Source organism: Sebastes umbrosus, chromosome 18 (genome assembly GCF_015220745.1).
Source record: "Sebastes umbrosus isolate fSebUmb1 chromosome 18, fSebUmb1.pri, whole genome shotgun sequence".
NCBI classification, from domain to species: domain Eukaryota; kingdom Metazoa; phylum Chordata; class Actinopteri; order Perciformes; family Sebastidae; genus Sebastes; species Sebastes umbrosus.
In genome coordinates this window covers 14,772,534-14,833,481 of record NC_051286.1, presented here as the reverse complement: position 1 = coordinate 14,833,481, position 60,948 = coordinate 14,772,534, and the positions used below count along the sequence as shown (strand labels likewise).

The following is a 60,948-nucleotide window of genomic DNA, read 5'->3' as shown; positions in this document are numbered from 1 at the left end:
GGCTGCCCGGCTCCAACTGTACTCCTTCATCTCTCCTCAAAAACTAAATTCACTCCTCAAACATTTCACTTCCGGTTTGCTCCCCAGGTCACGCCCCTTTACACCTGTGGGGCTCAGACCACGTGACTAGTGATGGGAATTCCGGCTCTTTTTAGTGAGCTAGATCATTTGGCTCAGCTCACCAAGAAGAACCGGCTCTTTCGGCTCTTCGTTTTACCACTTCTGCCTTTTATAATTCAGCCAAATTTAGCGCTGTTTTGACCTATGATTAGTATATGTGCACATATATCACTTAAATTATTCAATTTAATTATACTAAACCTTATCATTTCCAGAATACCATCATTTTACATGCTGCTTCGTCATTAACACAATATTCAGTCACAGTCAGTGCCCGTGGCGTGGAGAAGATCATCCTATCATTCTGCCTTGAATTAATTAAAGAAAGGAAAAAAAAACGTCTCTCGGACGGGAGCCGACTCTTATTGTTCACTTAAAAGAGTAGACTCTTTGAACCGGCTCGTTCGCGACCGACACATCACTACACCTGACAACACTTGATACAGAGGGACACTTGGACACAATGGCTTTTTACCATTAAACCCTCTATTGTTAATGCACACATATTCGTCACACAGTTTCTTCTCAGTTCTTCATGAGATAAAAATTCTCTTGTACAGAAACTTTAAATTATTTTTTTTAATTGTTGTGATGTGTTTTGATTGCTCTCTATACGGCGTAAGATTCCTGACATGTTACACGTCTGAGAACACGCTGCTGATAAATGCTTAGTAAAGATGAAAACAAGACTGAAGTGGACCATAAACAGACAACAGAGAACAACAAGATCACCTAATTTCAGAGTTTATTTTAGCTTCATGACAGTTTGTCACTGACCTTTACCACTAAAATCAAAATGAAAAGTAGTGGAATGAATCAAGTCAATGCAATCATGACATTTGTACATTTTCTGTAAAAGTGATGCTGATGATGAATGCACTTTAATTTGGCACCTACACATTTATTAACATCCCGGACCTTCCGTGTATTGACAGGAATGAAGAAAATAAAAATGAATAGTGGTGTCCACATACTGTAAATGCAACTGAAGACAGAGAAGCAGCACAGCAGTGAAAGAACATTTATATTGAGATTTCTTTTTACAGTTGTGGCTACCAGTGAGTAAAGCTGTTGATCGGTTGGCATCAATTTACATGTAGAGGCTTCGCTTTAACAGCAATAAAAAAAGGAATGACGTCTTATAAAACAGCGGGATATGTTCATTTTGTTGCCTACTCCTTATGAACTTTATTCACTCCAGCAATTGTGATCACATTAGCCACTTCACCAAAGCACCTTTTTCGACTAAATCCTCTGAGATGATTGGCACAATGTACATACAAATTACAATGAACTCAAGCCCCAACGAATGCTCCCAACAACACCATCACTCGCCAAAAAAGACAAAATCAGATGCACAATTTGTAAACACTTTAACTAATAAAGTCCCCTAAACATTATGTAAACAATGATAAATGTTAGTCCATTTCAACTTTTTGTTCTATACAGCTTAGATTACATTTGATCTATTTGATTACAATAAGCTATCGATGATAAAGATATTAGTAAATGTTCAGAATACTTAATTGCATGTACATAATATAAAAAGTGACATTGTCATAATTTTATGTTTATTTTGTGCAAAATGCTTTAGTAAACTATAATTTGGCATTTATGAGAAACCTTTAAAAAATTGTTTTTCTTAATAAAAAAAAAAAAAAAAAAAAAAAAAAAAAAAAAATCATAGATGGATTTACAGAGCCCCTTGGGAAAAAAAAAATAATCTCCACACAATGTTTTAAAGTCATGCTCAAGCTTCCAAATCCAACATTCATCTCCACCTGTAATACTGTGCAAAAATGATGGGTTCAGCGAGTGCAAGCAGCTCGGCCAACTCGACCATCGATCAAGTTCTGCAAGATTCTAGGCAACACCGGCTGACACTGCCGTTTATCTGAAGCTTCAACCAACGTTAAATGACGAGTTGACCCGCGAGGCGAAAAAAGTAAAAGTTAAGGCATCAGACTAATTCTGAAGGCAGTATATGAGTGACTGTGCCTCAAGCTGAAAACACCGCTGGTATCCTGCTGAGATATTTACCCACTTGGCACATGAGCAGCATGACACACACAGAGGATCACTAACAGTATAAAAACATGACATTTTGGTATATAGCCAAGCCAAACATTGATCATCCATATAAGCTCTGAATCATCTACAGTTTTGAGATCAACACATTCACTGGACTCTGGGTCATTTTTGAGAACTATCCACGTCCAGCTCTGCTGTATTATCACTAGTGCCAGGTCTAACTAAACATTTGGCTCTCGGGTTGGAAAGGAACATGCAGCCACCAGGGGGAGGAATCTAGCAGGTTTTTCTTCATGTAAGTTTATAATATATTAATTTACTTTGTACCTCATGAATTTAACTGCATTAAAAAGCTTCACATGTACTGTCGATGAAACAGAAATCCATGTGAACGAAACAGAAGTAGGAATCAGTAACATAAAAAAAAAAAAAAAAGCATCCCTATTGGTGTACCTGTAGCTTTACATGCGATTTATCGTGTGTTGCCACAAGTTTAATAACAAAAGGGACAATTGAATATGATGATTGTAACTAAAATACAAATCAAAGATGAGCTTTTAAAAGAAAAAGGACAAGATTAAAATGAGAGCTTTAAGGCAGCGATTTCTCCAGGAAGAAGCTACAATCTTGCAGAATCGGAGGCGTGTGTGTGGCCCGCTCGGCTCGGCTCAGCTCAGCTTGTAATCTTTGTCGTCCCAGTCGCTGACAGTGGAATGAAGAGGCGAATCAGGGGTTACAGGTCGTCATCCCCGATTCCCTCGAAAGCGTAGTTGCCATGGAAATCGTTGCCGCTGATATCGTTTGCTGAGTTGGAGGCGCTGATTCCTCGGAGGGACACCGAGCTCAGCTTGGTCTAAATGGAATAATCAATAGTGTACTGAGTGCTAGACTGAAGTTGATTCATTAGAATATATTTAAGCTTCTGGGAATACATTATATCCCCATCATTCAGCTGCGTATTTTGAACACAATTATTTTAGAAGCACAATAATTTAGAACAGAAATAAAAGTCATAAATGTACTCACCGAGAGTTTGACGATTTGTTCACGGTTCGGGTCAGGAGAGTCCTGCAGACAGAACAACACGCAGAGTCAAATTATCCTGAAATCTGCACAAATCAAATTCAAACTGAGGTGCATATTATCCCATTTCTCACCAGTAGAGGGGGAGATTTCACAGCTTGCTGACTGTCTGACCGGTGGATGGAGCCGTTGTGTCGTTTCCTCAGCATCTAAAATGTGACAGAGGACAGCAGCAGAAGTGAAGATACAACAACTGTGGAGGGATCATTTAAATTGTAAGCTTTGCTTTGCCTTTACTTGTGTTCAGTCCAATGAGTTCATGTAGCTTATAATATATTAATTTACTTTGTACCTCATGAATTTTAAATGCCAAACTGTCTTAAAAAGATGTTATACTCTGTATTTATAATGTAAAATGTCATATCAAATTTTGGAAAGGTGAGTTAGCGTTCTCTGATAATCTGTGTATTAAATATTAGAGGTGTAACAATCCATCGATCTGGATCAATATATCGATTTATTGATCAACAATCCAATATATTGATGCAAATTGAACATTGATACATATCATCTTTAAGATATGCCCTATTTTGAAATTCTTAACTGATAAAAGACATAGACCACTGCCTTAAACATGAGAAATGTGGCACTTTATATCGAACAACAGGTCTATTTTGTATAATTTTTTATTAAAAAAAAAAGAAGATTAGATTGTTTTTCATTTCATGTCTGGAAGAGCCCAGTAATAAAATTGTCAAATTATATTTAAGTACCTTTTTCTGAGTTGATATAAATGTAACTGATTGTGTTAAATGGGCATATGATATAGTCTCTTATTACACCCCTTTCTTGAATACTCAATTCTGATTGGTCAATCACGGCGTCCTACAGTCTGTTATTTATTTATAGCAGATCGTTGCTATGGGCGCAGTTCTGATGTCGGACTAATTATTGATTTCTTAAGTAAGTAGCCGTGTAATAAGCGGGATAATGTACAGCTATGGGGTCATTTTTCTTAACACAAACCTTCTTAATGCTGCCGCCTGACTTCTTCACCATTAGTTCGTCCACCATAGACTGAAGGCAGATACTCATCATGATAGCCTGAAATCACAAACTGAAAGTCAATACAATCTGGAATATTAAACAGTATTAAGTGCACATTTACTTAGAAGAACTGCAGGAACTAAATACTCTGACCATACTAATCACATCAATGTAATGCTTCTACTTAACCTCATGCTTGTTGACCCTGTCAGCTCTTCTTACCTGTTGACTGGTGATGGTGACCCACTGGAGGCGGTCCTTGCTCATCAGATACTCGAAGGCCAGCTCCAATTTGACCTCGCATTTGGACGAGCTGCAGGGAGTGGTGGTGCCGTTGGCTATCGGGACTTGCTGCAGAGTCGAGGGAGAAAGATGGAGAGCTATGATTTGGTGTTTGGGTTGTATCATCATCATTATCATGCTATAAATACATCACAACTGTATGAACTTTTATCACCAACCACTTAAGATTTATGTTTATTCTATGGAGTGCTGCAGGAATGAGTCCTAAAACCCAGAAATGAGCAATTTAGCACTTCCGGTTCCCTCGTCTGGAAGTCACCGGGTTTTTTGAATGAGTTCTTAGTTTAATGCCTGAAATAAGGTCTGTGGTTAACATACGCTTAAGAGACTTTAACGTTTTGTTCTATGACATAAAATACATCAATAAATACCCTACTCGTGAATTTTGACGCTTTTATGTATCTTAAAAAAGGCTTTTTTTTTGCAATAATCCAAAACCGAATGGGAAAATCCTATTGGCTTTTTGTCGAGGGAACCAGTGCGATGCTAACTTCCTGGTTGGCCTACAAAAATACGTCCTATCTGCACCACTCTATTGGGGACTTTTTCCTCCTTTAACATTCAAGTTAAATATGTCTTCTTGTGTTTAAAGTGCATGGAAAATAAATAGACTTCCATATTTCTTAACCAACATCCAACTTGCATTCTTAAGTAGAGGATAAGCTTGCTATTCTACTCCATGACTAGAGAGGGTCATGTAAGCAGCTAAATCACATTTCCTATCCTCCATCTCTTCTTGTTAAGCTGCCATTCTTAAGCTGCTGTCATCAGCAATGACAGGCAGCCAAAATCTTAAGAAGACGAATGCTAAAAGATTAACACGGGGTGCAAAGAAAGAAGGAAAATATGTACAAATACAGAATTTCAAAAGCCTTCAAGAATGTGTGAAGCTCAGAGACACACACACACACAGCTTTCCCTGGAGACGAGCCCTCATTCCTCATTTATGGAGCCTTTGCTCTTCACTGAGACTACTCCCTCTGGGCCAGAAACTAGCTTTAACACACACTAAAGATAACTTAAAGAAGAAATACAGACAAAAACACACCTACACACACATGCCAACTGTTTATACATGTTCTTCCGGATGCGATTTTGAGATTCGAACTACGAGGGGGGTTGCAGCGCTGCACCAAATGAGATGTTTTGAATAGTTGGTTCTGAAAGGAAAGGGCTCATTAAAATGACTCTGACCTCTGAGAATGAGTTGAGGAATTAACCACCCCGCTGGACAGCGCGGGGGCTCAGCCTGTAATCAGACGAGCCAAGATGCATTTTAATTTTAGAAGTGTTGCCATGTGTCCAGATCTCCGTGCAAATTAACTTTTGGAGAATCATAAAAAAAATGTTTCTGTGATACACATAATGACTGTGCTGCTTGAACACTAATGCAATACAAACGTGAACGGTTTTCCCCCATCTCCATTTAAATTAAGTCTGAAAATGTTTCGAATGCTAGCTGAAATGATGTGTGGGTAGAGCTGCATGTAATGCTTTCCTCAGCTATTCACAGAAGTGAAAATAGATTGTTCAAGCTTTCAGAGGAACTGTCTCTTTTCGAGACGACTGACTGGGAGGATGCTGGAAAAAAAAAAAAATGCAGATGCAAGGCAGATCAACTGAGTGGTGCATTGATGGGTTGAATTTATGCTGATTCTGGGTGACAATTATGATGAGATCTTTTATTTTGGAGATGAGGATTTTGCTCTGGATTTCTTGCCAGCTACAGTTTCAAGTTGAACAAAAATAAAGCTGCAATCGGAAAGTTAAATGTAGTCTGTCAATTTGAAAAATTACTTTTTTAAAAGGGGTCCTCCAGTGATTTAGTATTGCACTTCCATAAAGTTGGGGTACTTATTAGGCTACATCCACACTAACGCCGTTGTACGATCTCCGTCCACACAAGCGGCATTTAGGGCAAAACGCATATCTCAACCATTCATGTACACTGAGCATTCACGTGCCGGTGTAAGCAGGAAGCAGCGTTTGGACACGGGAATTGATGCGAAGCGCTCAAATAATAACTTGCCTCCTGCGCATGTAGGCAGTAGTAGCATTATAAAATGACAATTTTAACTGCACAACAGCTGCTGGCATAGACAACAAGGTCAGCAACGCTTGTAACTCATTATCCATGTTGAATTAACCGCTGGTGGTCAAGGGTGATTAGTTTGTTTATTTCTGGAAAAAGGTTCACGTGATGGGGCGTGACGAATCAGGGAAGGACACGTCATGACTGATAAGACCCAATCGAGAAGCGAACGTCGGTGTCTGCGTCATCGTTACCAAAGGTCTGCGTTTTTGTCTGTCCAGACTAAAATGCAACCCCGGAGTTTTAAAACTAAAACGGGGTCAGCAGCGTTTTCAAACGTCTCCGTTTTAGGGGCTCAAAAATGCGGGAGTAGTGCGGACGCAAGGCATAAATGTAGCAAAAGTTATGCTGTTTAAATCAAAAAAGTATTAGCGTGGATGTAGCCTTAGAGACCTGACTTTTAGTCTCTAGTAGGTCAAGCTTACAAACCACTGGATACTACATTTCCCATAACGCAACTGGATCTGAATCTTCATTAGACACCTCCTTGAAATCCCACACCACCAGTTTCTAACACTGACTTTGTGTTAAAAATATTTTAACCACAGAAGGCATTATAAAAACACTTTTAACAGAGTAGTACTCCCCTGATCTGACCCGCCAGATGGTTTGTTACACACAACCATCTGAGAAGCCGTAATTGGAGACTGTTTGGAAAAGTGCAGGCACTTTCAAAAAACACTTGGCAGGTGATTGGATGAACCATCTGTCAATCAAACTCTTGCCAGTTGGGGGAAGAGCAAAAACATCTTCAGTGCCTTTCTTTGCTCTTCTTAAGTAATACTCTCCAGTCCTGATATAACTGATGCTATTGCAGCATCTATGCTAACCACTTCAGGAGCTGCCATTGCGGTTTAGATCAAATAGTCGCCTCTCTGTGGCGCGTCACACACACCTAAGCTACGCTCGTAGCTGCCAGTGGCTCCTCACAGGATGCCGATTGGTCCGTAGCACAGTGGTTCAGACTCAAACGCATTACTTGAAGCCTGACAAGAAGGATTTTCCTGTGATGACACGAGTATCCGGCTGCCGTACGAGATAAGTACTCCCCACAATGAGTCAACCGATCTAAAAATGTCTAAAATTGTTGAAATGTCCCTTTAATAGTCATTTATTTTACATTTTTTGTTATTCCACATGCTATTGTTTTAACATTCATTTTAAATCTCATCAGTTTTTGCCCTTCTGAATGGCAAATTGTTTTTCTACACAAATGCCCAGCTGACTGACTGATTGAGGCGTCTGCCTCCAACATTTCCTGGGAAATGACAAAAAAAGATTTTTTTTCTCCCCATTAATTACTGAGAATCTAACCTCCGATGTAGTAGGCCCGTTCAATCAATCACTGTCATCTGCTGAGCCGAGTCTGACAGATCCCGACAGCGTCTCATGTTTACTAATCAACAGAGTTACTAGGTGACAGTCTAAACAGTAGCCTAATGCCTCAAACATGTGGCCTTTGTTGTGTGAAACAGCACCTTTGCTCTTTTCTCCTTTCTCCAAAAGTCTCCAAGGTGTTATTTTATAAAAGTCTATTCATTTCTTGTTAGCGGCACTGTGCGGATGTATACTGTGTATGTGCTTCCTCATGCTGCATGCCATCAGATTCCCTTCTCGCCAATAGACTATTATCAGTTCGAATAAAGGATGCTGCTCTATATGTGATGCTGGAGGATCAATATAGCACTATCCTTGTGCGGGCTGCGTGTTTGGGTAATTGGACTGATGAAGATGAATGGTGTGGAGGTCAGCACTTTTAGAGAGCAGTAGGAGTAAAAACGAATGCTTGGCAACACTAAAGACATTTGTTTCTGGTGCAGCGGTGGGATGAGCTTTGTAAACAGGCGACGTTTGGAAGCGCAGGAGCCCTCGTTGGTTTGAGATGGACTCCAGCCAAAGCTGCTGCGTCTCTACTCTGCCAGCTCATCGTCTCCCAGTAACGTGGAGCGATTCCAATTTGATTATTTCATAGCTTCGGAGGTACAAGCATGCTTGAAGGTGAATTCACTCATCCTCACTCTGTCACACACAGTTCCACTTACAGAAGACGTGACTCGCCAACACCTCATGCGCGTGACCTTGAAGCTTCCCTCCTTCATCTGCTCGTTGGGCAGCTTGACGTGGAAGTTGAGCTCGTTGTTGCCGGCGCTGACGATGACTTGGCAGCCCTTCTCGGGGAAGTCGGTGATACAAGGGTCAAACTTGATGTAGCCGTAATATTTGAGAGTCTGACCTAGATGGATGAACTGGGGGGAAAACATAAAAAAATACTTTTATAGGAAATTCTGTCTTTATCTAATCCCTGGAGAAAATAAGCTTGAATTCTCAACTGGATTGGTGTAATTAAAAATTCATATCAGGGGAAAAACTGGGCTAATTGCATCACAGAATGCACTAGAGGCCGTATTCTCTACGGTCTACAGATTTATCCTTGGACGAAGACATTTCAGAGTAACAGCTGGACTCAAGGGAGGCAGATTCATATAGAAGAGATGCCCTTTGCTTACTTCTTTCTTGGAGCCTTTCTCCTGCAGTGATTTGAGCTGCCGGTGCTGGTCTTTGTTGACGAGTATCCAGCCTCGCTCAATGTCAGACACTGTCTGGTGAAGCAAAAACAAGAACTGAAGTTCATCTTTCTGCACAGATGCACAAAACAGAGCAGGTTTTTGAGTGTTTCCTTTGGGGAATGTGAGAGAAATCCCACCCTAAGCTTTTAAGGGAAACATTGCAGGTCAGCAAACAATTACACAGAAACATGCTTGCAAACACCATTTATTTTTCTTTGATTTCCTCTGCTACACAGAGGCAACACCACTCAGCAGTTCCAGATTTTAATCAAACTTGCAGCCCCGAAAAATGCTTAAGACAACAGATCACAGCTGTCGCAGCAAAGGGAATCCGCTATTAATAGGATCAGACAGGAACACAAAATGGTACAGGATTCAAGGTGTTGCAAAGTCAAAACAAGCTGACATCGCAATCAGATAATGGAGGAGCCCAGGGGACGGACAAAAGCATTTGGCAGCCCAGGGATGATCAAGCAGTGCTTGATTCAGTTTTTCTTGGTGCGATGCTGGCACCAGGAGAAGCTCAATAAAACAATAGAAACAAAACCAAATCACGTCTAATTTGGATTTTCTGTTTGGTTCCACATTTAAAAAGGGATATTTAATTTTAAAAAGTTTTTTGTTTTGTCTTAAGACCCCTGTTGCAGATGAAAATAAACGTCAGCGTCTGGTTTACCTACGTAATGAAACCTCTTACCTGGGCGTATAGCAAGTTCAGGCCAACTCTGTTCTCCATGACATCACCGTCGTACGCCATGTCCCAGTAGCTGCAGGAAGAAAAGGCACAGTCACTCTTTACACATCTATATCCAAACATGAGTTACAATTCACAAAGTGGCACTGTTACCGATTTGTTTGAATGACTTGAAGAGACTTAGAAAGCCTGACATATTTGGCCATTTTCTACAAAGAATAGTATCGACCAATGACTCGGTCTGAATACCAAGCAACTAGAGCTGGTTATTGTTTAAAAAATTACAATACCAGCACCAATACAAGTACCCTTAAAGTGATACCGATACCAATAGAGTACTTTATTTGATACCTTTTTTTTTCTACTTCATGTGATACCCATCATGTGAACAGAAGCATTCAGTTGTGTAAAATGCCACCACCACCACATTTATTTTCATCAGATGCCACAGGTGTTTAGTATAGCCATACTTTCGTACGTAATGATATCAAATTTAGCACCTTCAATAAAAATTCAAAATCACAATTTTTGTTATATAATATATAATCAACTTTGATAAAAAATGATATCAAATATACACATGAATTAATACTTTGCCAAATCGGTGAAATGAGAGAGACTTGTAGACTAAATTCCTCGACTTAATGTCATTGTTATTTCCTGAAGAGGTTGAAGGACAGTTGGTCTTCTGAAGGGGATGTGAGTGAGTCAGTACAGAGTTTGTAAGGCAGCACTGTAGTTGTATTAGAGGCTATTGCTGGTACTTCAGTTCATAAAGATGTGTGGGTGCCGGAGGGCAGCCTGAGGAATAGAGCGTAACATAAAAAAAAAAAAATGCAAGAATTCAATTAATGGAGAGGGATCAGATCTGGGACCACATAGAAAAATGGCCCAAATCTGATTACAAAAAAAACAATCAGATTTGGGGCCAAAAGATCACGGCCAGCCAACCAATGAAAAAAGATTTAGGTTATATTTTCTCAGTGTGCAATTTAAGATATTTCACTTCCAAGTGTGTTTGTATCTTAGCCCACTGAATTTTTAACCACGTATGTTCTTCGGCAAGAATCGCATTGCATTCATGCAACTCTACTCTACTGCAGGCGTGAAATTTAACATGTTGTAATTGCCTGAGACAAGGGGTGCTGGATGACGAAGTTGTTCAAGCAGATGTGAAGCATGCTGCCTGCCCACATCAGCAATTCAAAGCAGGTAACAAGGGAGAAAGAAGATGGAGGGATAGTGAAAGGATCTGGGAAGGAATGGAGTAGAGGAAGATGTGTGTGGGAGATGAGCGCTTTTATTTTGCTGCTTTACTTTCAACTAAAATTGCACTGAAAGCCCCTGCTGAGACAGACATATGGTCTTTGTTTTTTAACTATAAATATATACGTGCATGTTGCTGCTGACCTACAAAAATCTCCACTACTATTCACATTCCTGTTTCGATTTAATGAATACTTTGGAGAAATCTAACACAAAAAAGGTTGAAATTATGTAAATTCAATGTTTTCACTGGACAGAGACAAACATTTTCCTCCATTTTTAGCCTGCACATTTAGCCAAAAAAGAGCTTTCCAATTCATTTTGACCTGATCCTCCCCTGGATCTCATACACTGGGGGTCTGTTTTTCCTCCACCTCCACTTGTTAGTTCTACATTCATTCTTTCCCCGCTGCTCTACACTCCACAGAGAAAGTAGGTCAGGAGTACTAAGACTTTCCTTGAGGCAGAAAGAAAGTAAACATCCTGTGTACCTCAGTCAGCGGGAGGCAGGGTGACGAAAGAACAGACACATAGAGGAAGTAGAAAAATGTTGTGTTGGAGAAAAAGGGGAGCAGTCGCTAACTTCAGGCTTGGTGGGGAAGCAACATCTTTGTTTTCCGTGCATACCCAAACCAACCAAACATACATATTTGCTGCCACACAGGAAGATTTTTCATACTTCTGTTCTTTGTGTGACATGGAGTTCTTAATGACAGATTTCCCTGAACACGCAGCCCTGACCTCTTCCCTCTCATAAGAGGCAATGTTGTGCATTTTTATCTGCAACTTTAAACTGTTTTCAAAAAGTATAAATGAACCAGAAATAGACCAGAACCAGAGGACTTTTTTTTCCTGTAAAGCCAAAGGAAAGATTGTTCAAAAGCACCATGCATGCTCTGCTGCTGGAGGGGCAGTTACTTGGTTAGTTTTATACTTAAGTTTAAGGGAAATGTTTTTCTTCATTCAGCTGGGGATGCTTTGTGTGTCAAAACAAGGGTTTTTAGTTTTAAACAGTTCTCATGCCACCCACCTTCCTCCCTCCAATGCCAACCATCTTCAAATAAATTCCCAACACTGAGCATCCAAACAATCCAATACAACAGTCAACATTTCTTTGTGAATTTTCCTATGTTCAAATTATGTTAAGATAAGACTATATCAGAGACGTGGTGGTCCAATTGCATGGGGATTTTTGAGGCTGTTCATTCATATAACGTCTTATCTGAAAAAATAAATAAGCTGTTATCTATCAATGATCATTGAAGACAAGTTTAAATATAATGAGAGTAAATGACCTGTCTGATTCAAGAGTGTCCAATTCTCAGTGGCCAAAGCTGAAGATGCTTTAACTAAAAAAAGAGCAGTAGGGCTGAACGATATGACCTCAAATCTATAGCAAGATAAATTCCACCGTTTCATTGCTCTACACACAACAAACAGTGATATCCGAATGTTGACTATGAATATTGTTTTTGGATTATTCCTTATTTCATTAGCTATTTTGGGATTAAAACATTACTATAATATACATACTGTAAACAAAAGCAAAAACAAAAAAAAAAAGGTCGAATACCATGGCAACGGTCGAAGCTTTGAAGCTTCAAAGCATTCAGATCAGCCCTAGATCTGCTTCACACTTGATGGGTGTATTTTTTGTAACTCCTCCTACACATTGTCACCAAATGTGGTACAGAACATCACTGGACCGAGCTGGAAATAGTTACTTTTTTGGATTTTTAATGTTCCATACAGTTTTGCTATAATTGCCCCTCAAATGCTGTGGGAAGGGCTTATATTACAATAAATGTCATACTGCATCTCCTGAATGCTGCTATTGCAACAACATGGAGATATGATGTCTGAGTGACCATGACAAATTTGGCGCCATTGGGCCAATAGGTGGCGCTGTAGCAGCATCATCTAACTATAAAGTAAGCAATCTCTGTCTTTCTGTCTGTGTATGTATGACTGCCCTTCGCATATCTTGAGAACTGTTCATCCAATCAACTTCCCACTTGGTGGGTGCAAGTAGCCATACCGCCGTTCTTGACAACGCTGCAATGCCAATCAAATGGACCACCCGTCTAGTCGTGATAACCGCCCAAATAAATTGTAAAACAAATGACTCAGGTCTCTTTTCCAAATTAACTGCCACTTTGTAGAAGATGGTGAAGTCAGATAAGCAGCCCAGAGTTGGGCCAAATTCTGCTCTGAGACATTAAGAACAAGTGCCTCGCTGCCGATAAGGAATGAAATGAGCAACACCCAGAATGAAAAAAGAAAAAAAAGTCTTACTGGTTGACTGATTTAAAATTACACAAAAGTACAGCACGTGTTGTTAATGTACTGCTTACCGAAACAGAAATATCTGACCTGCTTCTTTACAGGATTAGATAAATAGCACATGAACACTCTGGCCGATGAATCACAGCTATAATTACATGTGGAGAAGAGCACTTTGGGAAAAAACATGATCAAATTGAAAGAAGTGAGCAGGTGGTGGGTACCTTTTCCGTAGGAGTATGTGAAATTCAGAGCTCCGCAAGCTGGTAATGGATACATACGGCAGCTCAAACTCCTGCAGCTTCCGCACAACTGAAAGAGACACACACAAAAAAACACAGAGAGAGAGTAAGGAAAGTAACTCCCAAGGACATTTGGATAATGATGGTAACAACAAACAATGAGGGATGGGAGAACTCCATCTGGAGAGGTCCCAGCAGGCAGGGTAAAACTTTTTCTGTATGAGTATTCAAATAAAAAAAAAAGATAATGAGCTCTATGTGTGTGTGTGTTTGTCCCTAATCTGCAGCTGTTTCACTGCGACCCGTTCCCTAAGGAGAGTGAAGGAGATCTCAGGTGCTTACTGAGGCTGCTGCTGTTTCCAGGCATCACTAAATGAGCACAACACTACAAGGCTGATGACTAAACAGTGCTTTAGTTTGCCATTAGGTTTGTAAAAGTATGTTTATGGGCAGAGATGCTGTGTACATTAGGCGAACTAAATTGTCAGCTGGAAACTGCAAAATATCCCTAGAATACAGATAAGAAGACTGGTACTGCTATTTCAAACCACCTTCTTGACACGTCTTTGCATATTTAACAGCACGCATTGATTTACACACAGACGTCTGGAAACTTGCTGCCTGTCAGAGAGGAATTGAATTCTTCTAGCTATCCTGTTATGTCAATACACCCACCAGCAGTTTTGTTTGATCCGCGGCCTGCTGTGCCGGATTTATTCTGGTAGTCGAGTCGTATTCAACACATGGCCCTTCTCTTTCATACCAACTCAGAGTTTCAGACTTAAAACTGCGCCAAGAATACACAACACGCCTGCAATATTTACAGATTCCTCCAAGATCACCTGGCACTTATTTTCAGCCTGGAATGGATTTGGCGTGAGGATTGGGGGAGCATTTGGCAGGTGGGAGACGAAAGGAGAGAACCTTTGGGACTGAGGGGGGGATTTGACCCGACAGGGAAAAATGGGATTGGGAAACTGAAATATCTTGATGTGGAAAGCTTTATGCCTGTGACACTGGGGTAATTCTTGTGACAACAAATGCAGACGCAAATATTATACTATAATTTGCTTTCACACAGTTACTTTTAAGTAAAAAGGTTCTGAGTCAGGGGTTTTCAAACTTATTATTCAAAGGTCCAATTCTGATTTTTATTTAAGGTCAGATGTCCGGAGCGATTGCCGATAACAAAATAACATTTAATCAACTCACTTAAGACCGGGCCCTACTCGCTCGGTAGGCTCCCGTTGTCGCATTGAATTAATGTCACATCTCTTGTGATTGGTCCAGCACAAAACCGAGGTAGACACGGCTCAGACAGTTATTATTTCAGACTCTGACACTAATTGTGTACTAGAGAAAACTACACACTACTACACTGTATCTGGGATTTAGGAGCTAATAGCAAATTCTCCGGTGTAATGTTAATGCGTGAACTCGGCAGCAACTACACACAACACTCTCCAGCAGTAAACGTCGTCATGACGATGATGTCAACGATAGGGAAATGAGCCACATTAAAACTACATTCATCTGGTGACAGGATCGTTGTGAATGACCTCCAGCTACACTGTTTATTCAACGTCACTAACAATTTATAGATTAATGGAAAGCATATTTCAAAATAGAAAATGTTACACCTCATAACGTATTTAGTTTAGCTGTAAAATGAGAAAGTTTGTGACCCGGCATCCATGTTAAGATCAGTTGAGGAAATACCAAGCACCGCCCACCAGCCAGAGCAAACTTTCACATTTCATAGCTAAACAGTACACTACAAGATGTTTCTGAAAACATTTGAGGTGAGAAATAGGCATTACAGTAACAGAATGTTGATTCATATTTGATTAGCGCTGCCTAGTTTGACTGTTTGGTCGGAGTTCGCGAGTGATTCACAGCTGCAATCGTTGAATGAACAGCCAGTAGGAACGCTCTCCCTCTGAAATGACCTGTGATTGGCCAAAGTCTTCCATCACAGGCTAGATGTTTTAAAGCCTAAAAACAGAGCCATGAGGAGGTGCAGAAGTTTAGTTTTCTCTCGGAAGACTTGAATTACAATATGCTGAAAGGTTATTATGAAATTTTTGCTCAATGATGCCAAAAAAATACTGCCTATTGCCACTTTAAATGTGGAGATTTCGTGCTTTTTTTAATTTTGTTTCATATTAAACGGAATAATTTTGGGTTTGGGACAGACAAAACAAGACATTTAAAGACATCACCTTTGACCGGGATGGACATTTTTCACTATTTTCTGACATTTTATAGACCAAAATATAAATCTATTAATCAAGAAAATAATCGGCAAATTATAGATAATAAATATAATAGTTAGTTGCAGCCCTACCGCACACTGCCTGGTGTGTGTATGCAAGCTCATGCCACTTGAAACACTGCACAACTGTTTTGCATGAAGCAGCCAAAAAACACACAGAGCCTGGCTCCCATTGAGCTTCTGAGCCGCTAATAAATAAATGATGCATTCAAGCCAGAGATACAGTAGAAACTCTGATACAAGGGACAACTCCCATGGGGCGATGCAGTTCCTCTTTTTTAATTAAACTACAGTACATCTCTAAACAGTCGACACGGATAAACTGAGCTGCTGGACTGTTGCCAGAGCTACCTCTTAATGTGGACAATTTAGAGTGAAAGAAAATCAAAAGTGTCCCATTACAGCACATAATTCCCTTTGGTTACCCAGAAAGTTATTCTTCAGTGCAACGTAACAAATGTTATAGCTATTAATTCCAACTCCTAGTTCCTTGTGTTTCTCCATTTGTAAGAATAATTTGTGCTCTAAGTTCCGTGTGAGTTGTATGTCTTCTGAGAATGGTCCTTGGCTCGCCTGATATAAGTAGTTCAAATTTACATTACTTTATCAAAGCGCTTCGCGAATAGCACATTGCGTTTTTCGATAAACAACACTATCTGATGGTTTCCAGCTGTATAAAGTGAAGCCCTTGAGATGCCTATTTTCAGTAATCTCTGAAAACACATTCCAGGGTGACTCTAAATAATCAGCAGTAGTGAATTATGGACTTCTGATATCTAACTTTGCTCTCTCTCTCTGACATTTCTATCAACCAATAATTAATCATATAAATGGAACATTATATAGGACACTTTCTGTTAGTAATGACAAGGAAAGATAAGACGTTTTCATTCCTTGAATTACTCTGATTCTTTAGAAAACTGTTGTTGAGACTTACATGTTAACCCTCCGTCCACACCTTCGCGGACGAGGAAGAGACTGAAGTAACCAACAAGGTCGTCTGGAAGGTCAAGCTTTGTTGCAACAGCCTGCAGAAAGAAAGAGAGAGATTCAATAAATGTATTCCTTTATCTGATTTTTATTTTTCAGTAAGTTATAACAAATGAAGATAAAAGTGTTTGAAGACACAGATTGGATAAAAACAGCTCAGTATGAAATGAAAAAAGGGGGATTTTTTTTACTAACCACAATCCTACTTTACCATCTTTAAAAATTAATTGAATCTTAAGACATCTCCCTTGCGCTCTTCTACACCCTCCGTATATTTTGTGATGTTCTGAAGGTTCAGTCACGTTAGGTTATCAAGTTTACAGTCATGATAATATGTTGAATTAAAATTTTCTCCAGTCCCCACAATACTGGTCCAATCAAACCATATGTCAAATGGCAGTATAACGTGTTTTAGTTTGAATGTATTATTATTGATACGTTACAAATGATTATTGATATTTTATTCAATATTATTGATGTTTTTGTAAAACAGTGCATGTAAGATATGGCTATTGATTGATGATGTTTTTTAATTAATTATTTATTTTATTGTTTTGTGATTATTTTAATTATTATATGTATGATATTTAACCAGGGCAACATTTAAAATGAGACATCGCTGGCTAAATAAAGGTTAAATAAAAAATAAATACATGCACCTTATGTTCTTCTATTATACAAGAACCAACTCTGCAGTGCCATATTTGAGTGGAGGAGGATTTAGTGAACAATGTGTTGTAGTGTAAAACAGGACTTTAGCCTGTATTATTATGATTCTATTTATCAAGAGCGTTTGGGTTGCAAAATATCACAATTAATATGAAAGTAATCCAAGCAGCTACTTCAATAAGAAACTTGAATGTTTTCTGATCAGAAAACAAAAAAACAGAGGATACTTTATGGACACCAGAAAGGTCAAGCCACAACCAAATGAAGCCTAAATAAAATTAGAGAAATATTATCTCTTTCCAGTCCTGCACAAAGCATTATTGTTTCATTCTCACACAGAGCGATGGCACTCTCTGACACTAAAATATATTTTTGCTGACTCGTGCTTATATTCCGTGACCTGTTTTACAACTCTTGCAGTTCAACCACAAATCCGCAAATGTTGCAAACATCAAGTGTAACAGCAAAAGTCAGAAATTTCTGGTCACTGAAACACAAGCACATTGAGAAACACTTTGATATAGTACTGTGCTCTGAGGCCTACTGTGGTGAACAGAGGTTAACTGTGGTTAAACTTTCACAAGAGCACTTTAACACGCTAGATTTACAGCCAAGAGCAACGGAAGGACATCATGAATGGGATGTGAAGTGGAAGTACTAAAATGTTTGGTCACAGTCACTATCTGACCTATAAAAAAAAACCCAGGTTGAACTAAATTGGTCAAGATGTCCGATTTTGTTTTGTGATTTTTGATGAGTTTGATCGAAGTCGCCCCTGACTTCATAAAGTCCTCTGATGGTTGCTTTGGTGAAGAAGGTCTATATGGACTTGATTTCATTTACGATACTGCATGTAGTGTCTGTAAAACATGAGAGCTTACAGAGGGTATACAGAAATATTGCTTGCCTGAGGGGAATTCACAAACACGGCCAGTCAAATTATTGGGAAAGAGCAGAAACAACTAGGTTGTATATATAAAACACAGGCAAAACAAAAAGCCTGACAAATTGTGTCTGATCCCGTTCATCCTCTTTTTAAAGAATTCATAAAACTGCCCTCGGGAAGATGCTATAGATCTGCCGCAACAACTGAGAACATTTACAAAAAGTCTTTCATACTAAATGCAATAACTTTACTAAAATCCATAAACACCATTCACACTGAGACCATGTCCGTTATTGTTATCTGTACTGAGCATGTTGTGCTATTTATTGTATTTACTGAATGTTCTGTTATTTATTGTATGTATTGTGATTTACTAGGATGTGTTATAACCAACCTGTGAAACCAAAGGCAAATTTCCACATTTGTGGACAAGATAGATTATTATTATTATTATTATTATTATTATTATTATTATTATTATTATTATTATTATTCCCAAGTGTCGGTCAGCACTGTTATGAACAGCAGATATCAAATGGCTTTAGTTAAAACAGAAAAAAAACACTGCAAAGGATGAAAGCATACAGAATATAAAACCTCAGATGACGCTAACCTTATCAAGACTTCTGGCCACTTGCAGAGTTAATCAGCACTAAATCATATAATTTGCAGCTTTCATATTAAGTGGTGCATCTGTTTCTAGAACAGAAGATCACTGATTGAAACATTCAGCCATGTTGCATTTTTGGCAGCAAATAAACCCACTTGTTTTTTATCATCAAAATGAAATCACCAATCTCTACAAATTATATACCAGATGGAGTACAGGCTGACACTCTTTAACGGAGCACACTCCGGCGGCACTTACATCAAGGACGTCCTCCGTCTGATCTGAAGTCAGTATGTTGACAGTAACCTTCTGACCGTTGGAGAGGCAGATGTCTAGAGCGACTTCTTCTGTGGGAATCTGCTGCGTCTCCTGTGGGAACGACACAAAACATAACAGGCTTTCCTTCAGCTTCATGGGTCAGCTACGTGTTTTCATTCCCATCGGTCCACAACAAAATCACATCAAGTCACACGGGCAGAAAACATACGGGCTGGTCAAAGAGGAGGCAAATTTCCAGCAGAGATAAAAACAAAACAGACGAGCTACCCATTCCACAGCTACACTTTTCATAAAGAGTGCGTTGATTCAAGGGTCAAGATTGGAATCAATGGTACCAAGTTCATTCAAGTGCAAAATACACACCTATCTATCTATACACATACTATAAGGTGTATCTTATTTTACCTACAATATAAAAGTATGTTTGATTGTAGTCACATGGAGAAGGCACAAAAACAAATGGGCTACTTGATGAGGATTATTTTATGCAACACACAAAACGAAGTCTGGCTGTTTATTAGTGCAGACAGATTAGGCATTAAAGCTTCAGTAGGCAACAACTTTTTGGCATCATCGGGAAAAAATTCCATAATAACCTTTCAGCATATTGTAATTCAAGTGTTCTGAGAGAAAACTAGACTTCTGCGCCTCCTCATGGCTCTGTTTTCAGGCTTTAAAAAATCTAGCCTGGGATGGGAGACTTTGGCCAATCACAGGTCATTTCAGAAAGAGAGCGTTCCTATCGCAAACTTTCTCATTTTACAGCTAAACAGTACACTACAAGATGATTCTGAAAACATTTGAGGCGAGAAATAGTCATTACAAATTCATATTTGATCAGCGCTGTCAGGATATAGAGACCATTTGATAAAAATAGCTTTTTTTTAAATCACATTTGCTCCAATTCTACCCACTGCAGCTTTAAGGATTGATTTAAGGCAAAACAGAAAAAAAAGCACATATAAAACAAAAGGGAAGGGGAATAAACTGCAAATTCCTCAACAAAAGTAGCAGCTATGTTAATGTTAAGCCTTGTTTAATTGTCTATCGAGTCATAAAAAGGGAAAATATCTATCCCAGTTTCCCAGAGACCAAAGTGATGTCTTGTTTTATCCAACCAACCGTCCAAAACCCAATGATATATAATTTACAAAAATAGAATAAGGAAACCAGCAAATTTGAGAAGCTGGGAACAGATATTTTGGCCATTTGTTCTTTAAAAAAAATAGTCGAAATTATTAATTTTCTGTCGATCAGCTAATTCAATAATTGACAAACTGCTGCAGCTCCATTTATTTCACTACTCTCTCCGCTCACACAGAAATGAAGGGAACTGTATTTATCAGTTACTGCTGTGTTTGTGCAACGATGGAACAAAATCACAAACAATCCAAAAATCTATGGATAACAAGTAGGGAAAATAAACTGGCAAAACCTATACATATTTCAAGACTCTAAATAATAGCTTCGGAGCTGATATTAAGAATATCTGAAATCTTAAGCTGCCCCAGCTTCTGCTGTCCCCAGGCAGCATCTCACCACCTCTGCTAAATCATCTCTTATCATCCCTGTTCCCTCAGCGGGGGGTCTTCGAAGTACATCCCGACCACTAAAGGTGCAGATGAAACGACATCACCGGGTGGTAACTCATCTACTATTCTGCACCTGCTGTCCTCGCAGTACATAAGGCGCTGGGGGGGGAGGGGAGAGAGACAAACACAGACTCTAATGAGAGAGAGGAAGACGGAGGAGGAGAAGCAGAATGGGTGTGACGTGGCTGCAGACGGATGAATCTGTCCGTGAAGGTTATTGGATTCACAGCCCTCCTGGCAACGCAGGTCACAGCTTGAATGATGACGAACAACCTCGCTACCTGGTCTGAATAAGTCATTGACACGCCAGTCGTTTAAAGTAGCCTTTTCTCTCGGGCAGCAACAATGTGTCATGAGTTCTTACAGCATTGTCCACTTCAGCTAATATCTGCTTGCGTTTTTAGTCCTGCAGAAAGAGCTTTTTGGCAAATCTGGTGGGATGACTCATTAGGTGGCTCTCTTTTCTTTTTTCTTACATAATGGTTCAAAAGGATCCAGTTCTGACACACGATGCAACTATGTTGCTATTTGGCAAAAAGGTTGCTTTCCCCTCAGTTTTGTGTCTGACGTAATCATTTGACATGTTTCTGCATGCAAGCCAAACTTAATCTGACACATCTAACCATAGACCAGCACCATCAAAAAAGGTTATAATTAACTTTCATGAACTGAAAAGAAATTGTGAAAGGGTTAAAATCACTAAGACAAAAACACGGACAACACCCAGACCGGACAACGCTGTAGCGATCTGTCAATCACAACCAACCACGCCTTAAAGCATACCCTGCTTTATGGTCTATTTGACTCTAAATGGGACCATCATTTACTAAATGAACATCATGCTGTATTGAAGAAGACTTGAAACTAGTGATTGAGACCATAAACTCATGTTTACTGAGGTAATAAATCAAGTGAGAAGTAGGCTCATTTTCTCATAGACTTCTATACAATCAGACTTCTTTTTGCAACCAGAGGAGTCGCCCCCTGCTGGCTGTTAGAAAGAATGCAAGTTTAAGGCACTTCTGCCTTGGCTTCACTTTTCAGACCACGGAGTTACCCACTGCATCTAACCAGCTACTTTACAAGTAGAGATGACGCAACCCAAGATAAGAGTACATGCTGGCACAAACTGCGACCAACAGTAAGACAGTAATACAGCTACCTCACTCTACCACATCACCAAAAGCAATTACTAGTCAGGCAGAACTTACTGCATCAGCCTTTTTGGTTCAAGGAGCATGCCCTGCCTCCACATAAGCCAGTTGTTCATGTTGACGCAACAGAGAACAAACACCCCAATGCAGGTACAGTAGATTAAAACAAAAGAACATTACCAACCTGCTGTGCTTTCCTTAAGAAGCTATTGAACATTTCACTGGCTCCAAGCAAGGGATCCTGACGCACTGTAATAAAAAAAATTAACAGGAGAGAAATGAGTACAAAATGAGTCATATCTCACAGTTGAGTGAAATGGAAGGAGCGGCGGGAAGTCAAGAAGAGATGTCAGCAATTAGTGAAGGGTCTTTTAGTGGACGTTATGTAAACATAAACCTCCTCAGGGGAAGCCATTTCCCTATTGTTCTTAATGTTCCTCTTATCACACAATATAATTGTGTTCCTGTGGAATGGGTTTGACCTTTCGAGACATTTTATCATCAAGGCAATTTAGATTAACATGGAAAAAAAGAGTTATCTGGCATAGGTTCAATTAACTGTAAATTATTACAAGCCACTTTCATCATAACGTAGTCCCCCTGATTTGGTAATGAACAACTCTCTCATGCTCGTGTCTTTGGTTTTCTATTGAGGCAGTTTTCAGTTGCAGTGTAGTGCATTAAATGATCTGCATGATAACCCTGTGTGACTAATATGATTAAGTGTGTGTGTGCTATTGTCCTTTTTACAAATTAGTCTACCCCTTTGACAAAAATGTCAAAGTCCTGAGCCATCTGCGTCAGAGCAGATTGTGTTTGTGGCCGTTTATTTTTCCATAACTATGTAGAAAGCCATGATGTAACCAAGTGAACTTGAAGCCAAGAACACCCTGTGTGCGTATGCTCCCAGACTACGAGCAAATACACACTTGAACAACGCTTCCTTGTTCTGCTGTAACTGCCAGTGCTTGAGAGGATTAAAACAAACCCTCTGCATTGCTGCCAGTTCCACTTATTTGTGTGTGTTCAGAAAGTTCACCCTCGACCTGTTTACAAAATGTAGGCAATATGCTGAAAACCTCCCAAATTGGGATGAGAAAAACTCAGAGTGGGTTCTTTGAACATTTGAGACTTGCAAAGGAAGCTTTCAAAACTGTCAAAAGGCATGTTTACTGACAAAATAACTAGTCTCCCTCCTGGTGTAAACACTAAAAAAAATATGGCTTATCCTTTATAGTGTTCTGTTTTTAATTCAGAGAAAACCTAAGTATATGTCCTTAGAGGTCATCATCTACTAGAGAATACAAACCTGTAACATTTTTAAAGAGGACCTATTATGCTCATTTTCAGGTGCATACTTGTATTTGGGGTTTTTACTGGAGTGTGTTTAGATGCTTTAAATGTTCAAGAAATGCTTTATTTTTCTCAAACCGGCTGCGCTGAAGCACCTCTTTTCACCCTCTGTCTGAAACACTCCCAACACTCCCGCTCCCGAAAAGCCTAGTCTGCTCTGATTGGTCAGCTGGCCCACTCTGTTGTGATTGGTCAACCAAACCCAATTCTTCGGGCTCTGCTGCAGCTCCGCTATAACTAGCTTTGTTTGAGGGCATGCCAAGCTAGCCGCTAGGCAGGTATTATGCAAATGTGCTACTTGGTGACATCACCATGTCACGGTGCAAAAGGCAGGACTTCAAGCAAGGCGTTTCAGGCAGTTCAGGAGCAGTGTTTCTGTGGGGGAGATTAACTCCCTTTGGCGTGGACTTTGTAACTTTGCTGACCTTTTACATGCACAAAAAAACTATATAATACACTTAAGGAAAGGGAAAAAGCACAAAAGCATAATAGGTCCTCTTTAAAGACCCTACCAGGTCTGAAGTCCTGAGTAGGGATTTTCTTTTTTCATCAGGTGTTTCAGCATAACTTTGTCAAGTGAGGCTTTGGCTAAGTCTGTGCTCAGATCATCAGCTCTTTTTATGCTTTTAAGTGGCATGAAGAGACCAGTGTATGGCTGGACTCCCCGCAGACACTGAGCCAACTCATTCTTGTGATTGTTGTGGAGAAGCATATAGTTCAAGGAAATTGTGTTTGTGCTGCAAAGCTACACAAAACAACGTCTTAGTTTGTTCTGATGTTTTTCTTTCTGTACTGCAATTCAGAGAAGAATAGTAGCTAAATTAAAAACTGACAAGGACAACCACATTGTAGCTGGAATTTAAATCCAGCCCAGAAAAAAAGTCCATTCAGCATGAATAACTTACCAGCCTGCATGTATTTCTCCAGCTGCTCTCGTCTCTGTTCGACCTCAGCAGGAGTCAGAGTGAAGATCTTCTTTGGAGGAAACGCAGGCACCACGTTGCTGCCATATTCTTTCTTTATCTGTTGGTACAAAACATATGTTGTGAGAAGGTGAAGGTTACAGGATGGCACGCTATACAACCTGTGTTTTGAGACTAGTCAGATGGCTAAATTTTATTTGAATTTAGAACATCTGTGAAAACAGATATATAAGTTCATACGACTATACCAATTAACTTCAGTACAGAGTAGCAGCCTCTTAAATTAAAGAGTTGTGGATTCATTTTTCTAAGAGGTATAGTCATGCTGTTTGAGATGAATCACAGGTTTATTTTAAGCCTGTTTCAACGACTAGCTGGTGGAGTTTCCGTGCATAACACACACACACAGAGACACATCTGGATCCCTGACTGTCTAGTCATTCCAAGTTTACTTTGTCTTCCAGCTTCTTGACTCATTTCTTCCCTTTTTTTTCCATCATTCACTGGCTGGTAGCTTTGAACCGTGGAAGTCTTAAACTAAGCCCTCACAGATCTAAAAATCACACATTAAATGTGGTTTAATTTTAATCTGTGTGTCGCTGCAGGCAAAAACTGTACGTCCCACTCATCATGAGGAATTCACTAACACATTTTTTTCTCGCTATAAAACCTTCAGGTCCTGCACATATGGCATGATGAAGGTTGGCCCCAGTGGGTGCACGAGGAAGTGAGGTGACTTTCACCTTAACATATACTGTCCTTTGGTGTTTTCAGTAGATCAGAGTCACCGCTGGTTACTAGGGCAGGGACGGTACACCTATCTCGCAATTCGATGTCATCACGATACTTGGGTGCGATTTATTGCGATTTTTGTTAACTTTTTTTTACACTAGACCCGTCAGCTCCGTTCTCTTTATACATCCATGGTCAGCTCCATTGGGGCCATTTGAATGCATTTAACATAAATGTCAGTATATGGGTGCTCTAAAGTTGTAGTGATTCGATTACACGCGGTCGATTTGACCACAGAGATGGGAGTGACAGCTGGCTTGACCGCACGTTACCGCAATACGCAGCTTTAGCTGTGATGTCTAGCTCTGCTTTTCCTGGCAATGTGTGAAACCCAAAGTGTTTCCATACTTTACTTTATGTGTAGTGTTTACTACTTTGGATTTAAAATGTGATGGTGCAGGTCGTATCCACGTGGAACCTCCGCCGTTTTCTACTTTTTCGTTTCGGCTCGCTGCGGCCGGCTGCGGTTTGTTTTGGTTGACGGATACGGAGCAGATATGACATCACTCACAGTACAACAATAAAAGCAGTAACTTCCTTCTACCTCAGCTGCTCCGCTTAGACTCAAATTAAGCAAATATATCAACCCAACCCTACTGGTTACACATACAAATAAGCTCTCTAGTAGCCACAGACACTAAGCATCAGAGTCCCCAAAATCTGAAATAAATCTGCACTCATACAGCTTCTTTTTTAGCAAAACACTCCCCGTTTTCCCTGTTGGATTTAAACTGGCTAAAGCAGAAGCGTGACCTTGTTACTTTGTAGAAGAGAAAAACAAGAGAAACAATTAACATTCAAATTTTCTCAGCAATAAGCTGGGTAGAGTGTTTGCCCCGCAATCACCAGAGTGTTTTGGGGTCATGCGTACGCCACAGGAAGCCCTCCGGGGTTGGTTCTTAAAGATTCGAATGTGTCTTCCACACACCCTGTTGCCAGGCAACGGCAACTGTCAGACTAGATAGCACAGGCTTGAGGACGGAAGATAGCAAAGTTTGGCCCTTGCTTGCTTATTTATTAATGTGTGAAAACAGGAGACTTCTATACGGCTGTGTTACAGTATATGCCATGGCGTATATATTTCATAGCACAAAGAGCTCACAGGTAGTCAGCTGGAAATCCAGCGAAAAAATCCACCTCTTACAAACAATGCATCTACCCCTGCAACATCATTTGTTTCCAAAAAAATGTATTTTAAGCACTTTCACAAGTAAGTCAACTCAACCACAGCAGCCCTACAGGAAAAACAAGCAGATGCTGAATACACTAATTGCCTCAGCTCTAACAAATAGCTGCGTCTCTATGTAACGCTTCACTCAGGCAGAGACTAAAAAATGCTTCAGGCCAGGCAACTCAACACTTTCCAACAACATTTCTTTTTCAGATTAAGATGCTTTTCCAAGCAGGTGAAATGAAAGAAAGGCCAAGAACATTCCTTCCACGTCACCCACCCCCTCCGACCTCCTCCACCACCACAATACCGCCCATTTACACGCAATAGTTTGGACTCTGGGAGGAATAACAGCACAGGGCTTCAAGCCACCGCGGTCGTGATTCAAAGTGATGGGAGGCTGGCATATCGACCGTACGACACAAAGACGAGTGAAAGGTCACCCTGGGTGGATGTGGTGGCATTTAAACAGCGTTCGGCGCTCCACACGAGCAGATCAGTCCCTTCTGGTCCAAAGCACACTAAGAGAAATGGGTGTATTGCGATGGCTGAAGCCTTACCTGTTCATGGAGGCCAAGAAGTTGACTGTAGCGTACCCGACAGTGCAGCACGCCATTGACGTGGATGTTGTAGGCCTGTTTGGAGAGAGTGGGGACAAATTAAAATTTGAGGAGAGACTGGTCTGACAGAGAAATGTATCATCAAAAGCTTGTATTGATCTGTCTGAAAAGCTTGTGGGTGGACATGAGATGTTGAAATAAAATAATTAAATAGATATATATAGATTACGGCTGTCAGTTGATTAAAATATTGAATCACAATTAATCGCATGATTGTCCATAGTTAATTGTGATTAATAGCAAATTAAACACACATTTTTTTTATCTGTTCAAAATGTACCTTAAAAAGGGAGATTTGTCAATTATTTAATACCTTTATCGACATGGGAGTGGGCAAATATGCTGCTTTATACAATATATGCATATATTATTTATTATTGGACATCAATTAAGACCACAAAGCAATGACAAATATTGTCAAGAAACCCTCACGGGTACTGCATTTAGCATAAAAAATATGCTCAAATCATAACATGGCAAAACCCAACCGGCAACAACAGCTGTCAGTCTGCTGACTTGACTATGACATTCCCAAAACTGCATGTGATTATCATAAAATGGGCATGTCTGTAAAGGGGAGACTTGTGGGTACCAATAAAACCCATTTTCATTCACATATCTTAAGGTCAGAGGTCAAGGAACCCCTTTGAAAATGGCCATGCCAGTTTTTCCTCGCCAAAATTGAGTGTACGTTTGGAGCGTCATTTAACCTCCTTTGTGACAAGCTAGTATGACATGGTTGGTACCAATGGATTCCTTAGGTTTTCTTGTTTCATATGATATTCGTATCAGTATCACTAGCTTTAAAAGTGAGCCCGCTATAACTTCCGAAAGATTGATTGCGTTAAAGAAATTAGTGCCGTTAAAACGAATTTGCGTTAACGCGTTATCGAGTTAACGCAAATTCGTCCGATACACGGACATCAAGTATCAATCTTTTATCATATAAACTATTAACCTCTTAAAAATCCGACGGCCTCTATTCTGTCTTTCAGAGGTTGACTGTAATTTCTTCAGATGCATTTCTTGAGGTGCCATGTAATAAACTCAGAAGTGCAGAAACAAAACCACAACTGGTAAAATACAGTGAAGCAACATCATCCTTTATCTTGAACATACATTAAGTTTCACTACTGATTCCAACACCTCAGAACAACCTCAATCTCCATCTCATTTCATCTCACCACTGAGTGTTTCCTCCTCACTCTTCGTTTCATAAGGAGGATTAAATTAATGAAGTGTGAATTGGATTCAATCAAACCCTACTGGCTTGCACATTTAAATTTCCAATCAAAACAGCTTGCATAATGCAGACGCTGAACAACACAGAAAGCAAAGATCACATAGGGAATCCATCACTTTCCCCGAGACGCCCCTTGTTTGTTTTGACAGACAGACAAGGAGATATCACGCAGATATGCTGCTCCGCAAAACCACCATTTGGAATCAGCAGTCCAAATATCTGCTTGCCATCGTGTTTAGAGCCAATCTCAAAAAGTAAATCTATTTTTCATGTCAGATGCCTCATTAAGCATCAGGAATGATACTAAACCACAAGAATAACAAAATGATACTTTAGTTATGCCCTCAGGAAAAGAAAAATATATTTGAAGTTTGCCCAAATGCAGGCTCGCTTACAGAACGGCACACATGAACTGTAAAAGAATTTGGTAATTTTCACAAGGCACCACAAGTCTGTATTCTTCTCTTTTTTTATTGAGAAATGGCTCAAAAACGTGACACAGAAACTTTTCCGCCACAGACAATAACTCATGGTCAAAGACTGCTAACGGTTTGGCAAATATTGTCATTGAAAACAATCAGCAGCTGCTATCACTTCCTGAAACAACAACATGAAGATGATCGATCATCTTTCCTTCCTTCCTTTTGCTTGTAACACTTAGCTAAACTGCAGATGTTTATTTTATGAAAGAAAAAACTAAAATGGCCTGGACCAGTGGTATCAACTCTGAAGACTGCTATTTTGTTATTGACAATAATCATTGCTCCTTCATGTGCTAAGAAATGCTTAGCAAAGAAATATTCCACCAGCCTGTGTGCAGCTCTGGCCGGGAATGACAGGAAGTACTGCCTGTATGCTTGGGTGTCAAGGAACAAACTGTCAGTGCTTTAATCTTTCCCTTATGTTTCAATGAATATTTATAGTCAACATGGTGGGTCATCTGTCAAAACAAAACACTCTTGACCACACTGTGGCATGCCGTTGCACATGCCGTTGCACAAGCCGTTGCTGACCTACACAACCAAACAATAAGAAAACAAAGTAAGTACAAACCAAAACTTCTAGAGGGAAAGAGGAAGGCTAAAGAGTTTGGAGGAAGGCCAACGAATTAACAGAAAGATGTGTATGTCGGCAGTATCCAGGCAGGAAGGAAGAATGAGTATGCAGAATGTCTTGGCTCTGTTTGATGATAACACACAAAAAATAACTCTGCATTTTTTGTGAATTGCAAGCAGTTCAACTCAGGGAAAACATACAGTCTGAGCTATTGCTCTTTTCTGCACACTATCTCCAAACCAAAAATGTTTTTTAAATACTGTACATTTTAATCCCAGTCGGATCTTCATCAGGGCAAAAACATTTAGACTTGATGAAGATCCGACTGGGATCAAAACGTTGTCTAAATGTTTTTGACCTGATGAAGATAGGACTGGGAACAAAACATTGTCTATTTAAATACTAGGGCTGTCAAAGTTAACGCGATAATAATACATTAACGCAAATTTGTTTTAATGCCACTAATTCGCGTCAACACTCCCATGTTGATAAGAGTATTAAATACTTCACAAATCTCACTTTAAGGCACATTTTGAATAGATCAAAAATTTGTGATTAATCATAATTAACAATGGAAAATCAAGCAATTAATTGGGATTAAATATTTGAATTGATTAACAGCCCTATAAAATACATTTGTAGTTTGGAGCCAGTGCGCAGGAGGGGACGCCTTTCACATAATATGAAGCATTTGTAGGATGAAATCAATTTCAGTCTGAGGAAGATATAGGTGCTTATTTGAACACATTTTAAGAATAATCTCTGCGTCTCTAAGTTTATTAATATTACTCACTGGCTGATGCAGGCATGCTGTTTCGCATGACATTTTGCAAAACTTTAAACAGAGACAGATGAACTTGTTCATATAAGTCCCGATCTGTTCCTCATCCAAAGTAAATGAGTCAGAGTCACTTACAGTAGCAACAAAGTCTATCTCTCTTTTACACACTAAAAAACACACTGTAAACAAATACCATGTGAGCCAAAGAGGAAGATACAAGCCTACTAGACAAGAAGAGGAAGTGTGAGCACTCCAAAATACAAAGATATGTCTGTGCTTGCACCATATTTAAAAAAAACTGCAGCCCTTGTTATTCTAAAAGGCCGTTTGCAAACTCTGCAGATTCTGTGGCTTACTGGTTCCAAGGTACACATCCCATCTCTCAGCATTATAATCAAGCAAAGTCCCTTCCTGTGGGATGGTTACAGGAAGGTCACAGTGACAGTCACAGGACTGCAGGCTGCTGAGGTGAAAACCCGGCGTTTTAAAGTTCCCACTGCAGCACGGGGTAAAAATGTGCTCAGCCAGGTAGAAACAAGCCAGAGGTGGCACCTGAAATGCTCAATTTAGAAACCTATTGACTTTCAACAACCAGAGTAGGTGTTTGCAGAACAATGTGGATGGGAAATAAACTGATTTAATCATATTACTACGCACATATAATACCGTGTTCACTACTTCTACAGAAAAAGTATATTTAAGTTTACATCCAAAGCTAATTTTGTCCTTCTTGAGGCAGCAGGAATACTGAACACGCGGACATGTTCAATATTAATGAGCTTATTCCAAGATTTCCTTCTTTGGAGCACATGGAGTCAAGATGGAAAATAGTCATTCGCAGGTGTGTGACACTGAGAACAGCCAGTGTGATGTCAGATGGACATCAGATGTTGCAGATGTTATTTCAAAGCATCTGGTGAATATCAGAGTAGCTGCATTCTTCTATAAAACAACTAACACAAAAACCTTTTGTTTAATGAAAACTGTAGACCTAATATTCTAAAAGGGATCCAAGATTTTTTGTCATTGCAGTGTTTGTTTATATCATGTCCATAATTGCCAGGAAATACTCTTGAACCCAAGCTGTTCCCTAGCAACGTAATGACTTGTGTTCAAAGATAGGTCTGGTTTATATGTTAATAGGCACACATTCACACCAATGATGCTGTCTAAAGCATCATACAACACAAGAAAAGGAGGAAATATTTTGAGTTGTCAGTAATTCTTTTTAAACAGTACGGCCACACATTAGCACAATGTATCCTGACTGTGTGTGTGACTGGTGTTAATGGTTTATGAGAAAAAAACAGTGTGAAACATCCACAAAAGATGTTTTATGTCTATGATGCTTTGCTACAGCAGTCCTTGACCAACCTCCAGGAATTATTCTCTCTGAGAGCATGTCTGCCAATGTGTCAAAGCAACACAAGGCACAGCAAACACAATGGCAATTCAAGGTGCTTCAAATAAGGTATAAAACTGCGTTCAAGACGGCTGTACAACAACCCAAGCAAGATGATGAAGCCAACAATTATTTCTGCTCTTGATGTGTGGTCAAGACTGCTATTATATTGTGGTTAGTAGGAGGGCTAGACAATAAAATTAAAGCAATGTTAGCTGTTAATGACAAGGAGGATTGTGAGATATAATTGTGGCAAATCTTAGAGAGAATTTCGGTGCTGACTCAAACCTGTGAAACAAAAGGGACTCTGTTGTGCCTGAGGTGATGAATCAGAGATTACAGATGATGATTATTCATCAGTCCAACACGTTTAGACTCGATGAAGATTTGACTGGGATCAAAACATTGTCTAATTGTTTTTGACCTGACGAAGATAGGACTGGGAACGAAACATTGTCTATTTAAATACTAGGGTTGTCAAAGTTAACGCCATAATAATGCGTTAACACAAATTTGTTTTAATGACACTAATTTCTTTAACGCAATTGATGTTTCAGAGGTTGTAGAAGGCTCACTTTTAAAGCTAAGGTGAAGATACTGGCATCTTGAAACTAGAAGACCTAAGGAATCCATTGGTACCAACCATGTCATACTAGCTTGTCTGGAAGGTTAAAGGTTAAACAACGCTACAAACTTACGCTAAATTTTGGCAAGGAAAAACTGGCATAGCCCTTTTCAAAGGGGTCCATTGACCTCTGACCTCAATATATGCGAATGAAAATGGGTTCTATGGTTACCCATGAGTCTCCCCTTTACAGACATGCCCACTTTATGATAATCACATGGAGTTTTGGGCACGTTATAGTTATATAGCATTGAAACAAAAGAGACTCTGTTGTGTCTGAGTTGAAGAATCAGAAATTAGGTGCCTCACTCATGTCTCTTCAGGTGGCTTTGACAGTAAATAACAAGTGGTGCCAACTTGATACACACCATCACAATACAACATTTTGGAGTCACATTAAAACATCTACTAGGTAAATGCCAAATATAATGTTGAATCATGATGAAAACCATGGGTCATACCTTCCTAATGATGCATTCAAGGCCTCACAGAATCACATTCACACTAGGCAGGATGTATTGGAGGTGAAAAAAACTTTCACTCAACTTCCTAAATCAAGTCTATTCGCCTATCTAGGTTGTATTCTTGTGAAACAGTAGTCTAACTAAGGGTGTAGTTGTTTTTGTATTGCCTTAGGCAGTTGTTTGAGCTGTGACTCACTCATGTCTCTTCAGGTGGCTTTGACAGTAAAATACAACAATTGGTGCCAATTTAGTATACACACCATCACAATGCAATATTTTGGAGCCACATTAAAACATCTACTAGGTAAATGCCAAATATAATGTTGAATCATGATGAAGACCATGGGTCATACCTTCCTAATGATGCATTCAAGGCCTCACAGAATCACATTCACACTAGGCAGGATGTATTGGAGGTCAAAACGACTTTCAGGTGGCTTGACAGTAAAGGACAACAGTTGGTGCCAACTTAGTACACACCATCACAATGCAACATTTTGGAGCCACATTAAAACATCTACTAGGTAAATGCCAAATATAATGTTGAATCATGATGAAGACCATGGGTCATACCTTCCTAATGATGCATTCAAGGCCTCACAGAATCACATTCAGACAAGGCAGGATGTATTGGAGGTGAAAAAGACTTTCACTCAACTTCCTAAATCAAGTCTATTCGCCTATCTAGGTTGTATTCTTGTGAAACAGTAGTCTAACTAAGGGTATAGTTGTTTTTTTTATTGCCTTAGGCAGTTGTTTGAGCTGTGACTCACTCATGTCTCTTCAGGTGGCTTTGACAGTAAAATACAACAATTGGTGCCAATTTAGTATACACACCATCACAATGGAATATTTTGGAGCCACATTAAAACATCTACTAGGTAAATGCCAAATATAATGTTGAATCATGATGGAGACCATGGGTCATACCTTCCTAATGATGCATTCAAGGCCTCACAGAATCACATTCACACTAGGCAGAATGTATTGGAGGTCAAAACGACTTTCAGGTGGCTTGACAGTAAAGGACAACAGTTGGTGCCAACTTAGTACACACCATCACAATGCATCATTTTGGAGCCACATTAAAAAATCTACTAGGTAAAGCTAAATATAATGTTGAATCATGATGAAGACCATGGGTCATACCTTCCTAATGATGCATTCAAGGCCTGACAGAGGTGGAGGTGAAAAAGACTTTCACTCAACTTCCTCACGTTTTTAAAATCAAGTCTATTCGCCTATCTAGGTTGTATTCTTGTGAAACAGTAGTCCAACTGAGGTTATAGCTGATTTTTTGTTATTGCATTAGGCAGTTGTTTGCCACCACTGCTCATGCTATCAGATCATTTTATAACAGTAAACACAGGAACTCGTAGTGGCTGCATTGACCTGCATTTTAGCCCGAACCTGTGGCCATTTAACACCTAGGCTAAAGTGAAAGCATGGTTAAAAAACAAAAACACAAATCCATCATGCTCACCACATAGGTTGATCCATTTTCTCCCGAACGAACCTCCGTTTCGGGTATGGAAAAATGCATTTTAATAGCTCGACGACACAAGTCCTTGAACGCCACCAAAGGTTTTACGATGGAGAAGAAGACAGTTTCCTCACACAAAGTCCACTGCAGTGACTGTCTACAGAGGAGGAGGAGGCTCTCACACGGTTTATCCACTGGTTTGTAGTCCGGGGAAAAGCGGTGGAGACTGCTGACGACTTTAATATCTCGTGTACCAACTAGCTATTCACATAAAACTTCTCCCCACGTCAGTGTCAAACTTTTCTAACTGCCTGTTCCTGCAGCAGCCATGTTGCACAAGTGTTAAGTACACCTTCACTGTTGTTGGCGTTTAAAACACCCTCTACACCCACTTTAAAATAACGCGTGATAACTTAAAAACCACCTCCTACATTTGCTGAAGAGAAATCGACACGGCGACGGAGGAAACTCATAGATAATGTGGTAGAAAATCGCAGAGAAAAGCAGATGTAACCAGGGCCGTCGTCAAGCCATCTGTGTTCAGTGTATCTAGTGGCCCATCAAGAGGCATTGCAACAACCTTTATGGGCTAAACCATCTCATTTGTTTTAGCCAGGGGGGTGGTCTACTCTTCGCGGGTAAGAAATAAAACAAAATTGTCATATTTAACGACACAAATTTACACTTGAATACGTAAATGTGTAATATAATTATATAAATATGCCAAAAAACATTTTTCCTGCTATATTTTGAATGTTATTAAATCATTAAAACTTGAAGTCACCCCCTGTATTTGGTGCAGCCCAAAGTGACAGAAAAGCGCAGTCAAAATTCATTACAGTCAAAAAAAATGCGTCTACACATTTTGTCAACAATTTTTTTTGTTGAATGTTCCTTGCTGATCTTGTTTATGTTTGTTTATCTTTGTCAATATGATACAAATTTTAAAAAAAAACGTGAAGACAAGATTTTTTTCTTGATTTTTAGTAATGTTTATTTCAGTATTTATGTTTTTTTGTCATTTTATCATATGTTCCTTGCTGATCTTGTTTATGTTAATTTATCTTTGTCAATATGATCAAATAAAAAACAAAAAACGTAAAGACAGAAGATTTTTTTTTCTTGATTTTTAGTTTTGTTTATTTCAGTATTTATAGATTTTCTGTCATTTTATCTTATGTTCCTTGCTGATCTTGTTTACGTCTGTTTATCTTTGTCAATATGATAATTAGGATGCGTTGGCATCAAGATCAGAGTACAAACACAAAAGTCTAACCTTATTTGGATTTCAAAGGAGGGTGATTAGAACTAGGGCTGCAACTAATGATTATGTTCATTGTTGATTATTTTCTCAATTAATCGATTAGTTGTCTGGTCTATAAAATGTCAGAAAAAATGGTGAAAAATGTCGATCAGTGCTTCCCAAAGTCCATGATGACGTCCTCAAATGTCTTGTTTTGTCCACACAACTCAAAGATATTCAGTTTACTGTCATAGAGGAGTAAAGAAACCAGAAAATATTCACATTTAAGAAGCTGGAATCAGAGAATTTAGACTTTTTTTCCTTAAGAAATTACTCAAACCAATTATCAAAAGAGTTGGCAATTCATTTAGTTGACAACTAACAGATTGATCAGTGCAACCAAAGCGTAGTCAAAATTCATAACAGTAAAAACAAAATGCGTCTAAAATTTTGTCAACAATTTTAGAAATTTAATGAAATAGGACTATAAATGTTAAGCTACTTTGATTGGTGCACTTTGTTGCACAAAAATATATATTTTAAATGAGAGAAAAAAGGTTTTACATAAAGAATATTACTCGCATTGAAACATTAAATTATATTATATTATATATTATATATTTTATACATTATATATTATATGATGCTGTGCAACACTTTGTGCAATAATCTGGCAAAACTGTCATCTCATCAATATACATATTGTATTTTTATATTTTATATTATATTATCTTTTATATTTTTTATATTTATATTGCACTATCTCTTTTTTTATTGTATTATCTTTTCATTAGCACCTATGGGATTGTCACAATCTAATTTCGTTGTACTACACAATGACAATAAAGGGCTTGAATTGAATTGAATTGAATTAAAGGCGTTTTGATTAGCTATTTGCATTAATTAATTATTTGCATATATTATTATCAAATTCTGCACAAATAAAACAAGCTAGATGTTTACTGCGTGTATTCACATGGGTGCTGCTATTTATTATATTTAAAGATTCAAGATTCAAGATTCAAGCCCTTTATTGTCATTGTGTAGTACAACGAAATTAGATTGTGACAATCCCATTGGTGCTGATGAAAAGATAATACAATAAAAAAGAGATAGTGCAATATAAATATAAAAAATATAAAAGATAATACAATAAAAAAAAGAGATAGTGCAATATAAATATAAAAAATATAAAAGATAATACAATAAAAAAAGAGATAATGCAATATAAATATAAAGATAAAAGATTATACAATAAAAAAGAGACTGTGCAATATAAATATAAATATAAAAGATAATACAATAAAAAAGAGATAGTGCAATATAAATATAAAAAACATAAAAGATAATACAATAAAAAAAAGAGATAGTGCAATATAAATATAAAAAATATAAAAGATAATACAATAAAAAAAGAGATAATGCAATATAAATATAAAGATAAAAGATTATACAATAAAAAAGAGACTGTGCAATATAAATATAAATATAAAAGATAATACAATAAAAAAAGAGATAATTCAATATAAATATAAATATAAAAGATAATACAATAAAAAAAGAGATAGTGCAATATAAATATAAAATATAAAAGACAATACAATATAAAATATAAAAATACAATATGTATATTGATGAGATGACAGTTTTGCCAGATTATTGCACAAAGTGTCTGTCAGATAATTAAATAATTATTGCACAGCATCATATAATTATTGCACAGAGTGATCAGCATATGTTATTGCACATATCCGTAACAGTACTACATAAGAAGATAATATTACATTAAATGCACCAGCGTATGCGTAATTGTTGCGCAAAATTAAATTCAGACTTTGTTGATAAAGTGCTGGATCAGCTTCCGGTCACGTGTTCGCTACAGTAGAGGATCATATGACTTAAAGTCGATGAAGATGAGAGCTGGGAGCAGCCAGCTGACACTTGAAGTGCTTGTTTTGATCTTTAATTTGTGTTTTTACTCAAGTTATCAACTGACCGAACTGCAGGTAAGACTTGGATCTGACTGTGGTCTTTATAAGAATAAGTAAATTACACATATCATTGAACAAACAGCGTGTTTTGGTGGATGTACAGGACAGATTGTTGTTTACATTTCTTTTTCCCCTTCGTAATGATGTGTAATCGCAGGTATGTGAGCTCTGCAGCGGTACAGTCCGAAATGGCACCGAAGTGGGCCAGTTCTGCTTCTCATCCGCTGGTCGGATAGACGGACGCTGCTGCTTGAGAAATGACAACATTAGCGACCCTGAACACATCATCGGGTAGGACTTCAATGTCGCCTTCAGGGTCTACCGGAAATAAATATTCCATTTTAGAACAACAAGTTTTTTTTTTAGTTTTTTTTTTTTTTACAGTAGTTACATATTCCAATTTTTCATTACAAAAAAAATCAGCAAATATATGTCACAGTATAAAAATAATATAAAGATAAAATTAAATATACAACAAAAAATGTAAGGAAAGGAAAAGATGAATAAAAACAATGTAAACAATTGGAATAAATTTGAAATTTCAAAATAATCGAATATTTTTTGTCAATTTAAAATTTTTTTAGTTTAAAGTTTTTTAAATCGTAGTCAAAATGTTTTTATAATATAATATACAATATTTTTATGGATGTTATTTTGCTCAATCTTTGTTAGTATGATCTTTTTCAAAATGGTTTACAAGTTAGATGTGGTTAACGTGAACAACAACTGTAAAGGACACCAGTATAAATAAACAAGTAAATAAATGACTATGCAAAAAAGTTAATATGTGTAAATATAAGTTAACATTTTTTTTAATTAAATTAAAAAAAAAATTTAAAGACAGCAGATTTTTTTCTTGATTTGTAGTAATGTTTATTTCAGTATTTATGGATTTTCTGTCATTTTATCAAATGTTCCTTGCTGATCTTGTTTACGTTTGTTTATCTTTGTCGATATGATAATTAGGATGCGTTGGCATCAATATCAGAGTACAAACACAAAAGTCTAACCTTATTTGGCATCCAAAGGAAGGTGATTAGAACTACCGTAGGGCTGCAACTAATGATTATTTTCATTGTTGATTATTTTCTCAATTAATCAATTAGTTGTCTGGTCTATGAAATGTCAGAAAATGGGGAATAATGTCGATCAGTGTTTCCCAAAGCCCATGATGACCTCCTCAAATGTCTTGTTTTGTCAACAACTCAAAGATATTCAGTTTACTGTCATAGAGGAGTAAAGAAACCAGAAAATATTCACATTTAAGAAGCTGGATGGATTAATCATTTCAGCTTTAATTAGAACTTTTTCAGTATTATTATTTTGCACAATTACTATGGTATACCTGTGGTCTGGTTGGTCTTAATTATGAACTTCGTTCCTTTTCATAGACTAGTCCAGTTTAATACCAACGACAACATGTACACGCTGCAACTTTTAAAAGGAATGATAAGTTTGTTAATGACGAGTTCAACAAGTTTTTTTTTTTTGTTTGTGTCAGGTTGGATCTGTCCAATTGTTCACTAACTCACGTGGAGGATCTTCAGGGAGCATCAACAGCATTAATGATGTATGTACAGTAACTACAGTTTTATACCTTTTTACACAACATACAGTTTAATGTACAAACAAGATAACGGAAGGCCCAGCCTGCCTGAACACTTCCTCAGTGACTGTATGAGGGAAGAAGAAAGAAGAAGACCTGTGCTTATCACTACTGTACATATTGATTCTGCACAATCATATGGACACGTTCCACATTATACATAGTCGTGGACTTCGTGGAAACTTACGTGAGCGATTCCTCCGAATTTTAGTGTTAAGATTAGGAGTTAGGAAAGTTTCTATTCTTAGCAGCAAATAAAAGCTTCATCTCTCTTACTGGCAAGGAACAAAAACTCTTCAACTACTCTTTAGAGAAAGAAATAGAGCTCAATCAGATTAAGTACTTACTTGTTTAGAGCACTTCCAGTATAAGGATTAGTATTTATATGGAGCCATTTGTCTTTGCCCTTTCTTACTTTATAATCTTTTGCTTTGCAGAGACCTCTCACTCAATCCCATTGTCAACATCAGTGACACAGCGTTTCAAGGATTTACTGACTTAAATTGCTTGTAAGTATTCCGTTACAAAAACTAAGCTACGACAGCTACTCATGAGAATAAAGTGTTATGTCTTTGTAACTCTATTTCTGTGTGTCTACAGGATTTTGCCACAAGACATGGTTTGTCCAGGGGGCAACAGTTCTTGGGAAACGGTGGAGGTCAAAGAGGGAAATCGTTTTTGTGAAGGCCAGAAAGATATGTGCAACCAGACTGGACAGCTGTGTAAGTTCCCATCTGATACTCATAAGATCTGAAAAGCCTCTCTGGTAATACATGACAACTGTTCATCTCCTAATTATTATTAATAATCCTCAGCCATGAACTGCCCGGAGAACTCCCTCTGCGCCCCCTACGGCCCCAGCTTCTTTGAGTGCAGCTGTGCCGTCAACTATCACGGATACAAGTGTCTTCGAGAGGTCAGTTCTTCTTCATCACTGAGTTTGACATGTGAATCTTTTGATTATTTTTTACATTTTTGTGTTTGTTTTCATTGTCAATAGGGGGAGTTCCCGCTTCTCCAGGTGTTTGGGCCTCTTGGAGCGTTTACGGTTGTGATGGCTGTCCTGCTGTGGGTCACCCAGAGATGTAAGGCCAAGTCACTCTGAGGCTGCTGAACTGCGGTCGACTTCTTTATCTGCAATGATCTACTGAGCTGAAACTGAAAGGGAAAAAGCTGACACAAAGTCTGAGTTGACCCCCAGGCTTCTTTTAAACATGGTGTTTTATTTTACTTTATTTTATCTGGGTACATATTTATCTGGGTTTTAAAAACTGGCATTTTTTTTACTGCATCATCAGTGCAATTTTAGAGAGAAATTTAATTCCAACATGTTGTTCCAAGTTTTAAATGTCTGCCAATAATATAATAATAATTAAATGTAGTTAATTGACATAAGATATTAATGACAGATTTGCTCGCTGTTATCTGTGCCAAACATGCACTCAATGTGTGTGAGTTTACATGATGTCCTTAAGCACATTTTGGGGAAATTTGTAGAATTTAGCAGTTTGTTTACTGCATGTTGAACATGTACTTCACTCAGAGCAAAAACCAAGTCAGGTTCAGTCTATGAATCATGATGTGAACCATCAGAATTTTAAGTTTTTCTGAATTAAGTTGTATTAAAAAGGTGAGATATTGGGTTTAAGTACTACAGTTTGTTATTAAGTTGCTGCTTTTATGCCAAATCTTGTATGTTTTCGACTCAAAATGTTGTGTGCCTACTGGTGAGTTGAAATGTGTTCATCAGTCACTTGTGGAAAATGTCTTGATATTGATGTGCGAGTAGTTTTGATGAGATTCAGGGTTCTAATAAAATATTAAAAACAAATATATTGCTTTACTTGAATTACCACCATGAAATTAAGCACTGAACTGAATATCAACTTTTGCATTAACTGATAAATGTCTACTGTAAAGGGGAAAAACGTTTTAGCTGTGGATAAAATGTTTCCCCCCCCGAATTCAAGATTAAGACATGTGGCAATATGAGATTAGAAGCACGTGAGCATCATGTGTTGACTTTGTGGACATAAACAAGCTGATATCCTCTCCCCAAAAATATTTTACGACCTGGTTTATATCTCGCTCTTCTTTATCCGGTTCCATTGATCAGGTCATTAAAAACTAGTCAGAGGAATTTTATGGCTCGCATGAGTTCTTCAGAGATACTGCAGCTCCGACTGTAATTAGGGAACCATTTCTGGCTGGTTTAAAATTGCATGCTGTGGTCGACAACGAGTGTGTGTTGTGAACCACAGCGGAATTGTTCTGCTCTAAATACTGGTAATTAAATGTCCTGTTGTAAAGCAACAGTCACAACATGGATCTAATAAAACTTCTTGCCTATACCCAATATTAAAAAAAGACCTACTTACCCCCAAGGAAACAAATCTCTGTAATTATCCAATCCTAGCATAAAAACACACATGGACTCTGTTTAAAAAGCTTATGCCATTTCAGATATATATTTATTGCATGCTCTAAGCACGATATTTTGTGTTGTGTGCGAGCATCCGAGCTCACAAACTTCCCCCCAATCGAAAACACAGAGAAACCGCCTCTGAGCCGGAAGGTCGTTCACTGGTCCACGTTTTTGACTCGCAGCACCACCGGGACCGAGGTGCACGGGATCATTCCCAGATCTGTGATGACTAAGTCCACGAAATCAGGCGGCGTCACGTCATACACCAGGTTAAGCAGGCCAAGTGACTTCACTTCCTGCCAGTGCTCGAGCTGGGTCTTCCCTTTACGGGTCACGATGAGGTCATCGGGGTCATCTGGAACGCACAGGTGAAGATAAATAATCTAGTTTAATGTAATGTTTGGAAGGAATTTATATTAATGCAGAGGTCAAATTGAGCAAAAGCAGCATCTGAAGTGTACACATTTATGTAACAATTAGGGTTGTCAAAGTGAATGCGTTAACATAAATTCATTTTGCCCACTCCCATGTTGACAAGAGGGTCAATACTTGACAAATCTCCCTTTAAGGTAAATTTTGAACGATAAAAAATGTGATTAATTTGCGATTAATCATGGACAATCATGTGATTAAATATTTCAATTGATTGACAGCCCTAGTAACTAATTCAACAAGCCACTGACTATTCTTTCCGTACCTAGTTCATTGGACACGAAGGAATCCGTCTGCACCCTCTCACAAAACTTGTAGGTCTCACAACACACCAGCACAGGCACGTTAAAGGCTCTGGCCACCAAAGCTATCTGCGACGTCCCCACGCGAGACATGACGTAACCGTTGGCCAGCAGGGCGTGAGCACCGAGGAACACCTTAGATACCTACGGAGGTCCAAGTTCAAGGCATCATAAAGACATAAACATGATTTTTAAATCAACAAAATTTCACATGGCTACTCTTTGGGTAAACATTTATGCCTTGTTCTATCTACTAAGGCTAGAATGTACCTCTGGAAGGATGTAGGAGACAGCCGAGATAAGGACGTAGGTGCAGCTGATGCCTTTCTGGACGAGGCGCCTCAGAGCCTCCCGGCCTTCCAGTCGAGGCCTGCTGTCCACCACGATCACACGGAACTTCCTGTTTTTCTCAAAGGCCTCGCACAGGATGTGGTTGACCAGCGACGAGCTGAGCAGAGAGGGTGGAAATGTTAGAGGAGAATGTGGAAGGAAAGTGTCAGTTTAATGGGCGAGACAAGAAAAAAGGAAGAGAAAGTGTTAGGAGAGGTTTAAAAGTAGGATTTTAGGGGCTTAGTGTTGCATTTCTTTTGCATGACAAATAATTAAGCAATGCTTGGTAACAGGGAACTGCAGATTCTACGGCTGAAACTAAAAAACACACACAGTTATGACATTTAAACATAATTTTTCCCCCTTTGCTCGTCAGCTTTAAGAGGCTTACCATCCATAAACTAGGATGACATCCCCATCACTGATCTTTTCTATGGAGTACTTGGCAATAGCTTTAGCAGCAAGGACGATCTTCTCATTAATGTAGCACTCGATACAGCTCAGCAGATGTCTCTTTGCCTAAACAGAGAAACAGAGGATGCATGAGGGGGAAGAGATGGAAACTGTAAATCAGTAACATCAAGTCTTATTGTATCTATGGAATATACAACACGTTAAGTTTATGATCTGTGGCTAAATTGTGAGAAAAGCAAGTGTGACAATAACCTCTTCTTCTTTGCATTGACTAGGAATATTGGAGATCTCTTTCTTGATGTATTTGATTGCATTACCCATGCTGGCTGACAGAGGGCGACATTGATTCAAAAAACTGCAAGAAAAATAAGACAAAAAGGAACAATTTCATGTGTTAGTTTAACTGTAAAATTGACAAATTAGGAGAACAGTTAGTAGTAAAACTTTTGCTGATTTAGTAAAACCAAAGGAGTGATGATACATGACTAAAATTTAAACAATTTGTTGTACCTGATATAAGGTTTCAGCTTGTTGACCAAGTCTCTAGATAGCTCCTCATTTGGGGGCGTAGTATAGTCCCTTATTACCTGAAGCAGGAAAAAAAAAAACATTACTTTTTAGTTTGTTTACTTTACAGCAGGGAGCTAAACTGCACTGCTTGAAAAGCTGGAAACTGGACTGTATTTCTGTCTTAACTTTGTATGAACTGAAGGAGCAGCTGAAGGAGTATGAACCAGTAACAGCAACATTGCTACAACATTTAAAGCTATGAGTGCGTCTCCATCTTGCACTTTCATTGTACTAGATTACAAACACAACCAAACAAAGCTTTTGTGTTGCTGTGTTGCTCTAAATACTGGAGAGGAATGAGATGGTAAAGCAGCCGGTGTGCTCTCTGTACCTGTTTGAAGGCATGCAGCAGGGCGACAGATCGAGCGTTGGATCCGGCCAAAATGCCCTGTGAATACTGGAGACCCAGGCGAACAATAGCAGGATGAATCACTGTAGAGGGAATGCTGCAAAAGACAATAACAGTCAATAACAATAAGGCAGATTTAAGGTCATCTTAAAAGATATATCATTAGCACGACATAAATATAAAGCCGGGTTTCCACCAAAAGTTCCCAGGACTTTTAGTCCCTGGGAACTCTCTCTAACTTTACTGTTAATGTTATCAAACAAAGAAAAATGTTCTCCCCTCATCCTAAAATGGTCCTAAATTCCCTGCGGTGGAAATGCAATGAGTTCCTCAAAAGGTTCTTAGTTCTGGGGGAAAGTTCCTGCGGTGGAAATGGGGCTTAACTCTTCTCAGACAACACCAAAACGACCTTCTGTACTACAGTATATGGTATATTGTCAGTTTACCTGAGTTGCTGTGTTAGAGGGGCGTTGCGACTGTACTGGTGGAGATGAGAAAACAGGCTGACTTTGTAGCCGTAGTCCGACCGGAGTGGGATCTGAAATGAAGCAGATCAGACAAAAAATTCATAAGTAAAATTCAATGGACCACAGGGAGAAACAACGGTTACTATAGAGCCAGATTCATATTACTTATGAAAGGCTACTCTCAGATAAAATTTACAGAGATGTGTTCATGTTTAACTTTGGCAACACAGAAAACCTAATTTGTTATTACGTATGATTTTGCTGTAAATACTTTACAAACTCTCCAAATAGAGCAGAAGGGAGTGTAACAATAAATCTGCACAGCAAACAGCTCAGTGTTGTAGGTAAACACACAAAGAACAAAAAGATACAATTAACACGTTACCAACATCTCAAACGAACACACTTCTGTCTCAATGGAATGAATAGTAAGTTTGCATCCTTAACTTTTCATTTACTGATTGGTGCTGGAGTACGATAACAATTACAGGTTAGCAAACAAAACTAGACAAATGTCAATGGCACACGTTTACATGCAAGGAAGTCAAACCTTTACATTTGCAGCAGCATTGCACCCTGGTGTCTGAAAGAAATATTAGGTATGATCACATGCGGTTATGACTCATGGTTATGTGAGGTTGCAATGAGTGACAAAACATGATTAACACACACTGCCATTTTTTAACACTCTGTATTTTAGGATTGTTTATCGATCAGAGTGATAAAGTCCAGTTGAAATTTGATCTGAGACCGTTGATCTGGTCAACAAAGGACAGGAATACCAGGATGTCTTACTACATCTGGTCGCATTTTGCAGTATGCAAGCCAGCATGCTTTTCTGACTATTCTGACCTACAATTCTCTGCGCAAAGAATATATGAGCAAGAGGGTCAAAGTTCAAGGCGCAATGTTATGAAGTAGTATGTCCAAATTGTATGCAACAGTACGCACCTTTTAAGGGCAGTGTATATATATATATATATATATATATACGATTTGGAACGCAGCCAAAGTGTTTCAGACAGAGGGTGAAAAGAGGTGCTGCAACAGAGCCGGTATGAGAAAAATAAAGTGTTTTTTGAACAGTAAAGTGTGTAAACATGTTCTAGTAGAAACCCAAAATACAAGTATGCACCTGAAAATAAATAAAATAAAATAGAAACCTAAGGTTATGCTTGTTATCGTTGATCAGGCCAGAGAAAAATGCTGCTCTTGCATATTATATAGTAAACAAAACACATTATATAGTATGTTATTTGCAACAGGTGTCTGTTTAAACAACCAAAATCCAGGTAATTCTTAATTAGTGTTAGTTCCAAAGAGATTGGTAAGAGTCATCATCATGCCTTGATTCATTTTGTCTGTTCTTCCTTTTTTTCTCATTTCAAAATATTAACAAATACAGTAGTTATTGTGCTCCTAAAACGTGTGACTGGCAGTGTATGCTCATCATTATGCCAAGGCAAGCTGTTCTGAATCAGACAAAGCATGCTTTCATGATTCAAGGTGTTAATAGATGACACATTAAGTAGCTAACCTGCTGTCTTTCCAATTTCTTCGCCAGTTTCTTTAAAACGTCCGGGTTGTCCACTTGGACATGTTCTGGGAGCCTCTTCACCACTGGAAACACAGAAAAACGTGTGACTTTCTCCACAGTATAATGTGTACATTTCAGAATGCCACTACTTATGCTGACCTCCTGGGCTACTACCACAGGCGCAGTTTGCCTCGGTTCAGGGGGCTCACTGAACCCCCTATACATCTATATTTTTATAATAACGTAGAACTAATAATTTATGTAATGATGAATAATATCGACCTTGTTGTGTCTTTTTATTGACAGAATAAGAAACCAACAAGATAAGAAGATAGATTTATGATATTTCTATATTAAATATGCACTTCTGTTATGCCATGTAAACAAACCACATACCTATCAGCTGTACGGTCCAGATCAGACTAGAGACGTAACCACTTAAAGGATGGGTGAGTAGTACTTGCTGTCTTCAGACGTTTGTGTTTTTAAAACAGAAAAGGAACAGGGCATCTGACAAAAGATCAGCTCAAAACGACCTGCTGTGCAGCGCTTTGACGCTCGCAGCCAGTGAGGACATTCCAATAGAAAACAATGCAATCAAACTGATTTTGTCACTGCCGTCTGCTCGCGTTGCATTCTGTTTGGAGGGTGTAATATGTAGGCTACGTGACACATCCCAATGCATTAGACCTCTCTGCGTTGTAGCTACATATTACATTCCCTCTGGATTTTTTTTGTGTATCCCCAACCTTAAAGTTCAAATTACGCCTATGGATACTACAGTACCTGGCTGCAGCTCACTAGTCGGTGCTTTAGGTTTGCTTGTAGCGGCCGGCTGTCCCACGTCTCCCTTCTTGCCCTTGGAGGCCCTCTCAGCCTCTTGCCGAGCTCTCCTCTCAGCTTTCAAGTCTGCTTTACTTTTAGGTGGCTGAGGTTCTGAGGCAGGCACAGGAACCGGTGCAGGAGCGGGCACTGCTGAGGGAGTCGAGGGGAGACACAGCTAAGGGTCAGGATAAAGATTCATTACAGTCATGCATCACAGTTAGAAACAACAATGATTGGTGCCATCCACCTTTCTGTGAGGGTTGTGTTGGAGGCTGAGAACTGACAGACTTCTCTTCTTTCTTCTTCTTCTTTTCGCTTTCCTGTGGAGCCTGTTCATCTTTTTTCTCTTTGTTCTTCTTCTGATGTTTCTTCTCTTTCCTCATCCGTTGCTTCTCCTCTTTGGACAGCTCTTTGCCTTCAGTCTGTTAAGCAAACATGTCAAGAAGGAAAAGGAGTCAACAATAACAAACATGTAGCCTTATATGACACTGTGGCTAATATAAGATAAGATAAGATATTTAAAGATACATTTATTAATCCCCGGAGGGAAATTCAGGTGTCAAAGCAACAACATCAGCAAACAGAGTGAAACACAGGAGAGGTAAAGGTCTACAAGAATTATGAAAACAATAATAGAGATATAAAAGATACAGAGTGAATGGGTGAACATAGTGTGTGCAGTCCGTCAATAAATAAATGTAATATGTGCAATAAATAAATGTAATATGTACATATGTGCAGTCTATAAGGTGGTATATAGGATGTATAGTGTAAAGTGTAAAGTGTGCCAGTGGTTAGAGTCCAAGATGGTTGCATGATTGTTTAAAGTTCTTAAAGTCCTCATAGTTCTCATATGGGGGTCAGCCTTGGTTGTGGAGCCTGATGGCTACCAGCATGAAGGACTGACCCAGGTGCTTTGTGTTATGCCGAGGGGGGATGAGTCTGTGGCTGAAGGTGCTCCTCATCTTGACTAGCTCATCATGGAGGGGGTGGGAGGGTTTATCCAGGATAGTGTCCAGCTTCCTCCTCATCCTCCCCTCTGCCACCACCTCCAGATCGTCCAGTTCAGATCCAAACACAGAGCTAGCCTTCCTCACCAGCCTGTTCAGTTTCTTGGCATCCCTTGTGTTGGTGTTACCCCCCAGACATGCCACAACAAAGAAGAGGACATCAAGTCATCAAGGATATCAAGAGCATACTAACCTTTGCTCGTTGAATGTCATCTTTACTTTCAGGTCCATCTGTAAAAACAACCAATATATGATTGTATGATTACATCAGTTTATGGCACACTTATGTCCCCTTCAAGATAAAAGCCTTTACTCAGCTCCCAGTCCTTCAGCTTGTGGTGATGCTGTTATCTGCCTGTATGTCACTGAACTTACTAGGTTTGCATCATGCTCACAACACCAGCCACATAACTTGTTGGTTAACATCTTCATCAGCACAGTGACATCTCAAAACAGGCTTTTCTTTTAGTTGTTCTGTTCATTTTAATACAACTAGTGGAAAAGATGATGCAACATGACGATGAACCGTTCACTTGCATGCAGTGCTAACATTAGCAGCACTTAACATAGAGGAGGAAATAACTCTTCTGTGAGCTAAACTCAAACACCACAGAACACGGACTATAAGAGCAAGATGTATTGTGTCGCTGCGCCCACAGTAAAGTAATGAAAACATATAGAAACAGTTGTAAAGTCCAGCTGTTAGAGACTCACGAACTCACCTGTCACTCCACTGTCAGCCATGTTTACGATGCTGCTGCTTCACTTCCGGTGGTGCTGCAGGAAACTACCGCCCCGGGAAACTTACACCGCCCCCTAGTGGTGAGATATTATACTGCCTCTACTACTCCAAACTATGATTCTATAGTCCTCCTCCTAAAGCAGGGGTCAGCAACCTTTACTATCAAAAGAGACATTTTAGGCAATAAAAAAAAATCTGTCTGGAGCCACAAATCATTTGAGCATTGTGATGAAGGTAACACAGTTTATAGTCTAAGTATATAGTATATAAGTCTAATGCAGTGAGGGCCAAAGTGCAAATGTACTACAGAGTATTAGAGCCACATTGAGGGAAAAAACATCTGAGATTTCCAGAATAAAGTCATAATATTACGAGAATAAAGTCATAACTTGACAAGAAAAAAAGTTGTTATATTACGAGAATAAAGTCATAATATTATGAGAAAAAAAAGTCATAATATTACGAGAATAAAGTCATAATATTATGAGAATAAAGTCATAAATTTATGAGAAAAAAGTCGTAATATTAGTAGAACAGGGGTCTGCAACCTGCTGCTCAGGAGCCACATGTGTCTCTTTAGCTCCTCTCCAGTGGCTCCCTATGGATTTATAAAAATGGAAATTAATAAAAAAAATGTGTTTACTTTTTCATTTTTATTTATCATTGTTGTAGGTCTATGGTACGACGGTACGACGGTACGACGGAGTATTAGGGCCACATTGAGGACAAATAAATAAATTTCGAGAATAAAGTCATAGGTTTACGAGAAAAAAGTCATAATATTAATTAGTAGTAATTTTACATGTTATTTTCTTTTTTTCTCCTAAAGTTATGACTTTATTCTTGTAATATTACAACTTTTTTTCTTCTAGTTATGACTTTATTCTTGTTATATTACGACTTTTTTTCATGTAAAGTCATGACTTTATTCTCGTAATATTATGACTTTTTTTCTCGTAAAGTTATGACTTTATTCTCGTAATATTACGACTTCTTTTCTCGTAAAGTTATGACTTTATTCTCATAATATTGCGACTTTTTTTTTTAAATTGTTGCAGCATTGTTGTTGTTTTTGCATAGATGTCATTTTGTGGCAAAATTTCTGTTCACTGTACAGTATATGACTTTACGTGAAAGATCAAAAGAGAATTTTCTGTTTACAGTACATGTAACACATTGCTACACAAATACATTTACTGTATACAAATGTGCATATCCTTTGTCTGTGTAGCTACTACAGTATTTACTTTTCCCAGTAAACTTTGACCTACTGTTGAAATGGGAATCTAAACAGCTCCGTGCGATACACATCAGCATTCACCTAGACAAAACTGGCATTCTTGTATAGTACAATAAGTAGTCAGTGTCACAAAATTGACACTGATTGAAAGTCAACAGGCCTACTGTAAAAACACAGAAAAAGGATTATGCAAATTTGTATGTATACAGTACATTTATTTGTATAGCGATGTGTTACATGTACTGTTAACAGAATATTCCCCTTTGATCTTTCATGTAAAGTCACATAGCCTATAGTGAACAGAAAATTTACCACAAAATAATATCCTTGCCAAAAATAAGTAAAGCAAAAAACAGCTAATTGTACCTCCTCACAGTACGTAACACCATGTCATGGATATTTATGTAATATACAGTATATGTATGTCTGACAGATTTTGATAATTGAATGGTTCATTTTGCATGTGATGACTCGAACAATGAAAGAATGGTTAGAAGTTGTGAAGAGGACGACAATCAACTCATCAGTTTTGATCAACAAGACACGTGCGAGTGGTTATTGTACTTACTCTTTTGCACACGTGCCAAAACACGTGCAATTTGCTGGAATGAATGAGAAATTAAAATCTGTTGTGAACAACAAAATAATTGTTCAGAGATTTGAACTTAAAAAAAATTCTCATTGAACAATTGAGCCAAAGCGAATGAGAAAAAAACAGTAATTAGCTTTTATTTAGTTTCTTATCATTAGACATTTTGTTACAAACAGTTGCCAGTTGTAAGCTGAACATTACATTCTGCACACTTTTATAACAGCTTTCTGCTCACAATCATCAGACCACCTTGTCACAGTTTTACTTATATTCATTTCTAATATACCTAAAGAGGATTTCTGCTCATTTTACCCATCAAACATCTTATAATCTTTATTCATTTATCAGTAAATCTCTCTGCTCTGCATGACATTTTGTGTATTTATTAAATCATCTACAGCCAGGGACAACTTACAACTTACAAGAAGAAATTGTAATTTACCACTCTATGTTATCAGCAATCTTTTATTTGCTTTTTCAAACATCTATTGCAATACAGGAAACAAATCAACATCAAACTGAAGAAAAGAAATCATCTATCAGTAGTATGCAGCGTATACGCCACAACGCCACTGTGTCTTTGACTCCGCGCTGACTGAATTCACGACGCAGTAGCTGGTTGAAGGGGACCAAACCTCACAGAAACACCTGACTTGGTTCCGTTTGACCAGCCACAGCAAGGCGTGTTGCTTCAGCTGCAAGAGGCAGAGCGAGCGAGAGGAGGAGGAGGAAGAGGAGGAAGAAGAGGAGGAGGGAAGGTTACAGGGGGTAGAGGGCATAGAAAAAGAAGGACACGAGAGAGGAGACAGATGGGAAATAGAGGGTGGAGCTCATCTGCCGTCATGTCCTCTTCAGCCTTACCTGATGAAACACAGAGAGAGAGAAAGATCATCATCACTGAGTCACATATCCTGCATAGTTACAACACATGTAACCAAGTTCCTATTTAGAGGTTTGGGAGCCCTGACAGCCGGTGACATCGCCCTACTTCCTTCCAAATCCAGCCTATGCGGGAGCGAAACCTTCACCCTCGGTGACAGCTCCACATCTCTACCCTCCCCTCGTCCTTTTTTGAGAGTCCTGCGGTTGCTATAATGGGTGACAGCTGTGGTCTGTCAATCCTCCTTGACTGTCAGCCGTTGGGGAAGGGCAGGCATTTTTCAAGAAGTCCCTGAGACCCCGATCATCGGCGCTGAGAGTAACACTAACTGAGCATGTGCCTGAGCTGAAGGGAGAGGGCCTGTCACCTGTTGTCCTCACACACACACACACACACACACACACACACACACACACACATGCTCATGAACCCTGACATCCCCCCTCCCGTCTCATAAAACACACAAAGGCACTCCATATTTTTATAACTGTCTCTCAAAGATAAAAATCAATGTGTCTCTTCTTCCCGGTGTGGTCGGCGCTCAAGTCCCCTTGAAACCACACACTTCCTTACATTCCATAAGTGGTGAATTAATATGGCGATATAAGGAAGCATGTCCTCACAAGGGGCAACAACTGGGTTCACCGGACACAAAGCAACCCTTTCATAGCCACAGCGGCAGAGTATATAGCAGGAACAAGCGGCTTAACAATGGTTAACTGTGACCGGAGAAACATGGCGGGCTTCAATCATCTGCGCCACAGACTGGTTGGAAATTCAAAGTTTAGTTTAACAGAGAGTTGAATTGTTGTTGAAAGTGTAGCTTATATGAGGTTCATTTTTATCTTCTAATACAGGCAAAAAAAGTAGTTCCCTCTGATACTAAAAGAAGACATATTAACTACATTGCTTGTCCCTGGCAATAAGATTAATACTGGTAATACCAGCCCATGCAGCTCTTTGTAATGCCAATGTAATGATGATGAAGTTTAAATAACTCTGGAGGGCGAGGCAAATTCTGACTTCCAGCAGACAAAGGTCACAATCTGTGCTATTTCCTAAACATTACGCCAACGCCAAGTCATGTTGATCCCAACAACTGTGTCATAATGTCCTTTTTTTTAAGAACAGACATAATAAGAAATCAATGTTAAAATGAATCATATTTGAAATGCATTGAAAATGTACTCACCTTTATTAGATTCTGTTGCGTCTCCTCTTGTGGGTTTCTTGTGGTTGCCTCTCCTACACTGTCTAGTGATACATCTAACCACTGCTACTGTATGTCAACCAGCTCCTAACCAAATGGCCATTAGAAAGACTTTGATTGGACTGTGATTCCTGATTCTTTCCTGTATCACACCTCAGCTTCCCCCCTCACCTGGCAGAGGTTTCGGGCTCTGCCGCGGTGTCTATCGTAAAAAACCTACAGAAAACATCTGGTTTGACGCCTGATTTTCTTCACATGGTGCTGCAAATCAAGGAAACTAGAAAGACTCAAAAGGTCTGGAAGACTTTTGACTCTTTTGTCACTGTACTGCCCATTTGTTGATGACAAATATTAACCTTTGACATTAACCCAACACAAAAGAAAAGCTACAAAAAGTTGTCAAAAAGCAGAGATTTAAAAGGAACACTATGACCAAAAGCACACCAAACTCTCAGAACCAACCTTCCTCCTTGTCCCTGAAAGCCAACCCTCATCTCAAGCTACCCCTCTGCTCTCTTCCCCTCAGCCCTCCTGCGATCAACCATCCTCCTCCATATCTGGCCCGCTGGATTGTGCTCACGACAGGCCTTGCAGATCGGCCTTTTCTATCCCGCCCAGGAGCGCCCCCCTCCAAAGCGGCCTCCCACCTGTTGGTGTCCTTTAGAAAGCCCGGGCCTCTCCTGCGCCTCCTGTCCGGCCCAATCAGGGCCCTGACAGGGGGGAGCCAGCCTGTGAAATCACACCTCTCAGCTGTTCGCACTGGGCTCGAGACACCCTACACCCCTGCCGTCCCTCTGTTCAGCCCCCACCCCACCCCACCCTGCCTCGATTTTACACCGAATGTCAATGGCTCCTTTTTGGAGGAAAAAAAAAAAAGGGGAGAAAGAGAGGGATCCACAGAAACTAGGAAACAACTGCACGATGGGCGTGTTTTATTGGGTTTGGGGGTTCAGTCAGAACAGCAGTTACCAACGGGGCCACGAGTCACAGCTGAAGCCAAGGTTGAGTTTCATCCCAGTTCGGTTTCTGCGCTTCACTCCGGTTTCACATGTACAGCACATGAAAAAGTGACAAAGCATTTAGTAGCCTCTCACAATTTTTATGCGATGACATGATATCTTGAGATGATGACCTTTGTCAAATCAATCTGCTCCGCAGTCAACCGACCTGTAACGTAAACCTCCGTTATTAAATGAAGCAAAGCCAATGATATGTGAGGAGTGTGAATAAGTTATACGGGTGCTCTTGTGGCACCAATAAAACAAGCAATAAATTCTCCGGTGGCCACAAGGTGACCATCCTGCCGCCATGACACTTACAGAACAACACTGGAGACGGGAGAAATCAAAGAAATTGTTCAAAATTAGGGCGTTAACGCGATAATAACGCGTTAGCGCAAATTCGTTTTAACGCCACTAATTTCTTTAACGCATTAACGCAACTTGGGATTTTTAGGTTGTAGCGGGCTCAGTTTTAAAGCCAGAGAGATACTGGTTTCATATGAAACTAAAAAACCTAATAGATCCATTGGTACCAACCATGTCATACTAGCGTGTCAAGAAGGAGGCTAGATAACACTCCTAACTTTAAGCTTAACTGTGGTGAGGAAAAACTGTCATGGCCATCTTCAAAGGGGTTACTTGACCTCTGACCTCTAGATATGTGAATGAAAATGGGTTCTATGGGTACCCACGAGTCTCCCCTTTACAGACGTGCCCACTTTATGATAATCACATGCAGTTTTGGGCAAGTCATAGTCAAGTCAGCACACTGACACACTGACAGCTGTTGTTGCCTGTTGGGCTGCAGTTTTCCATGTTATGATTTGAGCATATTTTTTTAATGCTAAATGCAGTACCTGTGAGGGTTTCTGGACAATATTTGTCATTGTTTTGTGTTGTTAATTGAATTCCAATAATAAATATATACACATATTTGCATAAAGCAAGCATATTTGCCCACTCCCATACTGATAAGAGTATTAAATATTTGACAAATCTTCCTTTAAGGTACAAGAAATGTGCGATTAATCCGGATTAATCATGAACAATTAAATATTTGAATCGATTGACAGCCCTAGTAAAAATGTAATCTAAGTAAAAGATTAAGTTACCAATTGAAAGTGCAACAGCCATCATGAACCGATTTGTCACAAGTATCACCTTTTTTTCGTCATACTTGTATCCTCTAAGTGATCATATAGAATCTGTACATCCTTATATGTCTGTTTTGAAGCATCTGTGTGGCCCATACGGCGATTACCAATACTGTGGAGGCAAACAGGCCGAGCTCAGGGGTTCATTTTCCTCTGCTGCAAGCACAAGCCGCTCCACTAAGGTCAACACCTGTGTTCTAAAATCAGCGCCGGGGTTGGGTGTGATAGGAACCCGGGCCTCATTCACAGAAAGCTCCAGCTCAGAGAGGGGGGCTTATATTGAAACCTAAACCTCTCGCTATTTTCGAGGCACTCGCCGTCCACAAATAGCCATCCCCATCGCAATCTTTGTAGCTCCCGTTTTTATTCTCCGCCACAGGATGTTGTCTAAATTCGACAGTTGTTCAATATTTCCCATGGACCGCAGCCAGGGTGTATCACAAATGCAACATTTCCAATAATGTCAGCTATGCGGCCAAGGCCTTGCCAGCTATATCTGGGTGCTTTGTATATCAGATGACTTCTGTTGTTGAGTGGATTCTTGGGCGCTCGCACCGGACACAATGGTTAAGACACAAATCATAATCTGGCTGATCACTGTTACATACTGGCTCAAAATGTCTCTCATCTAATCATCTGCTTCTCTTTCATCATGTGGCACGCATCACGCAAAACATCTCGTCTTACTCTCTTTTTTTTTCATCTGTCAACCCCTTCTTCTGTTTAATTTATGTGAGTTCCAATCATGATCATTTAATGAATCCCATGAAAACTCACACAGAACATCTAATGCATGAATTTGATTCACAGATTTCACTGCTTTAAAAGTTCTTTTTAAGAACAATTAAGCCAAAATGGGATGAAAACAGCCCAGGGGCTCAGCGGTTTGTGTTGCATGTTATCTACAAATTGGGTCAGTGAGGTTATTTTTAACTCGTGTTCACATACCGGGGCCCCCGTTTGCTAATCACTTTGTTCCCCTCCGTCATACCCATCTACCCCGCTGCCAACGTCCCACTGCTCCTGGGGAGGTCACAACACACTTTACTTGGCAGGAGGAAATAATTTCCCTCGGGACAGCAGGTAGGAGTTAGACCGGCTAACCCCAGAGCAGTTTCTTCAGCGGTGGACAGCGTGGATTTCTATTGGTATAAATAAACTGGCAGCTGACACCAGATCAGGACCTGCACATGCACAGGATGGGACAACCTCACAGATTAACCCCCGTTCTTTGGAGGAAACTCCCTGAGGGAGGTGGAGAGTTAACCTTAGTATAACTTCGATTTGACTTAAATCACTTACAGAACATCTCCCGTAGGGCTGCAACTAATGATTATTTAATAATTTATCATTGTCAGTTTTTTGGTTGATAAAATGTCAGATAATTGTGAAAAATGTTGATAAGTGATTCCCAAAGCCCAAGGTGACGTCCTCAAATGTGGCAACAATAGTGACCCTGAACCCATCATTGGGTAGGACTGCAATGTCTCCTTCAAGGTCTATCGGAAATAGATAATACATTTTAGTACACCAAGTTATAAATGGTCTGTGGATAACAAAATGTGTTAAAAGTTAACAAATACTGTACAGAACACTAGTATAAATGAATAAGTTACTTTGCATAAAAAGTAAATATGTTATTTTTCATTAGAAGTAAAAGATACAAATTATTTCTGTATTTATTTTTTCTCGATTTTCAGTCATTATTTTTGTATTTATTTATTTTTCCTGACATTTTATCTGTAAATGTTCCTTACTGTACTTGTTTATATTTGTTTATATTTGTCAGTATGATAATTAGGAGGCATAGGCAAAGCAATCAATATCAGAGTACAGACACAAGAGTCTAACCTTATTTGGCATCCAAAGGAAGGTCATTAGAACTAGGGCTGCAACTAATGATTATTTTCAGTGTTGATTAATCTGTTGATTATTTTCTCAATTATTCGATTAGTTGTTTGGTCTATAAAATGTCAGAAAATGGTGAAAAATGTTGATCAGTGTTTCCCAAAGCCCAAGATGAGGTCCTCAAATGTCTTGTTTCGTCCACAGCTCAAAGATATTCAGTTTACTGTCATAGAGGAGTAAAGAAACCAGAAAATATTCACATTTAAGAAGCTAGAATCAGAGAACATTTACATTTATTTTCCTTAAAAATTACTCAAATGATTAATCGATTGCCAAAATAGTTGCAGATTAATTTAATAGTTGTCAACTAATGAATTAATCGCTGCAGCTCTGATCTCTTGTGTGATTTGATTTTTTTTTTCTAGATTATTCGGAAAATATCTGATTGAAAAATGTGTTTTGAAATGTTAGAGTGAGGTTATATTCACAAATAATGTCTCAAATAAAGCAGGTTTTAACAATGAATAAAAATGAAAAATTGTGTGAGAGATACTGTAGATTATAAAGTATTATGTGTATTTCTTAGAAACTAGAGCAAAGAGCAATAACATGCAGCACGTAAGGGGGATAAATCCCACAATATGAGGAAGTACAACCTCAAATTTAAAACAATGCTTCACTGAGAAACCAACACGTCAAAGTGAGCTGCTTGCTCCTAACAAAGATAATCCAGCACCATGTTGCTGACTCATTATCTGACATGAATGCCACTCTCTGTCCTTCCCTGGGCACACCAGTTGCCAGGGCTGAGGTTGACACAGCTGTTGCAGGGAGCCTGGTCCCGTGTGGTGAAGCAACGTAGCAGAAAGGTCAAAGGTCAGCGGCATTTAGGCTAAAAGAGAGAACAGGTGACGGAGAGGTGAAGGCAACTCACTCCCGTGATTCACAGAGGGGACAGAAGGATCTAGACGGATGCTTTGAGGTCATTACATTTGAGTAGAGAGGACTGCAAATACTTATTCTAATGATAAAGTGACGATCTTATTATTAAGAATCTTTATTTAGCTCTTTGGTTACAATCTAAAACACAATTCAACAAACAAAATGTGGTCCCCTTTGATTACAATTAAGTTTCATTCAGATAGATTTCTTGAAATATGGCACCCTAATTAAGCTCTGAACTGTTACTAAAGCCCCCAAAAGGTGTCATGACAGGAAACACATCCCTAACTTTTCTCACCAACCAAACAATTAGGACATAAAAGGGTTCAGGGTGTCACACTGGGGAGTGTGTCTCCCTTTACGTGTCCCTGTTGTAATGGTCAGGCCTCCCCTGGGTGACCGGGTGACAGGTGAGCTGCAATGTGGTGGATCAGTGTACACCAGAGTATACAGGTCAAACCAGAAGAAGTGTTATTTTCTCATAAATAAGGTAAACCTGTTTAAAATGTATGAGAGAGAGAGAGACAGACAGAGAGAGGATGTTTAAAATGTCATAATGAATCAAGTTTATTCATTCCTAAAGGTCTTCGCAGGCCCACAAACTAGGACAAAAGCTTCAATGTACAATTATAACATCAGTTTAATGTATTAGGATTGAACATTTTATTTAAAACACTGGTCGTTTTCTCATAAATGTCTTTCACACACTAGTGGAAACTGAACTAGTCAATAATGATATGCACAAAGAAGTTTGTCTATCATTTAAATGACTTAAAGTATGAACAGTCAACACAAGACATATTAATTGACTAGTTTCAGTGCAAACAAAGGCAGAAAGGAGAGAATGTAACTTAAAGCAAACACACAAACCTGTGTTTCAATTTACCTGTATATTAATAGTATAGGGCTGTAAATTGATTAAAATATTTAATCGCGATTAATCGCATGATTGTCCATAGTTAATCGCAGACAAATGTGCTGCTTTATGCTAATGTATGTATATTTTTGTACTTTAAAACTGAGCCCCCTACACTCATAAAAATTGCAACGTAAAATTGCGTTAACGTTTTATTATCACGTTAACTTTGACAGCTTTAATAGTGTAACATAATATGGAAACACCTATAAAGATGCATACAAGCAGTAAAAATCATGTGTGGTAAACTGAATATCTCAATGTCTCAAGATCAAATATAAGAATATATGATAACGCTTTAATTATAGGTCTGCAATTTGTTGATCATTTCTTAGAAAGTTTCCTGAAAATAATTTGAGTCAAAGTTGTGTTAGGTGAGTTGACTTTATGAGTCCAGAGGAACTTCCTGATAGAACTGATCTATTAAAACACATCAGTACTCATTCATTATTGAAGCTTTATTCTTCATGTATATTGAAGTTTTGGAGTTGAATTATAATTTTTTTTGCCTTTAGACAAGTTTGATACATGTTCATCTGACCTGCTGTCCCCTACAATGAGTACCAACGCATGAATTTGTTACACATCAGTTCATTTTAGGAAGTTACAGGAAACTATGGGAGCAGTAAAATTACCAAATATACAGTGTATACAGTAATGTAATAATATACAGTAATGGGCAAAAAATTTGCCTATTCTTTAAGATTTTGTTTTCACAGATCACACACAGATCCACATGCTGCATTCATGATTTTTTATCCTTAAAAGACAGGACAATACAATCAAACATCACATTACTGACAACAAAAGTGAAACAAATAAAAACAAGACAAAGTAAATAGATCTGATCAGATGTTCTCACATGTTATTTAAGTTTAAGTTAATAATACATACAAAAAATTGAACTTTTATTACACCCTTTTTTTGTCACTTACTCTAGGCCAGTTTGTGAGAAAATACATATGTTATACATTATCAACATATATAGTTTTATATCATATAACTCAAACTTTTCTCCAATCCTCAAAAGTTTGTTTGAAAATGTTCTCCCTTGTACTATATGGAACATATTTAATGATCCTTTACTGTGGCTCCTGCTGGATGAATGAATGAATGTGGAGCAGCCTATATGGACACCCAAGAGCCGGTGGGGGTCGTCAGTCAGCTGCCCGACTGCCACCAAAAGGGAACGACAACTGCAGGAGAGGCAGCGGTCGGCGGCAGCAGCAGCAGTCAGCAGCAGTGACACCGTGATAAAACCAGAGACAGGGTTTATGGAGGCCAGAGAGTGGAGGGATCAGCTGAATCAGCCACCCAGCTGAGGATGTTTGAAGCAAGAGTCAGCAGTGATCAACGGTGGCCTCTGTTCCATCCTGAAACCTGTTCATCCTGATAAAACAAGACGTGGTTTTAGTCTCTTTGAGCAGACAAAACTCAAATGATTTCCTCCCCCCAAACCTTAAAGAAGGCATCAAAGAAGACAATGATTTCAAGTTCCTGAATATTGGTAAAAAAATTATAATTTAATTAACTCCAAATGGAAGGATCTTGTAATTTAAATATATGGAATAGAAAAAATAACCATGAGAATTAGAAATCATATTCATATCTTTGAAGAAAGATGGGTGAGGTATACACAACACAACATTTCTAATGATCCCCCGGTTAGATTTGAGAGCTAACACGATTGTGCTCATGCCATCCGGTTGTTGTTTCTTTCCTTATTGGTATAATGTGTCCTCTGACATGAATTTATCAGATATCTGTCATTTGATATTTATGTCTCATTTATGTGATGTATCAGTTAGTTTATTTATTTCTATGTAGTTAGTTTTATTATTTATTTTCTCCTCCGTTTCATGATTATTTTTTTAATTCTTATTTGTATTTTATTCTATTTTGTTGTATGCTCTGTAACTTCATAAATAAAAAAGAAATACAGTTTTAGTCATCGATTAATATTTGTGGCATAAGAGTCCTGAATAGAGAAAACTCTTTCAGCTCTTTAGGAAGGAAGGAGATACAGACCCTTTTTCACTCCAAAATTTCCAAATAACACAGAGAAAAAAATGAAATGGAATTTGATTTCATCCTCATGCATTTGTTAAATATTGAGAACATCATTATCTGGGTCACTGCTTTTCTACATAAGGCAGTTAGTTATCTTTCAGATTAAGATGTCACATTAAATCTTAAATCAAAGTAGATTGTAGATTAAATCAGTGTCTAGTTGGAGCTCTTTGTCATGTTTCAGATGTCTATGAGTTGTCAGCAGATACATTTATGCTCTAAACATCTCACGTTTTTATTTAAATAACTGTTAAAAACTACTCAATATCCCACATAAAAAGCTATGATTAGAGAGAAGAAAAAAAAAGTTTTTTGTTCTATCCTCTACCGTTAATCACCTCACAGCCCCGAAGATTTATCTTGCGACCCTTTGGAGGGCCCTGACCTCTATACGTTGGGAACCACTGAACTAAACAACTATAAAAAATATATATATATAAAATATATATATATATATCGGCCAGCTACAACAGTAAAATGCTACTTATACACGGATGCATCAGTACTGATGTGTAATTTATTATAGAAAAGTAAATCACAAGAGGCTATTTTCTCCCAAACAAGTACTTTTACATTAAGGGGAGACACCCAAAGTGAATAGGGGAAAATAAATTAACTAATAGATATCGCCATGAAACCTCCCCAGTTGATTACTTACATTAAGACAATTGTTTTTTGTATTAGACCTATAAGTCTATAAGAAATGTTATGTTTAAATATACAAACAAGGCATTATCTATTGCTGACTTTTGGTGAATTTAGGAGAAATCGACAGACGCAAATATACACAGTAGTAAAATAAACACCTACAGTAAA

General features: G+C 38.7%; 3 protein-coding genes and 1 long non-coding RNA gene across 8 annotated transcripts; 1 reads left to right on the top strand and 3 right to left on the bottom strand.

The window, feature by feature from the left end:
* Nucleotides 1-848: 848 nt before the first annotated feature.
* Nucleotides 849-34,595, bottom strand: snx17 (sorting nexin 17). The gene is made up of 15 exons (XM_037751667.1): nucleotides 34,037-34,595; nucleotides 26,923-26,997; nucleotides 24,382-24,499; nucleotides 22,308-22,372; nucleotides 19,357-19,467; nucleotides 16,881-16,971; nucleotides 13,651-13,738; nucleotides 9,881-9,950; nucleotides 9,124-9,216; nucleotides 8,659-8,862; nucleotides 4,444-4,572; nucleotides 4,201-4,278; nucleotides 3,309-3,383; nucleotides 3,178-3,219; nucleotides 849-3,004 (listed from the first exon to the last, which is right to left on the bottom strand). The coding sequence occupies exons 1-15, from the start codon at nucleotides 34,094-34,096 to the stop codon at nucleotides 2,885-2,887; spliced, it is 1,419 nt and encodes a 472-aa protein (XP_037607595.1). The 5' UTR covers nucleotides 34,097-34,595; the 3' UTR covers nucleotides 849-2,884.
* A 2,537-nt stretch (nucleotides 34,596-37,132) lies between these two features.
* atraid (all-trans retinoic acid-induced differentiation factor) lies at nucleotides 37,133-40,870 on the top strand. The gene is made up of 7 exons (XM_037751677.1): nucleotides 37,133-37,285; nucleotides 37,428-37,561; nucleotides 38,772-38,840; nucleotides 39,314-39,385; nucleotides 39,477-39,598; nucleotides 39,692-39,792; nucleotides 39,877-40,870. The coding sequence occupies exons 1-7, from the start codon at nucleotides 37,187-37,189 to the stop codon at nucleotides 39,979-39,981; spliced, it is 702 nt and encodes a 233-aa protein (XP_037607605.1). The 5' UTR covers nucleotides 37,133-37,186; the 3' UTR covers nucleotides 39,982-40,870.
* A 445-nt stretch (nucleotides 40,871-41,315) lies between these two features.
* On the bottom strand, nucleotides 41,316-48,376 carry eif2b4 (eukaryotic translation initiation factor 2B, subunit 4 delta). Of its 5 annotated transcripts, none has more exons than XM_037751661.1 (14): nucleotides 48,260-48,376; nucleotides 47,731-47,768; nucleotides 46,775-46,949; nucleotides 46,489-46,677; nucleotides 45,703-45,785; nucleotides 44,716-44,748; nucleotides 44,145-44,236; nucleotides 43,681-43,795; nucleotides 43,290-43,366; nucleotides 43,032-43,134; nucleotides 42,757-42,884; nucleotides 42,306-42,483; nucleotides 41,999-42,179; nucleotides 41,316-41,656 (listed from the first exon to the last, which is right to left on the bottom strand). In XM_037751661.1, the coding sequence occupies exons 1-14, from the start codon at nucleotides 48,279-48,281 to the stop codon at nucleotides 41,457-41,459; spliced, it is 1,614 nt and encodes a 537-aa protein (XP_037607589.1). In that variant the 5' UTR covers nucleotides 48,282-48,376; the 3' UTR covers nucleotides 41,316-41,456. The 5 variants fall into 5 exon arrangements, with proteins under 5 accessions (XP_037607589.1, XP_037607588.1, XP_037607590.1 ...); XM_037751660.1 differs by lacking the exon at nucleotides 48,260-48,376 and adding an exon at nucleotides 47,945-47,984; XM_037751662.1 differs by lacking the exon at nucleotides 48,260-48,376 and adding an exon at nucleotides 47,945-47,984 and having other exon boundaries at nucleotides 46,489-46,674.
* A 1,838-nt stretch (nucleotides 48,377-50,214) lies between these two features.
* On the bottom strand, nucleotides 50,215-52,923 carry LOC119477555. Its single transcript, XR_005204253.1, has 2 exons — nucleotides 52,184-52,923; nucleotides 50,215-50,972 (listed from the first exon to the last, which is right to left on the bottom strand). It is a non-coding gene; the product is annotated as an uncharacterized LOC119477555 (long non-coding RNA).
* Between the last annotated feature and the right edge of the window lie 8,025 nt (nucleotides 52,924-60,948).

Excerpts from the sequence above, each read along its gene's own strand:
- snx17 (XM_037751667.1), bottom strand. The coding sequence starts at position 34,096 with ATGCATTTTTCCATACCCGAAACGGAGGTTCGTTCGGGAGAAAATGGA. Across the intron at positions 24,500-26,922 it reads TTCTTGGCCTCCATGAACAG|ATAAAGAAAGAATATGGCAG; the intron begins GTAAGGCTTCAG and ends TTGTACCAACAG. Across the intron at positions 13,739-16,880 it reads TGTGGACGGAGGGTTAACAT|TTGTGCGGAAGCTGCAGGAG; the intron begins GTAAGTCTCAAC and ends TGTCTCTTTCAG.
- atraid (XM_037751677.1), top strand. The coding sequence starts at position 37,187 with ATGAAGATGAGAGCTGGGAGCAGCCAGCTGACACTTGAAGTGCTTGTT. Across the intron at positions 38,841-39,313 it reads GCATCAACAGCATTAATGAT|AGACCTCTCACTCAATCCCA; the intron begins GTATGTACAGTA and ends TTTGCTTTGCAG. Across the intron at positions 39,599-39,691 it reads CAACCAGACTGGACAGCTGT|CCATGAACTGCCCGGAGAAC; the intron begins GTAAGTTCCCAT and ends AATAATCCTCAG.
- eif2b4 (XM_037751660.1), bottom strand. The coding sequence starts at position 47,969 with ATGAAGATGTTAACCAACAAGTTAT. Across the intron at positions 42,885-43,031 it reads GTCAATGCAAAGAAGAAGAG|GCAAAGAGACATCTGCTGAG; the intron begins GTTATTGTCACA and ends TTCTCTGTTTAG. Across the intron at positions 42,180-42,305 it reads TCTCCTACATCCTTCCAGAG|GTATCTAAGGTGTTCCTCGG; the intron begins GTACATTCTAGC and ends GGACCTCCGTAG.